The sequence below is a fragment of the Sinohyriopsis cumingii genome, chromosome 8, assembly GCF_028554795.1.
Source record: "Sinohyriopsis cumingii isolate HCF-2022 chromosome 8, ASM2855479v2, whole genome shotgun sequence".
NCBI lineage: Eukaryota > Metazoa > Mollusca > Bivalvia > Unionida > Unionidae > Sinohyriopsis > Sinohyriopsis cumingii.
In genome coordinates, this window is record NC_142968.1 from 42,707,881 (window position 1) to 42,779,969 (window position 72,089).

The 72,089-nt window shown below is 35.2% G+C and overlaps 1 protein-coding gene across 1 annotated transcript; it reads right to left on the minus strand.

Annotated features, from left to right (window-relative positions):
- Positions 1-6,937: 6,937 nt before the first annotated feature.
- Positions 6,938-45,909, minus strand: LOC149793380 (neural cell adhesion molecule 2-like). Its single transcript, XM_089967358.1, has 12 exons — positions 45,789-45,909; positions 42,249-42,315; positions 41,351-41,662; positions 40,614-40,907; positions 36,862-37,149; positions 35,865-36,158; positions 24,705-24,863; positions 23,902-23,926; positions 22,741-22,787; positions 22,119-22,297; positions 15,077-15,178; positions 6,938-12,025 (listed from the first exon to the last, which is right to left on the minus strand). Exons 1-12 carry the CDS (start codon positions 45,789-45,791, stop codon positions 11,891-11,893), a joined length of 1,905 nt encoding a protein of 634 aa, XP_089823484.1. The 5' UTR covers positions 45,792-45,909; the 3' UTR covers positions 6,938-11,890.
- Positions 45,910-72,089: the final 26,180 nt, after the last annotated feature.

The following is a 72,089-nucleotide window of genomic DNA, read 5'->3' on the forward strand; positions in this document are numbered from 1 at the left end:
GAATCACTGTAGTTTTTATTGAGAATACAACAGCCTAATTTTATAGAGAATACAAATTTCAATTATAGCGACATAAATTGCAATTGATAAATATTCCTTGAACATTCGATAGTAACACTTCCATATGGAGCCATAAGCTTGATCAAAGTCAAAACAAGCAGGATGGCATCTATGTGTTCTTTCTTTACGAAAGCGTCTCTAATAAAGATTTCACGTCTGAGCCGATGGCTGATTGTGCGTCTCTGGCGTCTGAACCTACATTGAAAGTGTAATGGCGGTTTGTCGGACTAAAAATACCATCGGAGAGTGTAAGATTTTAAAATACACTATGTTAGCGCTGTGAAACAAAATTATCGGTATTTTCATTACCACGTTTTGAGTTGCCGCGGTGACTCGGTAGTTAGCGTGCTGGATACATGATCGATATGGTGTGGGTTTGAATCCGGCCATCAGACCAGCCTGGGCCAGCTACCGTGGTGTGTCCTTGGGAAAGACATGTCCGTCCAAGAGCCCAGACACTAAATAACCTATTTTTGTTATTGTGTCATAAAGCACCCAACCAAACTGATAGTATCCCTCTTGCTTTTCGCTATAAGAGAGGAAAGTCTCCAGTTTTCCTTATTTTATTGAAAATATATGTCAGTGTATTGCAAGCTTTATCAGAGAAGACATTTAGAAGTTAATAGCTGAATAGTTGACGATATTAGACGATTAAGATTATTCGTGTTGACAGCAGGCGTTTCTGTTCTAACCTTAACAGTAACTGGGTACAACGTGACCTTTCAAACTATTTACTGACCATATTTCATCCGTAGAATGTTCATTCTGTAAAGGAAAAGACTTTTGAATATTAACACTGTCTTATAGAAATTATATTATATATGAAGTATATAAGCATTAAAATGTATACTCTCCATTTCAAGGTTTAATAAACCGCCGCCGTTTGGGCATACATTTTAATAGCTGTCATAAAGGTGTCATGATGCTTATAAAATGGATAACTTGAAAACGACTGAGCAATGGCGCAGACCGTTGTATGTTTTCCAATGAGAGAGGTTAGATGTAATTTGAGTGGACGAGGTAGTGGGTCACTGGTTTCTAATGCACAAAGCTAGTGACCGTGAATTTCGTTATGGTTTACACCTGATTATCCTTTAATTTGAAAGTTTAACATAAATAAATAGACAGTTAATTCCCAAAGAATTTTTTTAAATAAGATATTCCAGCTCTAGTAATGTTTTATTTAAAATTCTTATGCCAGCATATGAAGTGTTTAACAGCATTGTTCTCTAACAGAATATTCACGCGCAGTTTTAATACCTCTTGTGCTAATTGAACATTCTTTAGACTTACAGTTCCTACCTGCATATTGTTCAAAGAGATTTTGTTGAGATACCCATTAAGGGTATCTCGTAACTCATGCATAGGTGTCGTGTGACCGTAAGATGGCTGCAATGAGTCTGATATGCTCGAAACGTTTATATCTCAGGATGTCTCGAATGTAAAAAGAATCAACATTTAAAAAGGCTGCCAGTTGATCTGCACAAAAACATACTTCGTATTTAACTGTGCCACTTTCGATTATAACCGAATTGTTAAATATCATAAAATGTATCTCGTATTTATTCCCTTGCGGCGTTTCAACTGTCAGAATTTAGGTCGCCATACAGATGGCTGCAAAAGGAGAGCAGTATGCATCGGATTTGGGTACTAGGGCCATCTCTTGTGTTAATCGCCATGGTGATCGATTTCTTCCTCCAAAGACTGTAGGCATGAGTAAGAAATCCAACGTGTGAAATGTGAGAAAGGCACGAATTTTAGTGAAGCCAGGAAATAGAATCCACAACTCCATTGAACACTGTGGGAAAATCCTATGAGAAAGTCGCTAAATATGAGAAAAACACCTTTCACAATTTTCGCCTCCCTAAACAGATATTGCTTCGCCAAAAAGTGATACCAATTTCAACGATTCCACGCCTCCAAAGGCATTACAAGCAACGACCCAAAAGGAAAACAAATAACACAGAATGTCAGTCTAAGTTAGCAATAAAAAGGAAATTCAATTGTTTGATCATGTCCATAGAAACACACCAAACATGGTCATCAAGAGATTTTTCATGCTTTAAGCGATATCAATAGACTATACAGACTTCAAATCGTCGTATCATCTGTTTAATAGGTTTGGGAGTATAGAGAGTATTAAAACGGCAGTAGACTCTCATATAATACCACAGAAATCTTACAGAAATCCCATACTTCCACCATTTCAATAAACATTTTGTATGACACGATAATTAAATGGCATTGCTGTAGCTTCCTTACTTTATGAGCAGTTGCAATAGCCCGTTGTTCTGCTTGGCGATATTATAGGCAGCCATACAGTTTGTGACTGCAAAGCTATCAATGTTAGGCGGGAAGCAACGGTCTGCGTCATTGCTCGAGAACTTCATTTGAAAATGATACATTTTCATTTTTAAAAATAAATCGTATTCATTGTATAGGATTCGTCCTATGCGACCCTTCTATCCCTACAGTTAGAAAGATGAAAATGAGGGTAGAGTATTTGGGGCTGGGTAAATTGGCAGTTTTTGATAATTTGAAGTTCTTGTTGACATCGCGTGTATTATTATTGGTTGTCGGAATATGAAACCCAGTAGATGTGGTATGAATGACAGACATAGCCATCAACGTCAGGAACTAGGACCTTTAAAGATACAAATTGAACAGGTGAGCAGCAGGCGACTGTAACCTATGACGTACGTGAGACACTGCCAAAGAATAACTGGCAGATTTTAAAACCATGAATCAAAACCATATGAACTCTGTCAGAGGGTAAGTAACCTGTCACATGATCTCAGATTAATATGCTGTACAAATCAAACTTTTTAAGACCAGAAAAAGAAATAAAGTAGATATAAAAGTAGATGGTTATTTCTTAGTTTTTTTTTACCAGGGTTGTCAATGGAATCATCCCCTACCCTATTCTATTCAAGTTCGCACTGTATATTGACAGGGAGAGTGTCCATCGAAAGGCGAGGAAAACACTGACTAAGACAGTATTTTCTCAGAGCACGGACAGAATGAACGCGAACATGTTGCCATCAGGTGCAAAGGCCAATACTGGAATGCCTGGTATAAATGTATGACCGAGATAAAAACGATGCTTATTTTGTTGCCAACATCCTTTCAGAAGGTCAAATTTGGTGACATATTTGGTATTCCCGATCTTATCAATACATTCATCGATTCGTGGTAATGGGAATGAATCTGTTTTTGTCACACTATTCACCTTCCTATGATCAGTACAAATACGGAAAGTTTTATCTGGCTTTGGAACAAGTAAGTATGGTGAACTCGAGGCACTTTTACTGGGCTCTATAAAATCATTCTTCAGAAAATATTGAATTTCTTTTTTCACGTATTCCTGTTTGAGAGGGTTCATCCTTTACGGGTGTTGATTGACAGGTTAGGAATTTACAATTTCAGCATAATGGAAAATTTTGTTTCTCCTTGTAGTGACATCGGAAATAAGTGTTCATTTTCAAATAATAACTGTTTAAGTTCATTTCTTCTTGGTCTTGAAAATGTGAAAGTTTCTGGTCTAGATTTTTCATAATTTCTAAATTTCGAAGATTTGTCACTCAAGTGTCAGTATAATCTGATGCTATTCCTTCACTTCAATCTTCACTGAGTGGGACAGGTACAACTAAATTAATTGCATGTTTAACCTGGCTATCTCTTTCAATATACTCTTTAGGCATGTTAATATGACATAATTGTTTTTGTTTACGCCTTCCATGTGTATTTATGATTTAATTTAAATAATTTATTTTCCTGTCAACTGTGTAGGGACCACAATACGTGGCCTGAAGAGGATTTTGTTGTATTGGCAAGAGAGCCACGACTCTATCACCATGCTGAAAGCTCCTTTCCTTTGAGATTTTATCATATTCTGACTTCATTTTCTAACATCAATCAATAGTTAATGAATACTTTCATCCCAGTCTTTACCCGTACCAAAACAATATGACCGAATCATATTTTTCAAAGTCTGATGCAATCTTTCTAATGCCCCTTGGCTCTCAGGGTGATAGGCAGAATATTGGAATTGTTGAATGCCTAATTCGTACATAACTTGCTGAAAGATTCCAGACATGAAATTTGAGCCCTGATCATACTGTACTGACATGGGAAGGCCAAACTGAGTACAAATCTTAATCAGAACTTTTACTATTGTTTTAGATTTTGTTGTTGTTGTTGTTGTAGGGTTTAACGCCATTTTCAGCACACGATAGGATATACATTTATAGTGGAGCAAGAACCCGGGAAAGAACCACCGACCCTCGAGAAGCTACTGCCAAGCTTTCTCACATACCCACATTGGCTGAATCAGAGACTCGAACCCACACAGACAAAGGTGAAATCGCAGTGATCCGTAACGGAGAGCGCTTTAGACCACTCGGCCACTCGAGGCATCTTGTTTTAGATTTTATATTCCTCAAGGGAATTGCCTCTGGAAACCATAATGGTCAAGAGGTATTGGACCAATACAATCTACCATAATTCTACTGACTGGCTCGTCAAAGGCTGCAATAGGCTGTAGATTAGCCTTGGGAATTTTCTGATTTGGTTTTCCTACCATCTGACAGGTATTACAAGATCTACAGTATTTACCAGCATCACTTTTGATTCTTGACCAATAGAAGTGAGTTAAGAGCTTGTGATATGTTTTATTGATCCCTAAATGACCAGCCAATGGTGTTTCTTGAGCCAAACTAAGTATGTCCTCTCTTTCAGAACTACAATTTGATAGTTCACTGACCATTTTTCATCCACCGGTACCTCGGGAGACTCATAAGAATTTCATTTTTAATGAAATAACAGACAGGAATTTCAGTAGCTTCAGTTTCACTAATGGTCTTCTGAAACAAACAGGAGATCTCATGATTATTTTTCCTGTTGAACGACAAGTGATTGTCGTTTATCACCCTAATTAGAATAAAGAGAACGAATTGTTAAAAGAGGATCACTGTGATCAATACCCTCTGATTGATCCAAACAAGGAGTGAAAGTGAACTCATCAAAAGCCTGACCAATACTTGTGTCAGCTACAGGAATACTTTCATTATGAACATCATTCTCAAGAGCTTTCTTTACCATAGTTCTGTTTACTGCACTAGCTGGTAATACATCCGGGAATTCTTTTTCAACTGGATCGACTTTCTGATCCAAGCAAGGCTTGTCAGTTACAAGTGGATTAACCACAACCTTGTCTCTAGCCAGGTCGTTGCCTAGTAATAAACGAATGCCCTCAACGGGTAAAACAGAGACTGTTGCGACTGTCACGGGTCCTGAGACTAAGTCAGATGACAAATTTACACAATGGAGAGGAACATTAACGAAGCCGCTCCCAGCTCCCTGAATAAGAACACTCTCATTAAAAGAAGACTTCTCAGAAAAAGACAAAGTACCTGACAATAAAAGACTCTGGGAAGTTAACGTGTCCCTTACAATTTTAATAGGGATAGGATTGGCTGAATCACCCAAGAGTGATATAGAACACTTCGATATAAACGGTTCATAATTCTCCGTACTAAAATCAGACTGTGGTTTATTAGACCCAACCAATGTATTGTTTTCAATACCTGACCGTGACCTTGAACTCTTCGAAATAAGATAACTTAGAATAGGTCTGTCTTGATTCTGATGATTATTTTGCAATTGGTAGCAATCATAAATAACGTGTTCTTTTGTCTTGCAATAGCTACACGTAGGATGAGACAAGGATTTTGAATCAAGCTTCTCTGAAGTTTGATTTTTATAAGTTGTGCCAATTTGAGTTATAGAAGGGCTTGTATTAGGCTGAAATAATTTTCTGCCAGAAGGCTGTTGAGTAGAAGTCTTATTTACAAAAGGAACGTTATAAGTTAACGTATAATTGTCAGCGGCATGAATAGCATTTACCAAGGGTTCGATCTTATGCTCGTCAAGATAATTTCTAATGTCACTATGAAGACAGTTATTAAACTCTTCAGCCAATATGAGTTGTCTGAGACTTTCGTAATCTTCATTAACCTGTCTAGAAGAGCACCACCTAATGCGAATTCGACATAGGTCTGGTCAGTTTTTTTTTTATAGTTCCTGAATTTTTGCTGATAAGCCTCAGGGACTAGCTCATAACTCATCAAGATAGAGTCCTTACTTATATCATAGTCAGCGCTCTGCTTTAATGACAGTGTAATCTATATATCTCGAGCTCTACCAGTGAGTACACATTGCATTAATAGAGTCTTGTACTCTCTTAGACACTTAAAACTCTCCGCAATTCTTTCAAAACGTAAAAAAATATCTGCGTACTTCTTCCAGAAAAGGAGTCCTATCTTGATATTTCTTAAACATCAAAAGTAGGGAAGTGTTTTCCCTGTACCAGCTCTAATTCTTTCAACCGAATTAAAAATTCCCTTTCATTCTTCTCTCTCTGCATTTACCGTTGTCTTTCGCGCTCTTCACTCTCTTTGTGCAACTCCATTCGTCTTACTTCCATCTATTTCTGAAACTGCGTTTGTCTTTCATCTCTCTCTTTCTGAGACTGCATTCGTCTTACTTCCATCTTTCTTTTCAATTGTATTTTTTGATCTGAAACTGAACCCGTATTATCTCTAATTCCAACCTTTTTAGGTTTTCTTCCATTTTCAAAATGTCCAACCACTCCTGAGTAAAACGTTGAAAAAATTCTCTACCTTTGATGATATTTTAGAAAAAAGCTAGCCGATTTAACTAACTGTCAAAAACTAGTGAATTCAGATTTCAAAAGCCAAAGTTTTCTGAAATATTCTATCCAAAATTCAAAATAATCCCAGACGATCCCCAATTTCTTACGTCACTTGTTTAGGCTCGAATAAACAGTAACATGTGAGAAAGAGTGAAAACAACAAGCTTTGAAAAATATACAATAATGTATTAACCTGAAAAAATCTGTAAAAATGAAAAAAATATGAACTTACGGTTTTGTAGGATCAAATCCTAAAATAATCCAAGAATAAAATTTTAGTAGTCCTAATAACAAAATGTTCTACTGATTTCACGTTCGAATCCCGAGGAAGAATCCAAGATGGAAGACGACGACATATGCTGTTATCCGTAGTTACAGTTCCTTGTAGAATCAAGATTTATCACTCCGGTTTCTGATATCTGAATAAATCTTTGTAACAATCTGTCCTTGTTCCATAATATTACACGAACACGCTTTTTTCAGAAAAAGAACGGAATTAATCCTTTTGAATCAAAGAATTTTTAAATAACTCCAAACCAAGTGATTTTAAATTACTCCAAACAGCACAACATACAACTAATAGTTTAACAGCCTAGCTTCTAATGAGATTAATTTCACCGAAACATGGGTTATAAGGTCTTTCTAAACCGTAAACAAGGGGCCACGTGGTCATCTTCTGGAAGGTTTTAGAAGCAAGTACTAGTTACAGATCACGTTTACCCAGTGTGACCCTGACAAAAACCAATCATTTTTACTCTAAGAAATAAAATAAAATAATTGTGTACATCTTAAAGACAAAGTCTCATCATGATCTTGGAAATAATCATTTTAAAATAAAATAAAACTTGTTTACAGAGGTTGCTACAAATTCTGAAACAAGGTCAGGATTTAGATCAACACCTGGTGTTTATAAACTAACAGTCAAGGTCAAACTATTTTCTAAAAACACTATCATCTCTAATGAATACATTTACATTTCAATATCATGTAATAAAAAAAACAATTTAAAACTGACAATTAAATTGAAATAAATTTATATCAAATCAAATATACATAACATATATTTATTTGAAAATGTTTTTACAGTGATATACTTAACAATATAGCCCCATAGAGGTTGCAAACCCCGGGAGTTGACAACGACATTAATAAACCCAAAATGTTGAAGCAACAGTTACTAAACACGCATAGATAAAAAATATAAATGCTTATTTAGACGATTTTATTCGTAGTAGAAACTCCATTACACATTTGTATGTAAAAACAAAATTGTACGAAAAAAATGGTAAAGTTCGAGTTCAGTCGAGAAATGAACCCAGATAGTTTCGACAAGTTTTAAAGAGCAAAGAAAGGAAAACAGTACATGAAATCAATAAAGTCAAAAGAGCAATTGTACGATTACAGTAAATGAAATCAATAAAGCCAAAAAAGCCATGGTACGATTACAATACATTAAAGCAATAAAGTCAAAAAGCAATTGTACGATTAATGTACATGTAGTTAATAAAGTAAAAAAGCACTGGTACGATTACAGTACATGAAATCAATAAAGTCAAAAAACAATGGTACGATTACAGTACATGAAGACAAAAAAACCAAAAAAGCAATGGTACGATTAATGTACATGAAGTCAATAAAGTAAAAAAGCAATGGTACGATTACAGTACATGAAGTGAATAAAGTCAAATAGCAATTGTACGATTACAGTACATGAAATCAATAAAGTCAAAAAGCAATGGTACTATTACTGTACATGAAGTCTAATAAAGTCAAAAAGCAATGGTACGATTATACCACACGAAATCAACAACGTCAAAAAGCAATGGTACGGTTACAGTACATGAAGTCAATAAAGCCAACACGCAATGGTACGATTACAGTATATGACGTCAACAAAGCCAAACATCAATGGTACGGCTATAGTACATGAAGTCAATAAAGCCGAAAAGCAATCATACGATTACAGTACATGAAGTCAATAAATCCAAAAGGCAATGGTACGATTACAGTACATGAAGTCAATAAAGCCAAAACGCAATGGTACGATTACAGTATATGAAGTCAACAAAGCCAAACATCAATGGTACAACTATAGTACATGAAGTCAATAAAGCCAAAAAGCATCGGTACGATTATAGCACATGAAGTCAATAAAGTCAAATAGCAATGGTACGATTACTGTAAATGAAGTCAATAAAGCCAAAAAGCAATGGTACAATTACAGTACATGAAGTCGATAAAGTAAAAAAGCAATGGTACGATTACTTTCAATATTTATTGAATTGTGACCAAAGAAGCAAATATACATGATACAGGATCAGTATACTAACAGTTATAATATACTGAATTACCAATCAAGAAAAAATAGATTTCTTTGAAGAATTAGACACCAAGTTAGATATCATACATAGGCAAAACTACATAAGTGTTTTCTTCTGAATGGGCGGAAAGATCGAGTTTGATAAGACGTAGGGATATGTCGAAGTCATCATGCTGAAATGTATGTGCCAACGCCATATCAAATTCGGTCTCTCCCCCCTCCCACAACCCGGAACAAAATACTTATATCTGGTTTTGCATTCATTATATGTTCTATTTTTATTCTCTCATTCTTTTCAATATATATATATATATATATATATATATATATATATATATATATATATATATATATATATATATATATATATATACAGTGAGGTTGCGTCATCTGTCTGCATTGAAGGTATAGATATGGTGATTTATTTTAGAATTTAAAAAAATGTTGTGTGAGACAGGTAAATGGATTCAAACTGAAGTCATGGGCAAGTTGTTCTTTTCCACACTTCCTAAATGGAACATAGGTTTGGATCAGTAAGTGATGCTTTCTGACACACTACTTATTGAGTACACACACCCTACATACTGAGTACACACACTCTACTTATTGAGTACACACACCCTACATACTGAGTACACACACTCTACTTATTGAGTACACATACCCTACTTTTACTGAGCACACAAACTCTACTTCCAAGCAAATTGTACAGACAAACAGTAACTATATACATTCAATAGTATGCTGAAAGTTAATTAATTTACAGTAGATTCAAGCTCTATATTTTTATGTTTCATTTAATGCAAAAAGTAGATAGTGATGCAATGAAGTTAAAGGTGATAATCTAATCATGTTATTTTAGAAAACGAAGATGCGGTCTTTTTCTAACATGCACAATTGATCTTTAACATTCATTGAATTCCATAGCATCTTTTTGATAATTGCAATTGAAACTCTTCATACTTTTCCCACATTATGATTTCAAATAGTCAATGACAGAACAAACACACTTGCAGATGTAAACACGCTTATCAAGCGCTGCTTCAATCCGATGTATTTTCATGTACAATTTGCACAGATGAATCCAGTCCAAAATCACGAACTTTCGTAGAATCGAAACAAAATACCAAAAAATATTCATTCCAGATCAGATGGAAAAGTTGTTGCAATGCGCATTCATTCACGTTATGAACCATAATTACAATTTTAACTAGACACGCCATTTTGTTTCGAAAGTTATGTCGAGCGGGCGACTAAGTTCAGATTTATCAGGGCGGAGTTATGTATGAATTAATAATGGTTTTGTTGTGTAATTATGAATTTGCGCTTGTGTATTTACTTTGGAATACGTCATGCATCCATTTACGTTGTTTCTTGGAGTGTATTTTGTTTATATAATTAAGTCTTATGTAGAATAACAAAATGAGCATACAATAAAAAGGTTACTGCATTTATATGGGAAAATATGAACTCGTTTTGTCGGATGGATATACAGCCCTCCCAAGGTCGTGAAGTATTCCATCCAAAAAAACTCGTTCATATTTCCCCATACAAATGCAGTAACCTATAACTACTATATGTATAACTACTATATGATAAAAGGCAAAACCATATTAAACTAATTGGCTATATTAATACTTTGATATAGATACTTATAAGTGTCGCATCAAGTATGAAAATAGGCTAAATTTAATGTTTTAAAGATTTGTATACTGTTTTTTCCACTAACAAATCAGTCAAAGAAGGTTATATTACGTTTGTTCTGCAAGGTGGATGTGTACATTTTCTGTTACTATTGGCTGGTAGCCTGCAATTCTGAAACACATTTACATTCTGTTCTTTTTTTGTTTTGTTGCACCTATATGACGTCATGTCGTTATTTTTGATGTCAAAAGATGCAATGAAACGTGTATAGTTTTGGCAACATATTATATGGCTATATTAAATTAAACAGCACGGTAGTTATGCAATAAACTTAGGATTTAGTGAGAAACAAGGCGATACAAAAATCGAAGACTTTGAAAGGAGCACATATATAACCTTCTATTTGCCACCTTAAGAAAACATAGTTTTATTTGACTAAACCTCAGAATAGTGTCACACAATGATATTACTTTCAAAGGCATTCCAATCCCTCTGTCGTTGTCCTTTGAGTAGCATGAGCTTATAGCGTTATAGCATGTTATTATACACGTTACCTGTAAAGAAAAATCTTACATGTGCATATTAACCTAAAGAAAAATCATGACATGGTTATATTAAATCAAATTACACTTTAGTCATGTGATACCTATTGTTATCTGATTCTATATTGCCTGTACGAATTGGTGTGGAAAACCTAATTAAAATATACGCATAGACTCCAAACTATAGATGCATAAGGATAGACTCCAAGTTGTAGATGTTATGTAACAAGTGTTCGTCGACGTTTAGTGTTCCTACTGTGCTACTATATAAATTCAGTTACTAATAAAGCTCTAGGACCGCACATTTATAAAAGATTGACTTTTTAAAAATTATCTTTAAGACATTTCACCGGGAAATTCAATGCAATGGCATCATGCCTTCATTAACGTTATTCAGATCGAATATACATTGTTAAGTTCACCACTGTGTGTGGAAAAATGCTGTACAATTATTTATCTGACAAACTATATGCACTTGACAAACCCTTATATTGAATTCAGATATACGAAAATTGGCAATGTTTTAAACGTGTACAGAAACACCAAAATGTTCCATTGCACCTCGAACCGTTTCTGTGTTCCATGGCTGGGCATGGGATTGACTTGGACCTTTTATCGGGTAAAGACTACTACTTCTGTATAGGTTGTATTGGATGGGGACCCTCGAATGACGAGGCTGCTGTCTTCATCGTGTGCGTTAGAACTCAACTCAAGCTCTGCGTAGTTCAGCTCTTCAATTTTTTTCGCCTATGAAAATATCTAAATTCAGTATTTCAATTTAGACTGCTTCAAATTTTGTCAGTGATATATTTAAGAAGCACGGTCAGAGTTAATTATATTGTCAGATTTGTAATTTCACACATTCATTCCTGCTTGATACTGTTCAACGGCTGTGCAACCATTTTGGTACACACAATCGATTTCTTTTATATACAGTTCATACATACATACATACATACATACATACATACATACATACATACATACACACACACACATACATAGATACATACATACATACATACACACACATACATACATACATACATACATACATACATACATACATACATACATACATACACATTAGTTGACAAGATATGTTACCAACCCCGGACGAAATGCCCAACATTACTGTGAATAGTATACAACATTTATCACATTTAAATCCAATCGGAGAAAAATGTCTCGGTTTTTGTAATGGATGCCTGCTAAGGTAAATCGGATAAAACGATACGATATATAGCATTACGTATAGCTTTGATATACCATGTATACATTGTAATTAATATACCATATACAATATGTACGTATTAATTAATATACATGTATACATTTTAATTAATATATCATATACAATATGTACGTATTAATTAATATGCATGTATACATTTTAATTAATATACCATGTACAATATGTACGTATTAATTAATATGCATGTATACATTTTAATTAATATACCATATACAATATGTACGTATTAATTAATATGCATGTATACATTTTAATTAATATACCATATACAATATGTACGTATTAATTAATATGCATGTATACATTTTAATTAATATACCATATACAATATGTACGTATTAATTAATATGCATGTATACATTTTAATTAATATACCATATGCAATATGTACGTTTGAATTAATATGCATGAATACATTTTAATTAATATAACATATGCAATATGTACGTTTAAATTAATATGCATGTATACATTTTAATTAATATACCATATACAATATGTACGTTTTAATTAATATGCATGAATACATTTTAATTAATATACCATATGCAATATGTACGTTTTAATTAATATGCATGTATACATTTTAATTAATATAACATATGCAATATGTACGTTTAAATTAATATGCATGTATACATTTTAATTAATATAACATATGCAATATGTACGTATTAATTAATATGCATGTATACATTTTTATTAATATACCATATGCAATATGTACGTTTTAATTAATATGCATGAATACATTTTAATTAATATAACATATGCAATACGTACGTTTAAATTAATATGCATGTATACATTTTAATTAATATAACATATGCAATATGTACGTATTAATTAATATGCATGTATACATTTTAATTAATATACCATATGCAATACGTACGTTTAAATTAATATGCATGTATACATTTTAATTAATATAACATATGCAATATGTACGTTTTAATTAATATGCATAAATACATTTTAATTAATATAACATATGCAATATGTACGTATTAATTAATATGCATGTATACATTTTAATTAATATACCATATGCAATATGTACGTTTTAATTAATATGCATGAATACATTTTAATTAATATAACATATGCAATATGTACGTATTAATTAATATGCATGTGTACATTTTAATTAAGAGGAGCCTTTGCTTGTCGAGTTTCCTTTGAATGAAATATTTCTACAGCGAATGGTATAAGAAAAATACAGCATGGATATTGTGCATTTATTTTAGCTATACCCCGTACATATACACATGCTTGTGTTTTCAAAGGAGTTAACAATGATTAATAAAACTGTTTATTGGTGATGGAAATGAATTCTTCACCTCCCTGTTCAGTGTGTCTGCTACAAAATTTAGTTTTCAGCCGTTTCTTTTATTCCCAATCATTCATTTTGTACATTGCTTTTTTTGATGACTTTCTAGACTTAGTCATATCGATTCAAACAATGGGTAGGGACACGGGAACGTACAATTGGCTGGAATTAAGAAAGAAGAGAGCTACAAGCATCGCATACCTAATGTCCCAAACAGTGAAAATTCGATAACCAGTGAGTACATAAAAACGAGTGGGGAATACGTTAAGTAAAATGACGAAATAAAGTTATTTACAATTGATCCAATCCATTAATATGCTTTACGGATAATTGTTAAATTGGTCATTTCTCTCTCTCTGTTCCTGTCTGTCTCTGTCTCTGTCTTTCTGTCTGTATGTCTGCTTGTGTGGGTTGGCTTTGTCTGCCGTTTTTACCACATACAAGCGAAAACAGAGCTCTGGATCCACTGAGGCGAAACTGACATGCTGACTGAACAACGAAGAGAGATCGAGAGATCTGGATCAATTGAGGTAAGACTGACATGCTGACTGACAAATCAGTACAGTGAGAGAGAGAGTGAGGCTGAAGAATTGAGACCAATCCTCTCCTACATCGAAATGGAACAGTAATTTAGTATTGCAATGGTGTACAGTAATTTCGTATTGCAATGGTGTACAGTAATTTCGTATTGCAATGGTGTACAGTAATTTCGTATTGCAATGGTGTACAGTAATTTAGTATTGCAATGGTGTACAGTAATTTCGTATTGCAATGGTGTACAGTAATTTCGTATTGCAATGGTGTACAGTAATTTAGTATTGCAATGGTGGACAGTGGTCTAGTATCGCAATGGTGGACAGTGGTCTAGTATCGCAATGGTGGACAGTAATTCAGTATCGCAATGGTGGACAGTGGTCTAGTATCGCAATGGTGGACAGTGGTCTAGTATCGCAATGGTGGACAGTAATTCAGTATTGCAATGGTGGGTCAGTTTGCAATTTTGCTGTAGATTTCGAGTTCAATTATGTCTGAATGGCTGCAGTACCTTCAAAAATGAATATATTCTGCGCCTTGAAGGAAACTAAATCGATACGTTACGTACGCCAAATCGACTGTAACAGACCTTACATGTACACGCACGATGTTCAGGTCATGATATAACCCATGGCATTGAAGGTGGAGAAGGTAAAGGGGAGTGGGAAACGTTTACCTGCGTATTTTCTGACTCCGTCTCCCCGTGAATATAGCTGTTTGAATTTGAGGTTGACGTACGTTGTTGAACTGTAGCATATGTGTTGTTGATATTCATATACTGAAACAAATATATATATATATATATATATATATATATATATATATATATATATATATATATATATATATATATATATATATATATATATATATATATATATTTACATTTTTATGTACCATGGTTTAATAAAAGTGTCCATAATTTATTATTAAAACATATTTAGAAAAGGAGTGTCGCATATCTTCTAAGACAGATTGTAGCACTGACAAAAATACCATCATACAAGTGATTCAGGTTGAAACTTTAAGAAGAAGAAGAAGAAGAAGGCGAAGAAAGAAGACTATTGCCGCTATTAGTAGTAGCAGCGTTATCGTTTTTGTCGTCGTCGTCGCTCTTGTTGTTGTTGCTGATGATGACGATAATGAAGTGGAGTCGCAGTTGTTGCTATTGTTACCAACGACCGCCATCGGAGTGCCTAAAACCACCTTCAAAGGCTGCATCTCCCTAATAAATGTTTACTAAAACACCGCTTGGTTGTGTCTGGGACCGAAATATACTGCCCTCCAACATCACTGACTCTTGTGTGCTTCAATTCGCGCGGAAATGTGATTTTCGGAATTTGGGTCGATGATTGAGATTGTACTGTTGGATAGGTGTTGTCGATGACGGCACGCTGGTTAAAGAGTTTTCTTTGGCTTATTATTATTATTATTATTATTATTATTATTATCTGTCTTACTATGCTGATGTTATTTATCTTATATTGTGCAGTAGGCAAATATGATTTACATGCGTACGACGTGGTCCATAAAAAAATATTACTGTCGGAGACAATGATAGACAACAGACCCTTGCACTGGTTGAAACTCCGAAGCACAACATCGGCATTTGTGGGGGGAGGGATGCAAAATTAAAGAAGAATTTGTAATATTTGATGGAAAAACGATCAACCACGTAGTGTCTGAGATCTATCACCCGAATAAAATGTGCCCAGTTAGCTAAGTGCCTTTGTAATTGACAAGATAACAGGGTAAATATGACGTCTTTTAATAATTTGATCCACTTCATCATGTTGCTATATTTAATAAAAGTCATTTACAGATTTGTGTTTTTAAAGTAACTGAATCATTATTTTAATGTGGATCTGAATAATTCAAGTACATTTAAAATGAAGTCTCCCTGATTTTGTTTGTTTTTAATTTAGTTTGATTTTGTTAATAGGTTTTAGAGAAGAGCTGTTAAAATACGTGCTCTTCGTTTTTAATAACGGCGGATATACTTAATGACGGATATACTTAATGACGGATATACTTAAATAATGACGGATATACTTAATGACAGATATACTTAATGACGGATATACTTAATGACGGATATACTTAAATAATGACGGATATACTTAATGACGGATATACTTAATGACGGATATCCTTAATGACGGATAGACTTAAATAATGACGGATATACTTAATGACGGATATACTTAATGACGGATATACTTAATGACGGATATACTTAAATAATGACGGATATACTTAATGACGGATATACTTAATGACGGATATACTTAAATATTGACGGATATACTTAATGACGGATATACTTAATGACGGATATACTTAATGACGGATATACTTAAATATTGACGGATATACTTAATGACGGATATACTTAATGACGGATATACTTAATGACGGATAGACTTAAATAATGACGGATATACTTAATGACGGATATACTTAATGACGGATATACTTAATGACGGATATACTTAAATAATGACGGATATACTTAATGACGGATATACTTAATGACGGATATACTTAAATAATGACGGATATACTTAAATAATGACGGATATACTTAAATAATGACGGATATACTTAATGACGGATATACTTAAATAACAGCGGATATACTTAATGACGGATATACTTAATGACGGATATACTTAAATAATGACGGATATACTTAATGGCGGATATACTTAATGACGGATATACTTAATGACGGATATACTTAAATAATGACGGATATACTTAAATAATGACGGATATACTTAATGACGGATATACTTAATGACGGATATACTTAATGACGGATATACTTAAATAATGACGGATATACTTAATGACGGATATACTTAATGACGGATATACTTAATGACGGATCAGCATTATTTTCAAAGCCTTGAGAAGCCTTTAAGAAGAAAAACTTTCCATTTGTTTGCTTTAACTCTTTCTCAAAGGTATTCAAAGAGGAACGGTTATTTTTTTAAAATCTGTTTTCAGTAGCATTGACCATGCCTTAGAGAAGATCAAGCTATTTGATAAACATTGAAAGGCAAACATACCAGCATGATTCATATAAAGTGATACTACCATCTGTCCTAAAGGTTAGGAACGGCGGCCGTATTTTATTGCATTTGTACATAATTAAAATAACATTGTGTCAGAATGGTGTCTGCTAATTTTGCTTGAATTACTTGTGGTAATGTACTGAAGTACAGTTCCAAACGAATTTATATGTAGGTAAATGGATATATGTCGGCCGGCATATTTTATGACTTTGTGATATTTGAAATACATGAAAGTGTGATATTCACCCTCTGCATATTGACGGAAGAAAAACAGTATAAACTTAAACAAAATCATGTTTTCCAATAATTTTTAAACTGTTTTATCTTCATAGAGTAAACTTACCCTCGCACCGTAAATAGATGCTTAAATAAATACTTATCATTATAATTGCTCAAAAACATTTATGTTCTTCGGACATAATATCTTTTTAAAGGTATTTTAAGTCTTAAATATATGGTTATTTTTAGGAAATTTGCGTTCACTAAAATTTACACTGTGGCATATGTACTATGCAAAATTTGTCAATACGAGGATGCAGTTGCATGTTAACATCGGGTGACCCAGTTTTTAACTTCCCGAAACAATTTTAGAAAAGCCATCCTTATACTAGGAATAAAAAGTTCCAAATATTTAGTCATACAATTTTGTTTCTTTGAACCTGTCAAAAATTAAAATGCCGCTCGATAGTCAAAAGATCGTTCTGTAAAATGATCTGCAGCCGCAAACGTGACACGTCAGACATTTGCAGTTATATGAGTGTGGCATGACATAGGTAAATGATACTGAGGCAATAATGTCAGAGAAAGAGAACAATTATGCTAATCAGCAAAATAGCATACTGTAAAAGCAAGGCCCTCTTTGGGTACTCTATGACTGATAACAAGGCCAACGTCGCTAAATTTTACTATCTGTTATGTCCTACAATTTTGAGGGAGTTCCGTGTTTTATAAGATTGTCGCGAAACCATGGAAAGCGAGGCATATTTGCTAGTGTCACGGGACATCTTGCTGTATCTTGCTTTGCTAGTGTCACGAGATATATTGCTTTATCTTGCTTTGCTAGTGTCACGAGATATCTTGCTGTATCTTGCTTTACTAGTGTCACGGGACATCTTATGCCTCCAAAGTGTTGCCGAAAATTGCGGAATACTATCGACTATTCCGAGGTATGCATATACACCATGACACGAACCGACGCATGAATCCAGCGTCGTGACAGGATCACAAAAGGAGCATAGCATCCAAAACTTCGCCATATCCTCCATGCATGATTTAAACTCGAAATGGATTTAGGCTGAATCCCTTTATCAAATATGTAGGTGGGGTGGGTTGGGACGATTTGAAAGGCGCCATATGGTTTGAAGTGCAGTTTTCTAGTGTATAAGCAACATACCAAAATCTGAACACGAAAAGCATTTAAAATCTGGATAATCTGACCGAGAAGTGGGGACAGGTACATGGCGTCTTCCTCGAGGAGATGCGATGACGTTGTTGCAAAAGAAAAATCTTCTTGGCAAATTGGAATTCCTTATTTGCCATGATTTGCTTTTTTCCTCATATATATTAGGTTTATATTATGTAACACACGTTTCAATACAACGAAATAGTCTGTAAATACATTTTTGGTTCACGTTCTTGTGTTTGAATTTGTTCATTGTTTTGTGTCAATCGTACTTGGTACTGTACATTTCTTACAACTAAAAATGTGATGGTAGGCAGTCTCGTAGTTCTTTTTACATATGCACAATAAGCTATCAGCATAAAAAATCAAAATAAATCATTGTTGCTGTTTGTTATTATATTATAAATAATTTATGCTGTTCTGTTACCAGTGTAATAATACTGAGGGAAATGATTATATGTAGGTGCAATTTTATGTTTAAGTACTGAATACTCTGTTCTATGTGATGGATCCGGTAAAGTGTTCCAAAACTTCAATAAGGAAGCTATATAGGAATTTATGCAGATTTTTAGACGTGTGTGTGTATATGTGTATATAAAATTATATTGTCCTGTGTGTCCAACTAACGGAGGTACACTATCAGCACTAGAAGGGCAATATTGACCTGCATGGAAGACTAAAGATTTTATTTCTATTAAATAATGACCAATGTTACATGATAAAACAAACTTGCTTGCTTTAGCAACTGCCACTGTGACCCCGTAACGCAAAGTGAGAAAGATCTATTCGAATTCGTCAGATCGATCACGTATCAACTAATCAGTCTTTCTTTATAAAGAAATAACATTATATTTGTATTCAAAATCATAATATGGGTAAAACGTATACGCAAACAAAAACATACAAATAATACTAAATAAAAGCATTCCAATAGGGTTATTAACCTGCAAATTTGTTTTGAATTAAAACAAGACCTATGTTATGTGAATAAAACAACATCAGTGGTGTATTTATTACTAAAGCAACATCTAATAAGAAGATATAAGTATGTGATTATCATGTTGTCAAGACAACACACCTATCCAACTTCCAGAGGAGGTATAATCATTTTAAACGTGTATCGTATATCACACATGAAGTTATCATATGAATATAATACACATCGAATATGCAAACACGTATAAATGTATGTAATGTTACGAGTCTATGCTCTAACAAATAAGCAACAGAAATTATTGAAAATAATAAGTGTTGTAAAATTTAACAAATAATTTATTTACCTAAAAATGAGAAAAAAGAACTTACGGTATTGCAAATTAACTCCAAAAATCCATGAATTAAAGACACAAGTTCTAGTAATAAAAACGTCCTTAATAAAACTCAGAAGAGATTTAATATTGAACGTGATGACGTGTCCGTTAAATCTACGAAGTACAGATGCGTCAACAGTCTCTTGTTGAATCACATACGTATTATTATAGATTTTAATTCAGTATAAATTCATAAGAATGTTTCATTCCAGTAATTTTATCAGATCACTTTTGCATTTTCAGAGAAAATAATCACTTGAATTCAATAATTTGAAGAAAATAAAATTCATCCCAAACTGGTCAAAACATAATACAACTTAAAATGCTCGAAGTTAAATCACGACTGGTAAAATCCTCACTGTCACAAGATAAAATAGTTCTCTTCTTGACCTCAGGTCACAATTAGCATTTTCTAAAAATTAGCATTTTCTAAAAACAACCATTACCTAATGGAAAATAACCTTCTAGAATGATCTAACGAACCTAGGTTATTTACAGTACAATGGTCTGTAAAATTCACGTGGAAATCTCCCAAACCCTTGACTTTGATCAACATATTTACCACTTCTTGTTTACCTGAATAATAATCCTAATACTATTTCTGGCTTCGATAGAGAAGCTTTAGCCTAGAAAGATCATATTTGCTGGCAAAATGAAGCAATTCATCATTTATCAAGAAGTCTACCTGCTCCTTTGATTTGAAATAAAGATCTCCACATTTGATGACGTTGTACAAAAACATGTTAATTTCACTAAGATTTCACAATTGTGAAACAATACTTGGGATTTTTAAAAAAATCAGAAAATAGGGGAATTTAAATATAAAAAACAAAGTTTTCTGAAATATTTTAGCAAAATTTGTATCCCGGATAAACCGAGATTTTCTGTTACGCGTCTATGCTCTTAAAATAAGTAACAGAAACGAGTGATGACAACAAGCTTTGTAAAATTTTACAAATAATTTATTTACCTAGAATGCCAAGTGAAAAAATGTGAAAAAAGAACGTGCGGTATTGCAGATTAATTCCAAAGATAATCCATGAATTAGAGACACAAGTCCTAATAATAAAAATCCTGGAAAAAATTCAGTTCAAGTCCTGCAGAGATTTAAAATTGAAAGCGATGACGTGTTTGTTATGGCCTACGAAGTACTGATGTTTTAACAGTCTCTTGTTGAATCACAGAAATATTATTCCAGATTTGAATTCAGTACAGTTTCAAATTATTGTTTTTTTCCAAGAATTTTGTCAGAGCACTTTTTATTTTCAGAGAAAATAATCACTTGAATTCAATAATTTGAAGAAAATAGAATTCAGACCAAACTAGTCACAACATAATACAAGTTAGAGTGGTATATGTTGAAGCACGACTGGTCAATACCTCACCGTCACAAGTCACAAAATAAGATAGTTCTCTGCTTGACCTCAGGTCACATAAACATTTTCTAAACACATCCATTACCTAATGGAAAATAACCATCTAGATCTATCTGATGAGCCTTGCTTCTTTACAGCACAATAGCTTATAAATTCACATGGGAATCTCCAAAAACTCTTACCCTGATCAACATGTTTACCACTTATTGTTTACCTGAATAATAATCCTGATAATAAGCTCATACACATAGAGAATAATGAAGCTATTATTAGTTCTTTAAATAAATGAAATTAAAAAATTGAAAAGGTCAATCAGATCAAGCAGAAATGAACTCAGTTTTGGACAAGATCAAGTTCAGTAGACAATGTTACATTACAATAACATGCAATGAAATAATAAAAAAGTAAAACTTACGGACAAACAATCAAATTAAATACTGCCCCACCCCACTCCGTCCGACGTGAAACCTGAATGAAGGAATGAAGAAAATCTAAATTAATGGTGAAATGTTTCATAAAGAAGAATCTATTTGTAAATAATTATACTTACAACCTGTGATGTATCAGTGTCCCCATTATTATTGCTTCCATCGATATGTGTATTAGACTGTAATGTGTTGGTGTACTCAGTATTCTTATTTCCATCAATATTTATACTAGTCTTTCGAATCACTTGCGCATACGTCATATCTCCAGATAGATGAACATAAAACTTCGCACGATCATTTCCTATTGTTCAAAAATAATAATAATAATAATAATAATAATAATAAAAATAATAATAATAATAATAACAATAATAATAACAATGACACCGAAAGCACAGAGAACAACAATAAAGGTCGCGTAATGGCAGCCTGGAAAAGCGAAATTCAGATGGAAAGGTAAACAATCTTATATTGTCATGGACAACTTGGGTAAAATAATGTTGTTCATTTTAATTTAAATGGTGATTTGATGGTCTACTGACCTTTTTGTATAAAATTACCCTGTAGGGAAGGCTATCTTGTATTAGAGTATCAACATGTATATTGTTGATATTCTTGTTGTTGATGCTAATGATATTGCTGCTGACGAACCTGAATATAGGAAAAGCGAGTTAGTGTATATGCGCAAGCAAATTTAATATAAAGACAGTATACGCATGTGCGAGATAAGATAAATGAACTCACCACTCCTAACATTTTCCGATGCTGAAGGCTGCTGTTGTCCATTTGTACTGCATATGAATGAAAAGAAGACTTTTTTTGATAACTGATTTTCTCGTACATTAATTTATGCCTTTACTCCCAACAATATGCTATTGTTGCATAAATAATAAGAATAAAAACGGCATTGAATCAATATAGTCAATTATGAAACAGCTTACCTAAAGTATAATGGACATTTTTCTCATTATCTTGTCTATATTTCTTTTCTTTCAAATTTGATACCTAGGTGATAACCAGTATTTGAAATATGAAAGTCCGCAACATTTCACCAAACTTCCATAATGTAAAACATGTACGAAATATGTCTGCACGAGATTTCCATTTTTAATAGGATCCTGACAATAGAGCCTGACAAAGAAGCATGACAATAGACGCCTGACAATAGAAGCATGCCAACAGGAGCCCGACTGGTTTCTCTCATCATTATATCATGACACATTAGACGTGCATACAGTTTTATGTTTTATATAACTGCAACATATATGCAGATGTTTCAGTTGTTAATTTCATCTTAGAATTGTTACGATGCATCGTTAAGGAGAGAAAAGAAAGAAAATATTATGAATCACTGTAAGGTCAACCATTTTAATTTCTTCCAGAATTTTAAAATTTCCTATTTCTTTACAGATGACGTGGATAAAGAGCTAATAATTTTAATTTAAAAAATGCCTTTTTAATGAAATATCTGCAAAACTCTATATTCTTCGTCAAATCCGCTATCTCGTTGAAAAATTAACAGTTGCAGAAAATATACAATTTCAAGTACTATTTACTTTGGTTCAATGAGTAGAAAAAACCGCTCATGTGGCCTAGTGGTTAGAGCGTTTGCCTGGATGCGGGAGGTCGTGGGTTTGAACCCCGGCCGAGTTATACCAAAGACCTTTAAAAATGGTACCAACAGCTGTCTCGCTAGGCGCTCGTCATTAAGAGGTTAGTGTTAGGACTGGTCGGTCTGGTGTCAGGATAATGTGACTGGGTGGGACATCATGCTACATGTCTGCGGCATGATGCCCCAGTGCTAGATATCACTATAAACTGCCACAATGCAGACATCATAGCGATGTAACTGAAATTTGTTTTAAAGCTACATTAAAATCCATATTCAAGAATGAAAAGCATTACCTTCTTATTCCTGAATTTGGCTTATCTACCAACGAAAAGAAAGAAATGAACGTTAATTAATTACATATTACGGTATGGAGTGTCTAATGAGACCTTGAAACAGTGTTTTATATATCAGATAAATAAAAGTAGGATGAATGATAACATGAGCTACTCACTAAATTTAGCATCATTTTTAATAATCCAAAAACAAGAGCAGGCTTAAAGCTTGAATGTGAATGGAAAGTTTCAAACCGTAACCTATTGGTATGAAGAAAAAAAAATCATTGTGCACAATCAACACCTGTCTCTAGCAGAAATTAAATGAGCACTCCGAGTCCTTTACCGTATTTCCTAACGTGGAGTTTTTGCAGCTAATGCAGGAACAATCTAAATACTGCGTTCAATACAACCACGATTTTAAGTTTTAACAGGCCGAAAATTGTGTTCTTCACAACCAGTTTTAAATTTGAATTATCCAACATTTGTGTTCAATACAACCATAATTTAAAGTTTGTTCAAATTGTTACAGATCGACAGAATCGAACAATGCTGTTAAAAATGATCATGCATAGGCATAGCGCTGAAGTCATCAATATCATTAAATACAGTCCATGACTTGTAGAACTAACACAACTTCTGCTAGTATAGCATAAAACAAAGAATTAACTATTTGTAATTATATAAAAGGCATACTTAGTCCAGGGCCTTGTAATTGTCTCTAACTAATGAAATACAATTGCACGCAGCTTTAATTATTTAGTTTCTAACGTCTTCGTCTCATCCCGTGCGTTAACTATTTAGAGATTAGATGACATGTTTACCTGTATGTCCTTTCAGACGCTTCCTTCTGATCAATACAAAGAATACAATAAAACCGATCAAGGCCACACAGGCGACAACGGATACCCCAATGGCCACATATTTCTCTGATGAATTACCAGTTGGGTCTTCTTTATCTCCTTGATCGATATTCGGCAGATCTAAATGAAAATTAGTAGTAAGAAGTAATGTGTAAGGTCGGTAATACTCAGACTATCAGGCTCAAAATTACCAGTATTTTAAGCCCAGTTTCGACCCATATATCAATTTAGTCTTCAAACATTTGTATATTACAGTTTAAGTGTGATTTGAATTTCGACCAATCAGGTCACTGAATTTTAAACTTAAGTAAAGACCAAGCCAAAGATTTATTGCTGCAATTCAGGCCTGAAATAATCGACACTGCTCGTAAAGGATTAAAGATGCAGTATAATAGTTCCCTTTTAAGAAGAAAACGGAATGGTTCCTTATGGGAGAAAGCCTAGTTGTAATAGATCCTTCCAGAAGGTTGCTAGGATCCGCCAACTGAACAACAGGTGCAGTAGATTTACTCCAATTATTACCCCAAAAACCCCAGTAGTGTCAACTTGTTTCCATTGGTAACTGTGGCCAAACTTACTATGAATAAAAGATACATTTTCTTTCCGTCAATCAATTGCAGAGGATTGTCTTTGAGAAAAGTCAGGATAAACATGTTTACTATCCAATTATATAGGAAATCATTATATGGACATAGGTCATACTTTCGACTTTTATCTATAAATGCAGAAAAGAGAGAAAATGAATGACAATTGAGGCATATCAATAATGTCTATTATTTCTATTACAGTAGGAAATAAAGGGAAATAACTTCTTTACTAATATACATGCCTGCATGTCTGTCTGTCTGTAATATTATGGAAAACAGAGCTTAAGGTACTTGTGAAACGGGTTAGGAGGTAGGGAGGGTTGGGAGGTAGGGGTACAAACCGATCAGCCATATTCCACCCCAATTAGTCAAACCTACTACTCCCTTCATCCCCGCACAAGACCAATGAAAAATGACGTTCTAGCTATTAACAATGTGAATATTTGTTATTCTGATTTACAGGTAAAAATCATTCCTTGGTAATAAAATTCATGATTTACATTTTTATGTTTTCAGACATTTCGCCGTTTAGAAGAAATTTCATTACATTTACTGCATTGATCCAATATGATTCTTGAAGGAACTTTACTACATTTACTGCATTGATCTAATATGATTCTTGAAGGAATTTTATTACATTTACTGCATTGATCTAATATGATTCTTGAAGGAATTTTATTACATTTACTGCAATGATCCAATATGATTCTTGAAGGAATTTTATTACATTTACGGCATTGATCTAATATGATTCTTGAAGGAATTTTATTACATTTACTGCAATGATCTACTGATTCTTGATCTAATTTTATTACATTTACTACATTAATCCAATATTACATATCATCTATACAGGTTGTTTCCTTTCATTGCCTCATAGATTTGGAGAAGTCCGCGTTACTGATCTTCAGATTATTCATGATAGCTTGAACTGATGCACCAGTGATCATCTAAAAATAGCACTAAAATCAGCTGACCAAGGTACAACAAGTAGTGGCATGACCTTTAAGATCATTCGTTTCTGTTTTGGTAGTAGTACAAACGTCCATCTCTGAAGTAAATGGCATACTATATGGTTTGAGCTCTTTCATTTTCAGTTGTTTTCCTGCTCCATCCGAAAGAAAACCAGTCTAATCAAACGTTTGGAATGTATCGTATTTGGACCTGACACACGCTTAAAAGTTTGCTGAATCTTTGTCCAAAACATGGTCCATACAATTATATTTGTTGCACTCATCTGTATTTGATCTTTTAATTCCCTTTGTCCAGAATGACCTCCAATCTGGTACCTGAATCGGCGGCATTTTCGATAATTCCCTGCCTTGTACGATAAAATTCAGCTAGAGAGCAATCTTTCCCTGCAACTGAGTCACGAATACTGTCATATTTGGCCAAAATAGCAATCTCACTTGCGTTAGGCGCTAAGTGACTGCAACCCCACGTAAAGAACGCCTTATTGCTCGAGTAGCACTCTCCAAAGAGTGAACGTTTTTCACTGAACAAACATGTTACTTCGTAGTTTCAGATCATAATGTGTTAGTTTTATGTGCTAGGTCCTCAAAAATTGGTGAGAACTTGGGACATTGAGAGTGAATTTTTAAATCGAGGTTTGTAATAGCTGTGTCTGCTTTAATAACATCAGATGATTCATTGTATTCTTTCATTACTGGATGCAAGATGGGTTTTACCTGTCATCTTTTTACGTGTCTCAACCATCTGTTAGACTAAGTCTTCACAAAACTCGGCTATTGTTAGAAACTACGAAAATTATAATGTCTTAGACACAATATAAAGATGACCTTTAAGAACTCGATAAATGATAACTGTTCAACACACAAAGAAATATACTATTTTTTACCATTACAACTCGGTCATTAATTTTGGAAGCAGCTTGAGGAATCATCCTATTCAACCTGTGTCTTTATATAACCAAGTAATCTTATGCAAGTTAGTACAACATTCCTAATATAAAGCATTACAATTTATTGATGATGCGAAATGTACTTAATTGTTTTTGCTTTCTTTCCACATTATAAAGTAAAGCATCTGTTCCTACACTTATTTTCACATATTTGGTCCAGAATCCGTGACTCAAATATATAATCCTGCATTTCTTATGTCACGTGTTTAAACTCGAATAAGCAGTAACACAAGAAAGAGTGAAAACAACAAGCTTTGAAAAATACAATTTATTTCCCTGCAAAAATTCTGTAAAAATGAAAAAAATATGAACATACGCTTTTGTAGAATCAAATCCAAAACAATATCCAAGAGTAATCTACGAATACAGTTTTTGTGGTCATAATAACAAAATGTTCTTCTCATTTCAAGTTTGAATCCCAACGAAGAAGATGGAAGACGATGACATATGGTGAAATATATAGTGTTTAATTCTACAGTTCCTTATAGAAACAAGAATTATCACTCTGGTTTCTGATAGCTGAATGAATTTTTATTGTCAAAACAAAATGTCATTGATCAACAATTTTACATGAGCACACGTATTTTCCAGACAAATAGCATAATATATAGTTTTGAATCCAAGTAATTTGAAATAATTCCAATCCAAGTAATTTGAAATAACTCCAAATAGCACAACATACAACTTCAGTGTAACAGCCCAGCTTCTACAGATAATAATTTTCCAAAACAGAGGTTATATCGTCTTCTAAACGTAAATCGGGGGTCAGGTGATCATGTTCTTGAAGCTCACAGAAAATAGGTACTTGTTAAAGGTCACGTACATCCAGTGTGACCTTGACAAAAACCAACCATTTTACTCTGATAAATATTAAAAAATGTCTTTACATCTTAAACAAGAAATGCCAACATGACCTCGACAAAAATCAATCATTTTAAAATTAAGATAGAACGTGTTTACGTGATTGGTAAAAGTTTGAAACAAGATCAGGATTTAGATCAACACATGATGTTTGTAAATTAACAGTCAAGGTCAAATTATTTTCTGAAAAAGTATTATCTCTAGTGAATACATTTACATTACAATATCATGTAATGAAACATATTTTTTTTAAAACTGACAAACAATTAAATTGAAATAAATATATATCAAAATCAGATATAATTTGATCAAATATACCTAACACGTCCCCATAAAGAAAAAGAAAGATTTATACCTAAAGCTTTCTTTTTATCACAGACTAGTTATACATGAGGTTAAAAGAACTCATATAAATTACACAGTGTACATGAAATAATACATTGTTATACACGGGGAAGTGCGTCTGCTATTAAACTATCTTTTTCCTTGATGTGCCTGATGTCAAGATTATATTCTTGTAATAACAAATTCCACCTTAGTAGTCTTTGATTTTTATTGTTCATCTTGCCGATGAAAGTAAGGGGGTTGTAGTCACTAAATACAATAATCTAAGAAGGAGCTGAACTTAGGTAACTTCAAAATGTTCTAATGCCAATATTAAAGCCAAACATAGCTTCTCGATTGTTGAATAATTTCTTTGCTGCTTATTTAACTTCTTGTTGTCTATGATGACATCATCGATGTAAGAATCACAATTGTCTGTACGAGATATAATAATATTCATGAGACGTTGCAATGTACTTTTCGACCCTTTCATCCTAAACGGCATTCCTTTATATTGGTAAAGTCCATCTGGAGTCACGAATGCCGGAATTTACTTTGCTCTTTCCGTTAGTGGAATTTACCAAAATCCTTTCAGAAGGTCAAATTTGGTGACATACTTGGCATTCCCGATCTATCAATACAGTCATCAATTCTTGGTAATGTAAATGAATCTGTTTTTGTCACACTATTCATCTTCCTATAATCAGTACACATACATAATATTTTATCTGGTTATGGAACAAGTATGCACGGTGAACTCCAGTCACTTTTACTGGGATCCATCAAATCATTCTCCACCAAATATTGAAATTATTTTACCAATTATTCTCGTTTGAGAGGGTTCATTCTGTACGAGCGTTGATTGACAGGTTTTAAAATTTCAATTGCAACGTCTTGAAACAATTGTTTGCCCTTGAAGCAACATCTGGAAATAAGTGCTCATATTCAAATAATAGCTGTTTAAGTTCATCTCTTTCTTGCTCTTGCAAATGTGAAAGTTTCTGGTCCCAAGCTATCATAATTTCTAAATTCCGAAGATGTGTCACTCCAATCTCATAGAATCCGATGATATTTCTTCACTTCAATCTTCACTGAGTGGGACAGGTACAACTAAATTAATTGCATCTTTAACCTGGCTATCTCTTTCAATATACTGGTACTCCTATAAATTATTTAGATCCAGGAACACTAATATTATTATTTAAAATTTGATGAATGAGCAAGAGAGACAGAACTCCATTACTACAAAACTCAACAGTTCACTTCGCTATCGTTCTGTCAGACAATAATTTCACTTTTGACTTGAATTGCTGAATGCCAGATTCAAGCATAATAAGCTGGAAATTTCCAGACCTAAATAATTTGGCCCTTGACCCGATTGGACAGATTTGGGAAGGCCATATTGAGTATAAGACTTTATCAAAGCTTTTACTATTGTTTTAGATTTTATTTTCCTCAAGGGAATCGCCTCTGGAAGCCTTGTTGACGCACACATAATGGTCAACAGGTATTGGTTACCTGACTTTGTCTTAGGTAAGGGACCAACACAATCTACCATAATTCTACTGAATGGTTCGTCAAAGGCAGGAATAGGTTGTATGTGAGCCTTGGGAATTTTCTGATTCGGTTTTCCTATCAGGTGTCAGGTATGACAAGCTTTTCAGTATTAACCAATATCACGTTTGATATTTGCAAAAATAAATGAGTTAAGATCTTGGGATAAGTTGTATTGATCCTTAAATGACCAGCCAACGGAGTTTCATGTCTGTAAGGTTTTGGAATTACAATTGGTTAGTTCACTGACCATTCGTCATCAGCAGGTACCTTGGCAGGTCTCAAGTTTCTCATAAGAATTCCATTTTTAATGAAATAACCGACAAAAAAAGTAGCTTCAGTTTCACTAATGGCCTTTTGAAACAAAAAGGAGATCTCGGGATCTTTTCCCTGTTCGACGACAAGTGATTGTCGTTTATCACCCTAATTAGAATAAAGAGAATGAGTCGTTAAAATAGGATTAATGTGATCAATACCTTCTGATTGATCCAAACATGGAGTGAAAGTGATGTCAGCGAAATCCTAACCGATATATGTGTCAGCTAAAGGAATACTTTCCTTATCTACATCATTCTCAAGAGCTTTCCTTGCCATAGCTCTGGTAACTGCACAAGCTGGAAATACCTCAAGGAATTCTTTTTCAATTGGATCGACTTTCTGATCCGAGCAAGGCTTGTCAGTTACAAGTGGATTAACCACAACCTTGTCTCCAGCTAGGTCATTGCCTAGTAATAAATGAATGCCCTCAACGGGTAAAACAGAGATTGCTCATACTGTCACGGGTTCTGAGACTAAGTCTGATGGCAAATTTACACAATGGAGAAGAAGATTAACAAAGTCGCACTTTACTTAAGAAAAATTATCAGAAAAAGGCAAAGTACCTGACAATAAAAGACTGAAAAGCTCCCGTGTCCCTTAAAATTTTAATAGGGATAGGACTGACCGAATCACAAAGGAGTGATATAGAACCCTTCAATATGAATGGCTTATAAATATCCATAATCAAATCAGACTGAGGTTTATTAGACCCAACACATGTATTGCTTTCAATGCATGACCGTGACCTTCACCTCTTAGAAATAAGAGCGTTTAGGATAGGTCTGTCTTGATTCCCATGCCTATTTTTTAATTTGTAGCAATCAGAGAGAACGTGATCTGTTTTCTTGCAATATGTACAAGTAAGAGGAGACAAGGATATTGAATCAAGCTTCTCTGAAGTTTAATTTTTAGAAGTTGTGCCAGTTTGAGTTTTAGAAGGGCTTGTATTAGACTGAAATACTTTTCTCTCAGAAGACTGTTGGGTAGAAGTCTTATTTACAAAAGGGATATTCTTTGCAAGGTCAGAACTTAAATTTTAATTTGAAGTATACACCACTTACATTAAAAATAACATGGCATTTAAAGTGTTGGTATAACTACTGGTATCCCAAGTTGTGATCCGTTCATGGCGCAATAATACGCATATGTAAACATTCTCGCAACAGTGTGCTATTGATTCTGGATAAACGATGAATATCCACACAATAATCATTAGTAACGTATGCAATTAACGATACAAAATGTTAATAATCACCGTTTTCTAAACGAATTTAATTTGGTACACAATTTCATCGCAATCATTTCTGCTTTCTTTTCCCCGCTTTCCTCTGAAGTATAACGGAAAACAATTACGCAGAACTCTGGAGTGAGAGAGAAACATATTCTGGGTAAGAAAAAACTTGGAAAATGATTTTACACCATGAAACTTTTAAAAAAAATATGATTCGTCGTTATGGTATGTGCGCACTTTACTTGGGACTTCTCTACAGTGTTTATATTATCAATTATACAGAGCTGCAAAGCCTGTCGACATCATACCGTAAATTTCTCGGTTACGTGGTACACATACTTTGATGTCGTAAATATTTTGTTGTTCTTGTTACTTAAACCTATTTTAATGTTCTAAAAAAGTATTAATTAAATATGAAATTGTCCAAAGGTTGCCTCCTCTCTCTCTCTCTCTCTCTCTCTCTCTCAACCATCATAGCAAAATATATTTTTTTAAAAAGAGTACATGATTTTTGCTTGGGTCATCCCTGGTTGTCACTGGATATATGAATGATAGTAAAACGTTAAGTCAGACCGACAAAAGGATGAGAGAGAGAGAGACAGAGAGAGACAGAGAGACAGAGACAGAGAGAGAGAGAGAGAGGTGAGGAGAGAGACAGAGACAGACAGACAGAGACAGAGACAGAGAAGACTGGCAGTACTGTTAATAAAGCAAAATAATAACAAAGATCAACTAGAACATTTTGTAGAGAGCACACTCAGGGATGTGAGGAGATTGCTCACTCAGTAAATACACAGCTGCCTGTAATAAATCTTAACTCTGTTCAAAGGGAAAATATATGTATTTGTATGTGATATAAATAAACTAATATATATATATATATATATATATATATATATATATATATATATATATATATATATATATATATATATATATATATATATATATATATATATATATATATTACATTTGTGCCATAAGATATCGAAGCAGAATCAGTCTTATTGTTGTGTTCAGTATTTCATTTGAGATGAAATTTATTTATTCAGGTCAAATTATTTATTTACTGAAAATACAAAATGCTTATCTATAATGTTTTTGGAAAGAGATATTAACTTGGAATTGTAGTAAATTCAAACAAGGAAACTTTAGATTACTGTGATTTAACAAAAGATTGTTGGCACATCATTAGAATTCAGGCCAATGGTACATTACTACATTAGAGACTGCAGGCCAATACAGGCACTTCAACACTTTCAGTTTGAAACACCAGTAATGTTTATTCGGATTTATATTCATTAGGACTTCTAGGATCATTTGGGATAAAATTATCAATACCGACAGTTATTGTTATAGTTTCACTCTGTAGTCTAGGGAAACAAATATATATACCTCGACCTGTGTATATATATATATATATATATATATATATATATATATATATATATATATATATATATATATATATATATATATATATATATATATATATATATATATATGTGTGTGTGTGTGTGTGTGTGTGTGTGTGTGTGTGTGTGTATCTGTGTGTCTGAGTTTGTGTGCGCGCGTGCGTGCGTGTGTGTGTGTATGTGTGTGTGTGCATACGATATAAACAAATTTCATCGCGGAACGGGTTTTAAAATTTATTTGTAACGCGGAGGGAATAGTGACAAGTTGATTGAGTTCATTGACCCTTACTACTTTGCTGAACCATTCGTAAATTCGTTTTAAATTCGTTTCGACTAACTAATGGAAAATTTTACTATTTCATATTTTACAACTGTGCTGGGAATAAAATATCTTTGAAAGCTATTGCAACAAATCCTAATATTTTTTGCGTGTGTGTATGTGTGTGTATGGATTGTTAACGTAGCTTTAAGAATTTCTCAGTCATATTGCTACGACGTCTGCAGTGTGGCAAGTTTATAGTGACATCTAGCACAGGGGCATCATGCCGCAGACATGTATCATCATGTCCCACCCAGTCACATTATTCTGACACCAGGCCGACCAGTCCTAACACTAACTGAGAGCCAACCGAGACAGCTGCTAGCACCATTTGTATTAGTCGTTGGTATGACTCGGCCGGGGATCGAACCCGCAACCTACCACATCAGAGGCCAACGTTCTAACCACTAGGCCACTGGAGCGGTCAGCATTTTTGTTCAGAAAACGCACTAAATAAACAAACAACTGCAACAGTTGCTTGTTCAACACTCGCACCTGTAATTATTACCATGGCAACCTCTACCCAATTCAGAAAGTGATACGCTACTTTGTTTCTCCTTACATTACCTGAATAGTATTTGATCTTTCTGTCGAAATATTTTTCATTTCATTAATTATTTGCCTCCTAAAATTAATACCGATGTCAGCTGGATTCATTCCTGAGGGAAAATCTTATTGCTGAGCGACACCACTGTACAGGATATAAAGCATACACATTTATTTATTTCCATTATTTCCACAGCTAAGACTTTAGGGTGGGAACCAGTTTTACTGACTTTGTAAAATTTTAGGTTCTACTATTGTATTTACCAGTATGACACCACACTCCACGTACGTGTGCTTAATATAACACAAGACTTCACACACGTGTACCGAAAGATGAATTAGATGCTTGTGTGTGTGTGTTTGTGTGTGTGTGTGTGTGTGTGTGTGTGTGTGTGAGAGAGAGAGAGAGAGAGAGAGAGAGAGCAATGTAAATTATGAATTCAATTATAGTTCTGCTAACACTCATATGTGCTGCATACTGAGAATATTATCACAGAATTAAAACAAGTTAAAAATAAAACCCTCCGTGTTGCGTCTATGGCAAAAATATGGATTAAGTATTTTGCTATCTATGGAAATGAATAACTTAAGAGTTTTTCTTTTCCACCATTTTACATATATCTGGCATCATATATTCTGATGCAACAAAAACGTTGTCTGGAGACACTAACAACAACTGGGATTATGCTTGTCTTTCGCGAATGTTTTATTAGTGTAAACAGTTAAATGTATACTCATTTTACATGATATTTTACTTTGAAGCCTGGGGCCCCGAGTGGCCGAGTGGTCTAAAGCGCTGAACGTTCCGGATCACTGCCATCTCACCTCTGTCTGCGTGGGTTCGAGTCCAAGGCTCGGCTAGCGTGGGTACATGGGAAAGCCTGCCAGTAGCTTCTCGTGGGTCGGTGGTTCTTCCCTGGGTTTTCCAGGGTTCTTCCTCCACCAGTTATACTGGCCGCCATGTATAGCCTATCTTGTGCTGAAAAATGGCGTTAAACCCTAGAACAACAGCAACAACAACAACTTTGAAGCATTTTATGGGATACAGCCTATAAATTAAGTTTTCCAGATAATTCCAATATGAGATCAAGAGCTGCATTGTAAATTAAGGTTAATTTTTTTATATAAGATACTGCATTTTAAATGACCTCTCCGGTGGCCTAAGTGGTACGAGCGTCCGCCTTGGATATGAGAGGTCTCGAGTTCGAACCCTGGCCGAATCATACTAAAGACCTATACAGATGGTGCTTACAGCTGCCTCGATTCTCGCTCAGCAATAAAAGTTTGGTGTACGGACTGGTGGGCCTGGTATTAGGATAATGTGACAAGATGGGACATAATGCCACAGTGCTAGACATCACAATAAACTGCCACACTGTAGACATCGAAGCGAAATGACTAAAAGTGTTAAAGCTACATTAAAATGCCAAAATCACACACAAAACACACACACGCACGCACGCGCGCGCGCATTTTTAAACGATCGAAGCATCAAGAATTAATTAGAATTATTTCCCTTATTGAAACCTTCGTATTATTTATATTTAATCATGCATTCTCCTATGCCAGTCATGATGTGTTTCATCATTTTACTATACCATCAAATACAAATACATCCATGATGAGTAGAGTTTAATCACATTACATCATTATGCAATGAAGATATTTTAAGGATGACAACACATACATACATACATACATACATACATACATACATACATACATACATACATACATCAAAGGTATTCAGAAATTCTTTTAATAGAATATATTTCACAGACACCTATCTAGAATCACTGTCAGCTGTAGTCCAACTTACTTTCTAGATCCTGACGAACTAGATCGATAAATAGGCGAAACCTTTTGACGTTGAAAGATATATATATATATATATGTATATATATATATATATATATATATATATATATATATATATATATATATATATATATATATATATATATATATATATATATATATATATATATATATATATATATATTCTGAAATGAACGTATTAATCCGAGTAGTAAACCGGTACTTACAAAATACTTGGACGCTGATATACTGACTCTCTGTCCTTCCATGTTCTGTCACTCCCCCGCATGTATAGTTTCCAGCATCGTCTGAGCTAACATTAACAAGTTTCAACGAAGGATTTGAAACGTTCCAAAATAGCCTCGTGGAGGAATTGAGATATCTGTTTTGAGAATTCTCATGTTTCAACCAGTATATCGCTTTAACCGCACTGCCATGTCCGTCGATAGAACAATGCAGAGTCAAATTATCTCCCATTCCTATACTGTAATTGTACTCAATGACCGCAACTGTTGGTTTAACTGCGAAAAAACGAACACATAATTAGGAAGGTTTGGTCATGTCCGTACTTAAATTTTGTCAACTTCAAGATATGCATTTGTTGGAACCCTTATGTTCTGAGAATCGATGCAACATTTTTTAAAATTAGTTTAAAAGAAAGGAACAAATTAAGAATTTCTCATTGTATAATCTCAGTTGCTGAAATACTAAAATGTAGCGTCAGATTTTTGTTCAACATATAATCACGGTATTACATTAAGTTCAACTTGACGTTAAATTATAGAAATGTGCACATCCCTTAAGTGTAAAAATATTCGTACTTTGAGTTGTAAGGATATATATATATATATATATATATATATATATATATATATATATATATATATATATATATATATATATATATATCCAGGATATATCATGCATATTAGAGAATTTTTAATTCGTACTCAACGGAGATTCGAACCCAGGTCCGCCGGAGATTATCTAACCTGCATGATAGTATTATTTGTATTAAATATTAATTCTGCCTACTATTTTCAAGTATTCTTCTATAGAATCCAGGGGTAACACTTTCCGTTCTGTCTAGCACATTTTATAATTGTCTCTGTGTGTCTCTCTCTCTGTCTCTGTCTTTATGCGTGTGTGTGTGTGTGTGTGTGTCTCATCTTTATTGCTTGGAACCATAGTTGCTACACGTCTAATTGAAAATAAGTCTCTTACATCCCACTCTGAGCTCGATATTATTTCCTCTAGAGGAACCGACGTCTGTTGTTCCTTCACACACATATATCCCAGCATCATTTTCAGTGGCTTTAATGATTCTAATGGATGCGTCAGGTCCTGATTGTCTCCATATGTACTTCATATTATTTGGTAAGGCTTGATATTGTCTGTACCATTGAACATTTATTACTGACATTCCTTTTCCATTAACACTACAGTTCAAAACAACATCCTCACCACTGGTAATGACGAACTGAGTTTGTGGAACATTCACTTGAGGAAGGTCTGCAATTTCATTAATTAATTCATTAATTCATTAATTCGTTATACTTCGTCTTCTTTTATTATTATTATTATTATTATTATTATTATTATTGTCGTTGTTGATAATAAATAAAGAGGAATTGCACAATAAATGGTTAAATAAGTCTCTCTTCATACCAATAATGGACATTTTATTCACATCCTGTACGCTTGTGTGTTTTTTCCTAAAGATGAAATCAAGCGGACTACTGACAATTATATTAACATAGAGTTCATTTCTCTAAGACAACTGAATCTTAAGTTTTGGTCTTTGATAAGAACTACTATGGTGCAACGGGGGTGGGGGTGGGGGTGGCATTTGTTTTATTTCACAAATGCAGTTGTAAGTTTCTAACTGTTGCAAGAATGCGCCATATTTGACAATGAAAGATTATTTTGAAAATTATTTACATTTACTTAATTCGCAAACTTTAATGATTCATATATATTCATTTCATTAAACTAACAGATTTACCAAGCATTGAAACCTTGTGTTTTTATCAGTATAAACATTATGCAATGTATCATAGTCGTGTAACTTGTGCACGATGAAGTTAATTACGATTAGAGGAACCAAACATGGTAATGGTCAGCACATTGGCATAGAAATGTTGGGATGTTCAATTTGTAGCATGAAAAACTCTGGTATGATTGAAGGAAGCAATTTGGCTAAAATAGTTCGACATTAATAAAACTTCTCATGGTACAATACTAGAATATCAGTGGAAATCCAACATTAATAAATATTCACACAACCTATACTGTAAAAGGGAGTAAAACAAATAAAATTACACTCTGATGTTTCGCGATAGTAAAAGGGTATAATGATGGTAAGTTGTGCTGACTCGCTGATTTTGTTCATTGTCAGATGAAAAGACTGAATAGTTTCCTAAGTATCACAAAACATAATTAGTCACGGAATTTGCTTATAAAAGAAAATATTCGTGAACTATTATATAGTTGTCATTCAGGAAAATCAGGAGGACAAAAATAAAAATCGTTCAGTTGTCTCGTGGCTTTAACGGTGATTTACATCACATTACAATACACTACATTATCTGATGCCTGGCACGATATTCCATAACCAATACTGTTTAAAACATGTAACAAAGTGCGTTTTGAATTGTATATCAAGAATAAATTGGCACCCATTTGTATAATCTATATTTCAAAATCTTGCTTTCAAGATATAGTTTTGATAGGATTTATCTGGTCAGTGTGGCCTTAGACTAGTTGGTTGGCTGATGTGTTTTGGAGGATTCGTCCATCTAGTAGGATATTAGACTGGTTGGTTGGACGATTTTTGTGAAGGATTCATCTTATTAGTATAGGCATTAGACTAGTGTGTTGGATGATTCTTGTGTAGGATTCATCTAATTAGTACGGACATTAAACTGCTTGGTTGGACGATTTTTGTGTAAGATTGATCTAGTTAATATGTGCATTAGATGGATGGTTGTATGATTCTTGTGTAGGATTCATCTTAATAGTATGAGAATTAGACTGGTGGGTTGTATGATTTTTGTAATCGATTCATCTAATTAGTATGGACATTAGACTGCTTGGTTGGACGATTTTTGTGTACAATTCATTGAATAAGATTGGCATTAGACTGTTGTGTTTGAGGATTTTTTTGTGTAGGTTTCATCTAATTTTTAAGGAAATTAGATTGCATGGTTGGATGATTTTTGTGTACGATTTATTTAAAAAGTGTGGGCATTAGACTGGTGTGTTGGGTGATTTTTTGTGTAGGTTTCATCTCATTATTATGGACATTAGACTGCATGGATGGGTGATGTTTGTGTACGATTCATTTGATTAGTATGGACATTTTACATCTTCGCTGGATGATCTTTGTGCAGGATTCATCTACTTAGTATGGGCATCAGACTGGATGGTTGGACGATTTTTGTGTGCAATTCATCTTATTAGTATGGGCATTAGACTGGTGGTTTGGATGACTTTTGTGTAAAATTCATCTAATTATTATGGGCATTAGACTGATTGGTTTGCTGATGCTTAGGACAGCACTTTTAGCGCGTTATTCGGCGATAGCATGCCGAAGAAGTGGGAGCTAAATTTCTTCCCATGGGCATATTGAAGCCGTCTACTTGGGATGGCTTGGGCGGTTATTGAACCTGCGACCCTTGGATTACATTCCCGACTCTTTACAAGCTCAGCTGTTTATTAGTTCATTTAATCGTATCCCTAGAATAGGTAAATATTGTGAAATGTTACTGGAGAAAAAACTAAATTTAACTTATTGGTAAAGCTCGTTCTCATCACCATCTTACAAACATGTATATTAGACCAAAATAAATTACATTTACTATAAAAGAAATGGTTGTAAATATATTTTAATGACGAAACATATAAGTGGAATCGGAGTGAATCAATCAACTTGAATAAAGATTCGAAACTTTTAAACGGAAACAATGTAATGACAGTAATTATGAAATGACAAATGTAATCTTTCATGAATGCATCATTCGAAAGCAAGCATTAGTAAACAAGTCGATACGCCTGACAAATATTGTAAATTAGTCAATTCTTAGGTAACTTTTCCACAGTTAGGTTAACGCAGCAACAAGCAGAAAAAACTGCAAAATAGAGATAGCGCAGGAGACGGGAAGAGTTTCATTGTGAAGAAGACTCGTACAATAACGGAAACAGCGGCAACAACAAAACCGAAAATGTCCATGTGAGATTCTTGTAGGGATTGGAAATTAAGAGCATTAGGTGAAACTATTCGAACGGTTATTTTCAAACAGGAGGTGTTACAAAAATGTAAGTAGTATTTTGAGGTGCAATACAGCATTTTAGTTGATATAGACGGTAATATAAACTTAGTGCAATAAATTGCTAATGGTATTGTAGTCCATGTAAACGGTAATAGAATTTGTGCAATACATTGCTATTGGAAGTATGGTTGATGTAGTCCGTAATATAAACTTTATAGTACAATGCAGTACTATTGGTATTATAGTTCATTTAGATCAGGGGTCTCAAACACGCAGCGAAATCCCGTGGCCCGCAAAATGACTGGCATTACAAGGTGTCATGAGATATAGCAAAGGTGGCGTGCCCCTTGTGCCATCGAAAATGGCCTCATGCGGCCCTCGGGGTGGTTTGAGTTGTAGACCCCTGATTTGTAATATAAACTTAGTGTAATACATACAATTTGGTTTTTGGCAGCCCAGCATTTTCCAGCCGGCGGTCGAATTTCTTTCGTAAAATCTATCAGTCTTCACTGAGATAGGTGAAACTTTTTATGACAGCAATTGGTTCACTTTACAAAGAAGTTTTCTTTTAATGTTCATTGAGCAATATTCGTTCCGTATCATCTGGTGGTATACAAAGTTACAGTAGGTAAATCTAATTGGAAAATTCAATGAATGCATGTGGTATGTACAATGTAGATTAACTTCATTCAGTTTAATACTCACCCCGTACCTGTAGGAAGATCTGTGATCCTGTAACAGTGATTAAATGGTTGAATGCAAAACATCTATAAACTCCAGAGTCCGTTGTCTTGACTTCTGATATGACAAGAGACGGCATTTCCGTGGTCCAAAAATATTTGTTCGATTTTCTTAAATTGTTCCATTGTTGACGAAACATGTTCTGCCATCCAGTAGAAATACTGACCTCACCAGTCGGATTCACTACGCACTCGAGAGTTACATTTGTACCAGAAACAGCTGTGTAGTTACTTTTGGGAACTGTAATCTCTGGTTTTGCTGATAAGACACTTGTAAAATAAGATTTTCTTCCAAATCTTCCAAAAAAGCAAATGTTTCAAACCAAAGATTTTAAGTGATCGTGTTTAGAATATTCTAAGAATAGTAGCTAGTTATTAACGAAACATACTCTTGCATATATCATAGCTTTAAAATGAAGTATCTTATACTTTTTCACACTTGATAGAGACTATTTTAATATGAAGGTTATTGGTGTAAATAAAACAGACAGACCAAGGATAAAACAAGAATTACACTGACATTAGTATTAGAAGTTCTCTGCTTGTTTCTACTGAAAGAATAATTCGATAAAAAAAAAATGAACAGGTCACATGCCATACATCACCAATAATGTTTTGTTACATGTAACTTGTCTCGCTACCCAAAGAATCAAAACACAACTTCTGGATGAGTCTGGCACCAAATTAAAAGAGATTGCTTACCGTAGACATTCAGTAGTAGTTCTCCTCTAACTTTTCCCGTGGCAGTTATCGCTTCACATGTATATTTCCCAGTGTCGGCAAAGGTGGCATTCCTGAATGAGATCTGAATAAGCACATAATTTGCATCTTTGTAACTACAAGACCATGTATACCTTGTTCCATTAGTTAAGTTATTTTCCACGCCCTCGTTCTGAGTAAAATACCATTGACAATTCCTCATCGACAATGGATCGGGAAAGTAGCACTTCAGTGTGACCTCTTCACCTTGGAAAACCAAGTTAGTTTTGTTGGGGACATTCATAGTTTGTGCACCTGTACAGATTATAACAAACATTAGTGAAACATGCTAACAACGAGATCTGGATAATGAACAAAATTGAACTTTAAGTTCGTAAATCAACTGGGTTATGAAGGCGGAAAGATACTCACAGAAATTAATACATTTCCAAATCCGTGTATTATTCATTTGATATGCAAGCAGGGTGCAATGTTTTTACACCAAAGATACAAATTACATACATATCTTATTTGTATTTTTAATTTATTACGATGATCATAATGGTGACCGTGTTGGTAATGATGACAACGGCGATAAAGATGATGTTGACAGTAGTAGTAGTGGGTGTACTCCTAGTCTCCGTAAAATTACGTGTTTTGTCAATTATAAATTATATTTGTACATCTTATATTACCTATAACTGTACCTGCTAATCGGTATAGAACCATTCCAGTTAAGTTATGTTCTTACAATGGTAATTTGCAGCCATTTTTTTCATGTAATAAACATTATTTATTGATAGAGAGATTCTTAAAAGTTTTGCAATGGTATGTAGTATTTTGTATTTTTATACAATGTATTAGTCATTTTTGCTCAGAGAATTCTCCCTTACTCTCTCACCTGCTAAGGTTACAATAGATCCCCACAAGAAAGCTGGATATATCAATAAAATGGCATGGATGACTTCCTGAAAATAAAAGAAGTAAATCGGGTAGAAAGAGTGTACGAATCTGATTGCTGCCAACATAAAACAGACTTCAAGTGGTATTTAGAAAATTGTTTGCGAATTGTTATCGAATTAAGTACACAGTGCGTTGATTAAGTGGATGTATTTATGGAGCAGAGCTTAAAGGCACACTAGAACAAACAACGCTATAAAATGCCAAAAATATGTAAAGTTAAAAAAATAAATAGTGTTAATTTGCACAAAATATTTTCACAAGACCAAGGATCACAAATAAAATATAAACTGTAAAGATTCAAAATTCTGTAAAATACAAATCAAATACTAGATGAAAGATAGAATAGTACGATCCTTAACAGTAATAATTCTTTTTGTATTAAGGGCGTTCCTCTAAAACGTCTAAGATATTTTGGGGCGGTACATAGGTGAAATTGATGTAGAGTACTATTGAATCCTTTCAATCGAAGTTTCCAGTGTTCGCTTGTTAGTATACAGTATTTATTTTTCGTCTCCATTTATTTCAAGTCATTTAATTTTATTATTCATTCTCATAAAAATATTCTACACTCAGAGAGCATAATCATAGAAACAAAATGTGCCACGTGTGTGTGTGTGTGTGTGTGTGTGTGTGTGTTTAACACTGTTCTAATAAATGTTATGATTCATCCCATGTAGGAAGTGAAACTTTGCCGCCAGTAACGGCACCTGTTGCCTATCTTCCACGCATCCTAACCTAAGTCGGCCATGTGTCCATGTGTTCACGTAACCCCACCCAAACAAACGGGCATGTGTCCATATGTTCACCCAACACCACCAAGAAGGGATGGAACTATGTCAAAGGCAAAGATGCGAGGTGCACGAGAACCAACACATTAGGCTAGCAAAAATAAGGACTAGTCTATGTACACATACTATTAGCATTTTTACTTCAAAATGCGAAGTATTTATGTGACACCCCTGACAGAGTATCCTCTTGCAAGTAGTATAACCCATTCCATAGCTCCTATGCACCAACTACGTAACACTTCAGAACTATACGCTTTCCTGGAACAACAATGAAGCTAGGTCGAAGGTCAGGTTTTTAAATGTACTTATGTACCTCGCTCTAGCGCAGAAAAGTAGTACGTATTTCTGAAATAATAACCGAGTCCGTATGAACTTGATTCGGATAAGCATAACGCAATGGCATGCTGCTAGGAAGTCAACCAAGCTTCCAGTGTGGTACTAGATTCCGTTGAGATATTAGGGGATGCTTCTGAAATAGATAGGTCGGCTTCACTGGACATATCGCGTACTCAGTCGCTTCATGTTACGAAAACCGGAGAAAGTTTCCGCATCATGATCACGAAATGGGCTCAGGAATACCATGGCGTAAGCTGTAAAGGACGACGCCTCACAAAAAAGGGTTTAAGTTTCCATACCATGTCATTCAGTTTAATAGTGAAATACATGAGTACATGTGATAGACTTTATATATATATATATATATATATATATATATATATATATATATATATATATATATATATATATATATATATATATATATATATATATATTATGCTAAGTACTCGCAGCCGTTGTAATCATACTAAAGGTATATTTCGTGTACTTGTAATGTCGGGACTTTCACGCTACAGGCACGTATAACAGCTTTACAGTACCCAAAGGGTATTAGCATGCAACTATGTAGTTCTACGATTCAAATATTTAACGGATTCAACAACCAAATTATAAAACACCTCGAACTATATTTTACAACTAAAGGACAACTATTATAATAATATTTTTCTTGAATTTTAAAACAAATACTACTTAGAAACTGGGAGGGGATAAAAGTAACCAATAAATCACAGTTCATTATTAACAATATTCACCCTCTATTTTATCATCGTTTTAATCATCCCAATATCCAAGAATTGCATTCCTGAAGCAAAGAAATCATATCCTCAGTACTGGAATATTTTTGCTTTGTCTATGTACATTTTCTCAACTTTTTCGTAGTGTACATTGCAAGCTGCATAGGTTTATCTACAAGTGTATTCGTTCACGAGTTTTCTTTTACTCAGCTTCAAGGTATAACGTTGTTTTCACTTTCAATTATTTCTTTTCTTCATTTCTTTTGTCACTGTTGATAGGACTACATGGTCATAAACAAAGAAATATAAAAAACCACAACCAACAAGATTTTTTTTTACAAATTAACAAATAATTTCATTATCAATGTTATACATGAAAATCTGAAAGGAACTTAAATCATTATGAAGTGAATCCCAAATAATCCTGATAAAGTTCTATTAAAGTCAAAAAGAATGAAAAGTTTATTATAAATTTCAAAACGGGAAATATACTTGTCCGCCAAGAATCGTGACGTGATCAAGATGGTGTTTTCCTGAACTCCTTTGAATTATTCGCAATAGTTCCAGAAATAAATATTATAGATTTCTCGTCCTCTGTCACTGTCTCTCTTCTTTAACTCTTTATCGCATCTCTCTCTCTCTCTCTCTCTCTCTATATATATATATATATATATACGTATTCGCACAGAATCATCGGCTTGTGTTGTTTTTCATCCGATATATGTATATATATATATATATATATATATATATATATATATATATATATATATATATATATGTGTGTGTGTGTGTGTGTGTGTGTGTGTGTGTGTGTGTGTGTGTGTGTGTGAACACACCTTCTATATATATCCACTAAACCGTCCAAACAAATGTTTTTCTTCTCGAATAATATCTAAGTGCAATATAAAACAGGTCTGCAGCCGTACAACAGGAACACAAGTAAATAACAATGACTCCTAAAGAGGGATAAATCTGACTGCTTAGTTCTCTCCTTAAATACACTTTCATTTACGACTATAATTCACAATATACCCCCACGTGACATCTCATAATATTCAATATATTTTGAAACTGCCTATTCACGTGACTGGCCGAAAAAATGGGAAATTACTTAATTCTTCTAGACCTGCCCAAACCTAATCAGCCAATGATAAATTAACCCAAAGTCGTCCTTCAGACCAATATTGGTAACTGTCAACAGATACGTAAGCATCTATTTATATATACTATGTAATTTTAAGCTCCTAACAGACCCTGGTCTCCTAGGCAAAATCTAAATAAAGATAATGAGAAATTACTAAAATTTACAGTCATAAATAAAAATTACAAACGTTAGATACAATTATGTACCAGGAGTTACGAAAAATATAGACATGTGATAGATTTACTTGCTCCGCGTCACATATCATTTTACTTACGCATACATTTGGATACTTTATGATTTTATTCCTTTACTTGAAAATATAATGTATCGTTCATAAAGTTCATAAGCCTATATTTTACAGGAGGGATTGATATAAGCGCCACGCACGTTTCTCAAGCCTGAAGGTGTTAACTTTGTATGATATTCTGATAACAGCAATGTATTTTGTTTAAACTAGATACCAGACTTACCATTGCATATATGTTCCTGATTGGTTATCCTTTTCACGACATATAATTCGGTGTTGTGGGATACCATATGAAGCTGTTGCTTGAGTGCGATCACCCCATAACACAACATCCCGAGTCATCTAAGTGCCTCGTTCTAAAGTTCTCGCTTGAGTAGCTAACGATTTCCTGTTTGACACAACTTGGGGTCAAGATACATACATTTGAAGTGCATCATAGTGTTAGGTGATTCGCAATATCCTGTCTTTTTCATAAAGGGAATATATTTGTAGTTTCTACAGCGGTTATAGGAATCTATGTTTACATTGACGATGCAAAAGTTTAGCGGTTTCAATTAGCTGACGGCGTAGGTATGGTGGGAATTGGATTTTAACATTACAGCTGGATGTGACTGTGGGGGATGGGATGAAGGAATTTAACACTAGGATGTCACTACAAGAGAAAGGGAGGATTTAACGTTAAATTCGTTAATGTAACCCAACGTAACTAAAATTTAACCTTGACATTCGAAATGTCGTTTTGTGGGGGGGGGGGGGACAGAGTAATGAAACAGGACGGATTATTTTGGGGAGAAATAAGAATTTAACAATATGCTGACACTATGGGTATAGTGGACAGACAAATTAAAGTAGACAATCGTCCTTGGATGAAAGAAAATCAACTATAAATTACATACAAATAGTAATGTTTTTCGGCACCTCAGAACAAAATTGAATATATGGTACCAACTAAAGATAAAGTTCGAAAAATGTAAAACTGAAGTGCACAACAGTTTTGGAAGATAACTCCGTCGAAATAAATACAAATATTAAGGATAACAAGATAAAAAATACTAAACGTTATATAATAACATTTTGTAAAGTTGGTCTAAAATAATAGACAGAGGTCCCACAAAAAAATCCTTAAAAATGCTTAAAATTTGTTGCATAAACCGTTTTTCCTTAAAAAGTTTGGGGGGTGGGTGGGTAAAATATCATACAGTTTCTTCATGCAGTTCAAACCACTTCAGTCCCACATGAAAGAAGTCGACACACTCTACAATAATGTGTTTCACTGTCAGACGACACTTGATATTATCCATTCTTGTTGAGGTTCAACCTGCACGAGTCCGGTAGGGGTGTCCGAGACGCGATACTACAACATCATCTCTACGAAATGTTCTGTACTAGGGATGCCACTCTCCAATAATTTTTTCTTAGTGCAGTGTCAAATTCCAATATTTTGCCAACTATTACGAACATGCTGATTTATAAATAATTGAAGTCAGTATAGGGAATCTTCCATTCGGAAACACGTGACTGTATGGTAGCTTTGGCTGCTTCATCTGCCTATTCGTTACCCTTTATACAAATGTGACTAGGCGGCCAAAGTAAAGATTGTATGATGACATGATTTTTCTGAAATATCTGAGCTATTAACGGACTGCTGGCCTTAAGATTTTTCAAAGCTTTTAGTATAGAAAGGATATGAATTTTAGAAGTTTCATTGTATTTTAATGTTTTCAGCATGTCTATAAGTTTTGCACATACAATTGATGCTTTATCCTGTAAATCCTGTAAATTGCAGAAGATGTCATAGGTCGTTGCAACAACAGCTTTATCTGTGTCTCCATCTTTCGAACCGTCTCTATAGATAGACATGTGGCTACAATAGGATGATCTGAGTTCACCGAGTTTGCTCTGAAAGGAGATGATCCGCTAAAGACATTTTGAATGGTCGAAGGTCAAATATTAATTTGGGATGTTTTGGTAACCTCGGTAGTAATTTGGGATATTTTGGTAACCTCGGTAGTAATTTGGGATGTTTTGATAAACTCGGTAGTAATTTGGGATGAAAGAATTGTGCAATATTTTGAACAGATATTTTTCCTGCTTTTGGTGAGAGCACATTTACTTGCAAAAAGGTGGGATTAAATTTGGTTTCTGAGTGTACAAGGTTTGGTGTTTAGGCCTCAAGACAATATCATATACACGGAGTTAGATGGATTGGGGGATAGTTTGGCAGTATACTGAAGCGAGAGATTTATTTGTCTGAGATGAAGTTATGCTTCGTTTGCCTCAACTACCCACGAGGCAGAATACTTATTTTTTTAAAAAAGACCTTGGCAAAGTGATAGACATTCACATACACCAATCAATATACAGGCACGGGATAACTTGATTAATGGTCCTCACTTAAAAAATATCTGCTACACTAAACATTTTAAATAAACTTTCTTAAGCTAACGTTTAATTGTTGTATCAGATCATTCAAAATGGCTTCTAAGTAGAGTGATACTTTAAGGATCTTGCAAAAACGCCTGTTATTATTGACTTAAAAAGGCTTCCGACTCTAGCAAACCAAAAGTAGTGAACTCGAAGACAAATTAGAGATATTTTGGGACAGCACTGAACGAACGATAGGGACTCTGCAAGTGGAAAGGAGCAATTCTGTCAAACATACTCTCAAGATAAACTTACAAACCTAGATTCATAACATATCAGTATTATAACAGACACTACGGCCTTTTCCTTAGAAGAAACACATTAGAAGCTTAAAACAGGTTACAGCATAAGAAAATATGAATAAACGAGAAATATGCTAATGCAGAACGCGCTCGGAAAATTGAGCGACTCGGTTGAACAATCAGATTAAGAAACGCGTTTAGTAGCATCGAAAAAGTCGGATTTCTATTCTACTGGCAGAAAGTCCTCCATTAAGTCCATATCTTCAGGTACTTCGCTAAAATTAGAAAAGTAGGCTACATTAGACGCGGCCAAAGTCAGCATAGAATACATGACCCGAGAAGCAGAAATTCAGAAACAGATCTTGTGATGCTTGCACGACGCAGAGATAGCTGTTGCAGCAGCAGAACAGAAGGGCTCGATATTTATGATGAAGATCACAGTATTCGGTCATTAGCATTGAATGCAGAACTTTCATACCCGATAGAACCAGCTGAGAAAAACACATACGTTTCCAAAACAACATTAATTTACCATTATAGGTACCTCGGTCTTCAGTCCCACGCATACAATAGTGCAGCACGGCTAGATTAAGAACAGACAGCCTATAAGACCCTGTTAAATACCGGACACCTTTAAAAAAATTTGTACCTACTGTTGACAATAACAGTAGTAGTTAAGTGGGATACATTAGCGTCAATGGGAATTAGCATTACAGAGACACCTGGGACAGATTAGCGTCAAGGGAAATTTAACATGGAGAAAAATCGTGGGTCAGATTAGCGACAAGGGAAATTAACATGGAGAAAAATCGTGGGACAATCTAGCGTCAAAGGGAATTTAACATGGGAATAAATCGTGGGACTGTCTAGCGTCAAGGGGAATTGAACATGGAGAAAAATCGTGGGACTGTCTAGCGTCAAGGGGAATTTAACATATGGAAATTGAACATGGTGGGTCTGTATAGCGTCAAGGGGAATTGAACATGGTGGGATTGTCTAGGGACAATGATGGTAGAGGGTCAAACACAACAGAGACAGAAACATACATACACTAGTACAAGCGTGAGATTTATATATAAAGCATTACCAAGACCTGAAATCTTGCTGGGGTGTTCAAAAATTTGCATAATTGTAATGATGCTATAAATAGCTATAATCAAGGAAATGTTCAACGACAAAATGGATGTGACTAAAAGTAACGCTAAAATGACGAAATTGTTCCAGAATTTAAAGGAAAATAAACATATCCCCGAAAATTAAGTTACAATGGTTTAGACTAAAATGGATAAAATTAGTAACTACTTACAATATCAACTTCTGTGACGATCGTGGATAAATACCTATGTATCTATAATCAGCTGAAATTCCTATGAAATCCCACTATCTATTTATAGCTCCAACTTGTGGGTTTTTCCTTTGGAAAATCCCACTATCTTTTTATAGCCTCAGCTTGAGTGACGTTCCTGTTTATGAATTCTAGTATATATGTATAGCTACAAAATGTGGAAATCCTCAAGTCGATATTTATAGTCTCAAAATTTCCAGCGTCAGTGACGTCACTGTACTGAACACTAGGGGATAAATGGCAACAGTGTTGCAAGTGGCTGACCTGAATACGCGCTACTGTAGGTAGGTAGGTAGAGTGTATCTGATACGGATACAGTGAGTTTTATAGGGACAAACAGAGACCAATACACACACACACACACACACACACACACACAACATACGCGCGCAGACTCACACACACACACACACACACACACACACACACACACACACACACAGAGGGAAGAGGAAAAACAAACCCCAAAATATACTATCAACACTCGGGAGGAAGAAAAAAAAAACAACCAAATATACGATCTACACAACGTACGCGAACAAACACACACACACACACACACACACACACACAACATACGCGCGCAGACTCACACACACACACACACACACACACACACACAGAGGGAAGAGGAAAAAACAAACCCCAAATATACTATCCACACTCGGGGAGGAAGAAAAAAAACAACCAAATATACGATCTACACAACGTACGCGAACAAACACACACACACACACACAGAGGGAAGAGGAAAAAACAAACCCCAAATATATTATCCACACTCGGGAGGAAGAAAAAAAAAACAACCAAATATACGATCTACACAACGTACGCGAACACACACACACACACACACACACAGAGGGAAGAGGAAAAAACAAACCCCAAATATACTATCAACACAGAAGGGAGATAATACAAACCCCAAATAAACTATCCACACAAACGTACGCGAACGCATACAAACCCGAAATATACTATCAACACAGAAGGGAGATAATACAAACCCCAAATAAACTATCCATACAAACGTACGCGAACGCATCCAAACCCCAAATATACTATCCACACAACGTCGCTAACGCATACAAACTCCAAATATGCTATCCACACTCGGGAGGAAGAAGAGAAAACAACCAAATATACGATCTACACAACGTACGCGAACACACACACACACACACACACACACACACACACACACACACACACAGAGGAAAGAGAAAAAAACAAACCCCAAATATACTATCAACACAGAAGGGAGATAATACAAACCCCAAATAAACTATCCACACAAACGTACGCAAACGCATACAAACCCCAAATACACTATCAACACAGAAGGGAGATAATACAAACCCCAAATAAACTATCCACACAAACGTACGCGAACGCATACAAACCCCAAATACACTATCAACACAGAAGGGAGATAATACAAACCCCAAATAAACTATCCACACAAACGTACGCGAACGCATACAAACCCCAAATATACTATCCACACAACGTCGCTAACGCATACAAACTCCAAATATACTATCCACACTCAGGAGGAAGAAGAAGAAAAACAACCAAATATGCGATCTACACAACGTACGCGAACACACACACACACACACACACACACACACACACACGCACACCACAGAGGGAAGAAGAAGAAAACCATTATACACTATCCACACGCAGTGAAGAAATAACCCTTTATATATACTATCAACAGAGAGTGAAGAAAATAACCCATTATATTCCATAAACACAGAGTGAAGAAGAAGTTTTTTGAAAGCACCTAAGCCCTCACCTGCAATGACCAACTCTGCCAAACACCTACACCCCACCCACCCCCACTCCCAACACTACAAAACCCATTTAACCCGTTATTTTATGGCATCAGTGTGTGATTTAGGAAACATCAAGACACAAAATGATAGACGAATAGACTGACTATTGTTTACGGACTTGCATGCCTAAAGAGCGTGCGTGAAGGAAAACATCCTTCCATTTCAATTCTAACTAAAACATGATCCAGAGGGATAGAGAGAGGTGAAAGAGCACAATTTCATAAAGTGTGAGTAAAAACAAAACACGCCATCCTTATTATACAATGTCAAGACCAAGAGACACTTACGTTTTCTTTCTGGTCTATTCTCTTTTAGAAGGTAGTATGAAATTTCACATCAGGGCCAACGCATCGGCTCACATTGTCAATTTTTCCATTTCCATGTTTTTACTGGCACAAGTTCTTCATCATCTTCAATTTCTTCTTCTTCTGAATCCCTCTTCTCTGTTTCGTCTTGTTTTTGTTTCTTCTCTTTTCTCGTAGGGCACTCTGAATTCCAGTGTCCTTTCTCCTGACAACGATATTAGGTATCTTGACTTTTGTCTCTCTTTCTTAGACGAAGCAGGTATTCTGGAGACAAATACCCATTTACCTTTGCAGATATAGCAAACTTCATTAGCACTTACATACTTTCGTATGACTCTCATCAAATCAACGACCAAAAGAGTAAGTTTTGTTGCCACTTTCGCATGTGAATTATGCTTTCGTATGACTTTTAGCAAATATTTGACCAGCAGGTCGATCTGTGCTGACTCTTCCATCTTCTTGATCGTTTGAGAGCGGAATGAATACTCTGACGCTAAGACACTCTCCTTATACACATGGACCTGCTGCGTATGAAACCTAGTCAAATGTAATTTTGCAGTAAGATGAAACGATTTCATTGAGGAAGTAAAAAGCAATGATGTACCGTATCGCCTCACACAAAACCTGAAGTTTTAGTTCAAATCCGTGTCAGCGATTTCGAAGACGACATAACTGAGCTTTAATCAACGCTCTCTAATTATGACACAAAACCACGAGTCCTGATTCACGACAAAAGAAATTTCGTTCGGTCCATAAAAAATAGTATCACATCTGAGAAACGCAAAAACGAACTTCCAGAAAACTGAGAACGACGGCTTACACCTACAACGTAAATGTGTGAGTTCAAGTAGTGCGTAAAACTTAGTCAAATTAGATTTTTATAGTCAAGACGAAACGATCTCTTTTCGAACAAGAAAGCAGACACCAAGCGACAATGGCGATCCGTGTCACACAACACTTTTCAAAATGTATATTATCAGAGGTTTGTTCTAGCGATCTGCACGGTTAAATTAAATGTTGATGTATTTTGCAATAAGACGGACACAATTTCCATGGGATCGCCCATGGTACGATTGTTCGTGCATTAGTTTAATTTTTAAAAATATTTTTTTATATAAATCGCCTATAGGATAGACCCAGTAAAGCATGGCCATTCTCGTCACTGTCTGAATAGCTACTTAAGTCAATTCGAAGCGAACGCGGTAAGAAAATAAGTATAGCCAATGAAATGGCTTACAACGGGTGATGCATTGTTTTGTTCTAGGGCTGTGTGGCATAATAATCCCTATGTTGTTCTTGCGTTGTTACCATTACAGTGCAGACAGACTGAAATGTGAACTTACAAGCCCTCTTTGTGTGTGTTGTACCATTTCCTCTTACCACATCAAAATACTGAGCGTCACAGTATTGGTTCGCGTTTTCAAGCTGACCATTTTTTTATATCTCACTTAAACATTTCGACATAAACACTCACATCGGTAGAGTCAGAACAGACGTGTTACAGTATTGAGGGGCATGTTATCTTTTCTTTTTCAAACTAATAAATTTGGGGTTTGTATGAAGTAAAGAACCGAAAGTACAGTGAAACTCAAGGATGATGACCCAATCTGTCTGTCTATTGATGCGTGTATTTACTTAAGAAGAAATATGACCTCTAAAACACAAAGAGATACGGCAAGCATGATTAGATTAAACACACGATGTTTTCCTTTACGCCCGTGTAATTTAGAGTTTCAATCGTCTTTGAAGACAAACTTGGTCTCCTTTTGTAGGGCTTGAAATAATAAAAAAACTGAAAAATCTTAAGCACTTTGCTATAGATAATTTCATCAACAGACCAAACAACATAAATACCGTTACAACAATAGAAAGCCTTAAATCTTCTATCAAAAAGAAATGCATGAAAAAAAATTAAAGATTAACGATAACTAACCAATGAAACCGAATTTAACAAAGGCAATGACATGTGAAGAAATGCCTCTCACTTTGGAAAGGTAGGCGAATGTACTCTGTCATGCACCGTCAACTTGAAAAAAATTATAAACAGAGAGAAACCTGAATTCAAAATTCAGTTGTTTCTTTTTCTTCAAAATTATTTCGTTTCTTTTTTCTGTTTTTTTTTTTTTTGGAACAAATCTAAGCACTAATATAGAGTGGAAAAGGGAAAATGCACATACAAGCTTTGATATTTCTGAAAAAAGGAGGGGATATTCCTAACGTTCATAACCACCTATATATGCTTGGACTTGTCTGTGACTTATCCACAAAACAAGATATACATATTTCTGGTCAAGCTGCAAGTGTGTGCGTGTTTTTGAAAATGGTAAAAATTGGATATACAATTTTCTCGTGACACTTATAAAGTGAAGAGTCTGTGCAAGTGTCAAAAGCCAAAGTCATTTAAGTTTTGTATTTTGTACGGCTTGTAAAGATTTCTACTTTAGAAAATGTGAAGTATCACAAGTTATTATCACAAACAGAAGTGGAACATAGGGGCTTGCAAGAAAGAAAATAACCCAGACAGTTGGTGTCATCAAGAGTGCTAGAGACGGTACCCGAACTTGCTTGCCTGCTTACTTGAATTAAAGTGATTTTCGCTCTAATGGAGCATGTATCACTGGTTTAATAACGCACCGCGTGATTTTTAATTACTCCTGGGGAAGGAAAGAGAGCCTCATCCCCCAGGCTTTTATGTACTCACAGACTATTTTTAAATTTAGCCACTCAGGTGTAGGACTAACTAGTCCTTAACAACCTGACTGAAAGACTTTAAACATGAGTGGGAATTGTCTCACCACACATTCATTTTTCTGTCCGAGCGTGGTAAAGGAGGAAAAAGGTGCTCAGCAAGACAGCCATGGATGTTAAGTACTCACCAAAACGCTAGCCCGTACTTATTTCAAATCAAGTCCCGTTTTTGCTAATGGACAATAAAAGGTACCAATAATGTGTTAACCACCTGTGCAATTAGTTCAAATCTAACGAGTCTGTTAAATTTCCTACTTCCTAACATATCTGTCTAATATTAGTACTTAGTGTACATAAAAATAGCCATACTGATCTTATTTTAAATTATTATGTCTAAGCGACATATACCAGTTTGGTCACTGTTAGGTTTAAAAAATTAAGTTTGTTGTGGTGTTCCAATGGGTCAAGTTTGTTTCGAGAATAGTTTAGTCAAGGAGGGATACCAAGCCAAATATGGTTCCCTATTTAATAAAAAGCAATCTTTTGGAGCCCTAAAAAAAAGTCTGTTTTTTCTGTTAGAAGGTAACACGTCTCTCTTTTGCTTTCACGTTCTTTCCCGCACTCCTAGTCTCATGATTCTTGATATCAGGAAATGCGTAGCCATGATGGGCGGTAATGTAAGCAGCGGTTTCTACCAGTTGACTGAGGGGGTATCCAGTGTAGGCTTGTCTGTAGAATTGGGGAAGAACTCTGACCCCTAATCCCCATTGAGAAGGTCTTGGTTTAAAGGTGTCTAGAGATTTGTAGGCAACGTATTGTATGGCTGTAATAAACTGCCCTGCTATGTTGACGTCATACAATGCTTGATCTAGCCCCATTTCGGTGTACTTCTCAACGAGGGTCAGCGTCCCCCTCCTCCTCAACCGCCTCAATTTCCTCTTCTGGTTCTGATACTAATTCTTCAGTTGAGGTAGATAGTTTCAAATCCGCTGCTATGGTGTCTGTCGCTGTTATTGTTGTTGTGGCTGCTTACATTACCGCCCATCATGGCTACGCATTTCCTGATATCAAGAATCATGAGACTAGGAGTGCGGGAAAGAACGTGAAAGCAAAAGAGAGACGTGTTACCTTCTAACAGAAAAAACAGACTTTTTTTTAGGGCTCCAAAAGATTGCTTTTTATTAAATAGGGAACCATATTTGGCTTGGTATCCCTCCTTGACTAAACTATTCTCGAAACAAACTTGACCCATTGGAACACCACAACAAACTTAATTTTTTAAACCTAACAGTGACCAAACTGGTATATGTCGCTTAGACATAATAATTTAAAATAAGATCAGTATGGCTATTTTTATGTACACTAAGTACTAATATTAGACAGATATGTTAGGAAGTAGGAAATTTAACAGACTCGTTAGATTTGAACTAATTGCACAGGTGGTTAACACATTATTGGTACCTTTTATTGTCCATTAGCAAAAACGGGACTTGATTTGAAATAAGTACGGGCTAGCGTTTTGGTGAGTACTTAACATCCATGGCTGTCTTGCTGAGCACCTTTTTCCTCCTTTACCACGCTCGGACAGAAAAATGAGTGTGTGGTGAGACAATTCCCACTCATGTTTAAAGTCTTTCAGTCAGGTTGTTAAGGACTAGTTAGTCCTACACCTGAGTGGCTAAATTTAAAAATAGTCTGTGAGTACATAAAAGCCTGGGGGATGAGGCTCTCTTTCCTTCCCCAGGAGTAATTAAAAATCACGCGGTGCGTTATTAAACCAGTGATACATGCTCCATTAGAGCGAAAATCACTTTAATTCAAGTAAGCAGGCAAGCAAGTTCGGGTACCGTCTCTAGCACTCTTGATGACACCAACTGTCTGGGTTATTTTCTTTCTTGCAAGCCCCTATGTTCCACTTCTGTTTGTGATAATAACTTGTGATACTTCACATTTTCTAAAGTAGAAATCTTTACAAGCCGTACAAAATACAAAACTTATATGACTTTGGCTTTTGACACTTGCACAGACTCTTCACTTTATAAGTGTCACGAGAAAATTGTATATCCAATTTTTACCATTTTCAAAAACACGCACACACTTGCAGCTTGACCAGAAATATGTATATCTTGTTTTGTGGATAAGTCACAGACAAGTCCAAGCATATATAGGTGGTTATGAACGTTAGGAATATCCCCTCCTTTTTTCAGAAATATCAAAGCTTGTATGTGCATTTTCCCTTTTCCACTCTATATTAGTGCTTAGATTTGTTCCAAAAAAAGAAAAAAAAAAAAAGAAAAAAGAAACGAAATAATTTTGAAGAAAAAGAAACAACTGAATTTTGAATTCAGGTTTCTCTCTGTTTATAATTTTTTTCAAGTTGACGGTGCATGACAGAGTACATTCGCCTACCTTTCCAAAGTGAGAGGCATTTCTTCACATGTCATTGCCTTTGTTAAATTCGGTTTCATTGGTTAGTTATCGTTAATCTTTAATTTTTTTCATGCATTTCTTTTTGATAGAAGATTTAAGGCTTTCTATTGTTGTAACGGTATTTATGTTGTTTGGTCTGTTGATGAAATTATCTATAGCAAAGTGCTTAAGATTTTTCAGTTTTTTTATTATTTCAAGCCCTACAAAAGGAGACCAAGTTTGTCTTCAAAGACGATTGAAACTCTAAATTACACGGGCGTGAAGGAAAACATCGTTGTGTTTAATCTAATCATGCTTGCCGTATCTCTTTGTGTTTTAGAGGTCATATTTCTTCTTAAGTAAATACACGCATCAATAGACAGACAGATTGGGTCATCATCCTTGAGTTTCACTGTACTTTCGGTTCTTTACTTCATACAAACCCCAAATTTATTAGTTTGAAAAAGAAAAGATAACATGCCCCTCAATACTGTAACACGTCTGTTCTGACTCTACCGATGTGAGTGTTTATGTCGAAATGTTTAAGTGAGATATAAAAAAATGGTCAGCTTGAAAACGCGAACCAATACTGTGACGCTCAGTATTTTGATGTGGTAAGAGGAAATGGTACAACACACACAAAGAGGGCTTGTAAGTTCACATTTCAGTCTGTCTGCACTGTAATGGTAACAACGCAAGAACATAGGGATTATTATGCCACACAGCCCTAGAACAAAACAATGCATCACCCGTTGTAAGCCATTTCATTGGCTATACTTATTTTCTTACCGCGTTCGCTTCGAATTGACTTAAGTAGCTATTCAGACAGTGACGAGAATGGCCATGCTTTACTGGGTCTATCCTATAGGCGATTTATATAAAAAAATATTTTTAAAAATTAAACTAATGCACGAACAATCGTACCATGGGCGATCCCATGGAAATTGTGTCCGTCTTATTGCAAAATACATCAACATTTAATTTAACCGTGCAGATCGCTAGAACAAACCTCTGATAATATACATTTTGAAAAGTGTTGTGTGACACGGATCGCCATTGTCGCTTGGTGTCTGCTTTCTTGTTCGAAAAGAGATCGTTTCGTCTTGACTATAAAAATCTAATTTGACTAAGTTTTACGCACTACTTGAACTCACACATTTACGTTGTAGGTGTAAGCCGTCGTTCTCAGTTTTCTGGAAGTTCGTTTTTGCGTTTCTCAGATGTGATACTATTTTTTATGGACCGAACGAAATTTCTTTTGGCGTGAATCAGGACTCGTGGTTTTGTGTCATAATTGGAGAGCGTTGATTAAAGCTCAGTTATGTCGTCTTCGAAATCGCTGACACGGATTTGAACTAAAACTTCAGGTTTTGTGTGAGGCGATACGGTACATCATTGCTTTTTACTTCCTCAATGAAATCGTTTCATCTTATTGCAAAATTACATTTGACTAGGTTTCATACGCAGCAGGTCCATGTGTATAAGGAGAGTGTCTTAGCGTCAGAGTATTCATTCCGCTCTCAAACGATCAAGAAGATGGAAGAGTCAGCACAGATCGACCTGCTGGTCAAATATTTGCTAAAAGTCATACGAAAGCATAATTCACATGCGAAAGTGGCAACAAAACTTACTCTTTTGGTCGTTGATTTGATGAGAGTCATACGAAAGTGTGTAAGTGCTAATGAAGTTTGCTATATCTGCAAAGGTAAATGGGTATTTGTCTCCAGAATACCTGCTTCGTCTAAGAAAGAGAGACAAAAGTCAAGATACCTAATATCGTTGTCAGGAGAAAGGACACTGGAATTCAGAGTGCCCTACGAGAAAAGAGAAGAAACAAAAACAAGACGAAACAGAGAAGAGGGATTCAGAAGAAGAAGAAATTGAAGATGATGAAGAACTTGTGCCAGTAAAAACATGGAAATGGAAAAATTGACAATGTGAGCCGATGCGTTGGCCCTGATGTGAAATTTCATACTACCTTCTAAAAGAGAATAGACCAGAAAGAAAACGTAAGTGTCTCTTGGTCTTGACATTGTATAATAAGGATGGCGTGTTTTGTTTTTACTCACACTTTATGAAATTGTGCTCTTTCACCTTTCTCTATCACTCTGGATCATGTTTTAGTTAGAATTGAAATGGAAGGATGTTTTCCTTCACGCACGCTCTTTAGGCATGCAAGTCCGTAAACAATAGTCAGTCTATTCGTCCATCATTTTGTGTCTTGATGTTTCCTAAATCACACACTGATGCCATAAAATAACGGGTTAAATGGGTTTTGTAGTGTTGGTAGTGGGGGTGGGTGGGGTGTAGGTGTTTGGCAGAGTTGGTCATTGCAGGTGAGGGCTTAGGTGCTTTCAAAAAACTTTTTCTTCTTCACTCTGTGTTTATGGAATATAATGGGTTATTTTCTTCACTCTCTGTTGATAGTATATATAAAGGGTTATTTCTTCACTGCGTGTGGATAGTGTATAATGGTTTTCTTCTTCCTCCCTCTGTGGTGTGCGTGTGTGTGTGTGTGTGTTTGTGTGTGTGTGTGTGTGTTCGCGTACGTTGTGTAGATCGCATATTTGGTTGTTTTTTCTTCTTCTTCCTCCCGAGTGTGGATAGTATATTTGGAGTTTGTATGCGTTAGCGACGTTGTGTGGATAGTATATTTGGGGTTTGTATGCGTTCGCGTACGTTTGTGTGGATAGTTTATTTGGGGTTTGTATTATCTCCCTTCTGTGTTGATAGTGTATTTGGGGTTTGTATGCGTTCGCGTACGTTTGTGTGGATAGTTTATTTGGGGTTTGTATTATCTCCCTTCTGTGTTGATAGTGTATTTGGGGTTTGTATGCGTTTGCGTACGTTTGTGTGGATAGTTTATTTGGGGTTTGTATTATCTCCCTTCTGTGTTGATAGTATATTTGGGGTTTGTTTTTTCCTCTTCCCTGTGTGTGTGTGTGTGTGTGTGTGTGTGTGTGTGTGTGTGTGTGTGTGTGTGTGTGTGTGTGTGTGTTCGCGTACGTTGTGTAGATCGTATATTTGGTTGTTTTTTCTTCTTCCTCCCGAGTGTGGATAGCATATTTGGAGTTTGTATGCGTTAGCGACGTTGTGTGGATAGTATATTTTGGGCTTGTATGCGTTCGCGTACGTTTGTGTGGATAGTTTATTTGGGGTTTGTATTATCTCCCTTCTGTGTTGAAAGTATATTTCGGGTTTGTATGCGTTCGCGTACGTTTGTGTGGATAGTTTATTTAGGGTTTGTATTATCTCCCTTCTGTGTTGATAGTATATTTCGGGTTTGTATGCGTTCGCGTACGTTTGTGTGGATAGTTTATTTGGGGTTTGTATTATCTCCCTTCTGTGTTGATAGTATATTTGGGGTTTGTTTTTTCCTCTTCCCTCTGTGTGTGTGTGTGTGTGTATGTGTGTGTGTTCGCGTACGTTGTGTAGATCGTATATTTGGTTGTTTTTTTTTCTTCCTCCCGAGTGTGGATAATATATTTGGGGTTTGTTTTTTCCTCTTCCCTCTGTGTGTGTGTGTGTGTGTTTGTTCGCGTACGTTGTGTAGATCGTATATTTGGTTGTTTTTTTTCTTCCTCCCCGAGTGTGGATAGTATATTTGGGGTTTGTTTTTTCCTCTTCCCTCTGTGTGTGTGTGTGTGTGTGTGTGTGTGAGTCTGCGCGCGTATGTTGTGTGTGTGTGTGTGTGTGTGTGTGTGTGTTTGTTCGCGTACGTTGTGTAGATCGTATATTTGGTTGTTTTTTTTCTTCCTCCCGAGTGTTGATAGTATATTTTGGGGTTTGTTTTTCCTCTTCCCTCTGTGTGTGTGTGTGTGTGTGTGTGTGTGTGAGTCTGCGCGCGTATGTTGTGTGTGTGTGTGTGTGTATTGGTCTCTGTTTGTCCCTATAAAACTCACTTTATCCGTATCAGATACACTCTACCTACCTACCTACAGTAGCGCGTATTCAGGTCAGCCACTTGCAACACTGTTGCCATTTATCCCCTAGTGTTCAGTACAGTGACGTCACTGACGCTGGAAATTTTGAGACTATAAATATCGACTTGAGGATTTCCACATTTTGTAGCTATACATATATACTAGAATTCATAAACAGGAACGTCACTCAAGCTGAGGCTATAAAAAGATAGTGGGATTTTCCAAAGGAAAAACCCACAAGTTGGAGCTATAAATAGATAGTGGGATTTCATAGGAATTTCAGCTGATTATAGATACATAGGTATTTATCCACGATCGTCACAGAAGTTGATATTGTAAGTAGTTACTAATTTTATCCATTTTAGTCTAAACCATTGTAACTTAATTTTCGGCGATATGATTATTTTCCTTTAAATTCTGGGACAATTTCGTCATTTTAGCGTTACTTTTAGTCACATCCATTTTGTCGTTGAACATTTCCTTGATTATAGCTATTTATAGCATCATTACAATTATGCAAATTTTTGAACACCCCAGCAAGATTTCAGGTCTTGGTAATACTTTATATATAAATCTCACGCTTGTACTAGTGTATGTATGTTTCTGTCTCTGTTGTGTTTGACCCTCTACCATCATTGTCCCTAGACAATCCCACCATGTTCAATTCCCCTTGACGCTATACAGACCCACCATGTTCAATTTCCATATGTTAAATTCCCCTTGACGCTAGACAGTCCCACGATTTTTCTCCATGTTCAATTCCCCTTGACGCTAGACAGTCCCACGATTTATTCCCATGTTAAATTCCCTTTGACGCTAGATTGTCCCACGAGTTTTCTCCATGTTAATTTCCCTTGTCGCTAATCTGACCCACGATTTTTCTCCATGTTAAATTTCCCTTGACGCTAATCTGTCCCAGGTGTCTCTGTAATGCTAATTCCCATTGACGCTAATGTATCCCACTTAACTACTAACAGTGATAACGCGAATGGCTAAATCATGTTCCTCTTAAAGAAAGATCTCCTAACGAGATTCACAAAATTGAACGACATTTTAGCATTTTATGGCACCTCTGCGCAATAGTGTTTAATTCTTTCCAACTAATGTTAACACTGGAAAATAAGTCAATTTAAAAAAATCAGGAAGATAAACCATTCGACATGCAAAAAATATGAGCAAGACAAAATAACGATGCTAAAAGACTTTAAAATGTTTATGAAATAAAAGATAATGGTAACACATGTATAATACTTACAACATATATTTAACATTTTTTATATAGCAGCATGCTCTCTGTCACGGAATAAGGCAAGATAATAATTCGGTTTTGCATTAAACCAGTGCGTCCAACCCGCCCCATGCGGGCCGCGGGCTGATTTTAAATTGCCCGCCAGAGCTCGAGCAGCTATATGGTCGTTGCTTTTCAGCTTTCTGCTGCGGCCCTCGGCTTCAAGGAAAACATTTTTCAGTGGCCCATGGCGTCAAAAAGGTTGGTCAGCACTGCATTAAACGACGACAATGTATATTTGATTTTGACGACGCGTACAGCGTTAACTAGAGTAGCTTGTTTTATTACCTTGACATATAGTTACTGAATGAGTGCATCCCATTGTAGGTCGCTGGTAGCGTGATGCCCACATTTCTCGACATGCACAGATACTTTACCCTTGGGTCTTGAACGTGTTGTTTCTTTTTTTTTTTTTTTTTTTTTTTTTTTGGAGGGGGGTTGGAGATAGTATAAACAGTAAGGTTTTACTACAAGCGGTACTTCATCGTTTGGATCTTGTCACAGAGTGTCGGTTTGGAACCACAAAATTACAGCCATAGGGGTAAGTGACAACTGTTAAAATAATTTTGATTCCCTTGTACATTTTTGCTTTTCATTGTGTTCGTGACATACTTATTTTATTATTATCATAAATTTGATAAAGCTTCGATAGATAAAATAAACAAGTTTAACAGACAATGCACTGTTAGAATTTATTCCTTTTCGCGTGTAGGACTCGGAGTAGAAAGTCACACGTAGAGAGCGGGTTTAGTGTATTCTTTTGTTTGTGTAAACAATTAAGGACATTTATATAATGTAATGGACTATACGCATTTTTTTAGTGGATATTTATTCATTTCGTACACATGTATTTTCAGTATTTTGTGTGATAGCGTATTTCGTATTATACGCTACCAGTTTCATCTATTTGTAGCTGAAATTGGTGGAAGGGAAGGTGTAGGTGAACCAGACTGGAACTTATGGGAGGTGTTGTTGCGCCAGGCTGGAACTGGTGGAGAGTGTAGTTGAGCCAGACTGAAACTGGAGGAGGGTGAAGTTGAGCCAGTATGAATCTGGGAATTTGAGCCAAAGTGGAACTGTGATATGTTGTGTTTTTATTTCAAAATGGGAAGTTGAACCAGAATGCACCCGGCGTGGGTCGGAACTATGCCATTTTGTTTTGTTTCATTTTATATAGAATATCGGTGGTCATTATTAACATTGCTAATTTCAGCACTGTGTCGTCATCATCTCAATCCTCGTCATTATATATATATATATATATATATATATATATATATATATATATATATATATATATATATATATATATATATATATATATATATATTTCTTTTGTAAATGTGTGAAGAGTGTGTGCGAGAGTCGGGTATTACATAGATTGTTTCATTCATTATTTTTGTGCCGTCATCTTATCGTACAATACACAGGTCACGTCATTCACACACATTATGCTTGTGTTATTCATTTAGTCCAAAGTCCACTCGGTTTCAATTCTGTTACACTCTCAGAAAGTCAAAGATATCTTAGGTGGTACTCCATCACACAGTTTCTCTATGCTAGTATGGACAGCATTATTCCATTATGCCTGCTACTTACTGAATAAAACGTTCGTAATAAAATGTTTGAAGTTAGCAATAGGTAATTTAAAATCAGAAGCTTGGACAGATAAGGACACATTTGCATTCTGGTCTGCTTTGTCATTACCTTTGATCTCGACATGACAGGGTAGTCAACAAAAAGTGATCTCGTGGACAGTTTGGTGTTTTTGATAAGAATGGGCTCTTCCAACTGCTTCTTCTGAAGTGGTTAATGTACCAAGACAGAATCCGAAAGGAATAACTGAATAATATAATATTATAGTTCAAGGCCGAATTATCGATACACTAATTTGGTAAATGATATTTTCCAATGTACCTGACACTAATAAAAGTTGTCGCAGAATTTGCATCATTTTTTATCCATCATAAAAATTTTTCGGGCAGTTTTTATATTTTCGTATTTCGAAAGGAGTTCTGGATGCAAAGTGTCCAAAGAGGAGAAATTGGTTACTTTCTCCTTTTTACAGATTAAACTGTTTTAGAAAAGCACGTTGGTTTTTCAGGGACATAACCCTTCACGAGTTTTGAAAGATCAATATTTATTTTTAAAAGTATGATATTATATTGCAAAATTAGAATGGTGGTTTAATATGTTTTTAAAAAGTGTTCTGTAGCTGGGAAGAAAGACAGATATGTATGTTGGAAACGGAGGATTTGATTTTAAAAGGAGGGCATATTTCCAAGACATGTATTCTCAGCCACTTGATATGGGTCGTTTATTGGTTTCTACGTAAAAAGTTTGGTTACGTGTTTAAGGGCCTAAAGATGTGCACAGTTCCCTGATTATGTATTGAATCATACATGTTTAAATAGCCATAGTCGAGTTTTGATGAGAGTTCTGTAAATATTAGGACCCTTTTGATCTACACCTTTCAGTTATAGGCTACCCCGTTGAGCTGATCAAGGGCTTTTAAACATTTATCCTTTAATTGCTTAAGGTGTAAAATGAAGGTGAGTTTTCTGTTGAAAATAATAAGTAAAATATTTTACTACTGGAAGTAACGCTCCCTCAAGCGTAAGTTTGGGATCATCGTGTTGTTTACATATTTGACAGATATGCATACAAACTTGTTTTGGATTTTGAGAATTGTAAACCATTTCAGTTTCCCCATTACTGTTGCATATGTTGTCAATTACAGTCATGTTTGGATCGATAACATAGAAGAAAATCATCAACATATAGAAGCAATCCACATCTGCATTTAAACACTAATTGTATTTTTAAATGTATAAAGAGTACAATGCTTCCTTGAGGGTAGAACCTACTGCCTCTCTGAAAGAAAGTTCGAAATCAAAATAGGTTAACGGCCTTTTAGACCCAAATAGTGAAGGTCATTCTTTATTCCAGTCTCGCATATCATCCTCTCCAACGTTTCACGAATCCAGTTATTAAATGAGAAGGTAATTGATAGGTTCTGTATTATATTTTTGCCGGTTTGGGTATAGTGTGGGCGCTCTACAGATACTATGAACCTCTGAGAGAGTGGTAGGTGTAAGTTGAAGTTGTTTATATTTGCTCAAAGTGGCCCTGAAAACGTCAGGGTGATAAATTCACAATTACCGGTTTATAAAGCAAATCAGCGGAAATGGGCTCTGTTATGTTATTCAAGGTTTCTTCAGAAGCATAGCCTCAAAAGCATTCCGATTTCAAAACCATTAGGAATGAAAGCCATTGAAGTTGTTCATGATACGGGTATGGGCCCTGTTGGTGATGTTGCTGGTAAAGCAGTATCGGCTATTAAGGAAAGACTTATGAGATCGGTAAGACGAAAAACACAGCCGGTAAAATAAAACATATTGAAATTGCTATGAAACCCAGTGATGCAATCATGACGAGACACATCCCGCGCCGTTGTAACTCAGCCGTAAGTCACTGACAGGGTCCAGTGCTGGGCAGCAACGTGACAGTCGGGTATTTAAATGAACCTGGTGAACTTGAGGGTTATAAAAAGAACAATCGATCCCGTCTGAAGTGTAACCGCACATACAATTTCCAGCGTGGTAAGATCTACTGGCAGGCCTGGATTCAACAGCTCTTCAGTGTTTATTTGTCTGTGAACAATTACAAATGATGCCCCAAAATACATAATTACCAACAGGATGGATTCGCGTTAGCAAGAACACGAGCGCCCATACTTCGGTTACGTTCAGAACATGTCAGTGTGACATTTTCGTGTGTGACTGAGACTACTATCGATTCTGTCCACTGTAAATTGTCGTACTCATTAAAAAAATTGCAACAACATTATTATGTTACTGCAGGCGTAGTGATTATTTTGGTTCCTGTTTCAGAGCCATGACAAATTCAACAGCAAGATCAAACTGGTACTGTTTTGTTTTGGCTTTGTCTTCTCATGCATAACCGGCTAATTATTTCTTGGCACGACAGAGGTGGTTGATCCGGTCGTTGGAGTGTCGTAGACAATCCTCCACAGTTGAGATATTTTTGTAACTCTCGATACTGCCAAATATACTAAATTTTATCATTCGATGCTATCATCGACATTCAGGACATTGGTGTCTGAGATAGTTTGGCGAATGAATTGTTATTGCATATCACAGAGTCCAGCACAAAGGCAGAGACTTTGTCGCCGCTAGAGCCCGCTCATCAACCTCAACGGAAACTTCAACGATATCATTAAAAACGAGCTTTTGCTCTGTATCCGTTCCTGGAATCGTGACTGGAATATTTTATCGACGGACGTCCGCTGAACGATAAAACAGGGTAACCGGCAGCGTATGAAGTCTTTCCTGTTTAAGCTCAAATTGTGTACGGTGAAGTGAATCACGGAAGTTTTTTGGTGATACAACTACGACATCATTAGGGCGCCATAAGTTCCATTAATAAAGCAATGACGTTTCGGTAATTACATTTCGCATTATCTCACCCTGAATCATGTCCGCCTGAAGTCTAATTAACGTTTACAGCTCACGTAGTGACTCATTGCTGGATCGGAGGTCGTACTACATTTCCTCATAAATCTCGAAGTCCGTTTTTAGCCAGGTGCGTGGCAATTCTGCTGTATACGGAGAAGGTTGTCCATGATAATTGCCGTGTTTGTGGTAGACAGCTAGTCGAGAAACATTTTTAACGTGTATTTAAACATTTTACATATTTCGTCCCAAATCCACGCATCACCACGTCATCGACAGAAGCTGTGATACGTGCATGACTTAACTCCACGTTGTTTCATCTCCCTGGCAAGCCGGTGAGCTGGTGTTAGTACAATCATATCTGAATTTGTAAATAAATGTATTGCTCGTGTTCTTTGACCAGAACCACCTGGACCATTAAGATAAACAGTTTTATAGCTCGCATCGTTTAATTATCGACGGTTGTCGTCGCTGACTGAGTCAGTGAATGATCCAATCGATAAATCACTGACGGATTCAGAGACGGTTGGGATAATTTATTGTTGCAGTTGTACACTGCAGCTGATTTAATATCAGCTGATTCAAAATAATTACGTATTTGTTCACGCTTTATTCTCCAATGACCCCAACTTGGACTAGCATCACTATCGATAAATGGTTTCACAAGGTCCATGAGCGATCTACTTATATAAAAGGAATCCGAGGCGACTCTAACATCGTTATATAGAAATCGATTAATCATCGATAACCGATTTATTGACGAATATGTAAGCATCTAAGATCTCAAATCATTAAACTGCGGAGAATCACCATTGTAGTAGCTAACGATTGTGCCAATATTTGTTCCATCTGGTCAATTTGCACATTGCCGTGACATCAATATACCTTTTGCCACGGTATTTGCGATCGCAGATTATAGTTATGCAGGATCAATAATTACTCTTGTACAGATATTACTATTAAATGATGGAACAGGGGTAAATTTTCCAATACTTTTCCGACACATATCTTTATCGTCACACGGTAACCAAACTGTCTTCGCTGGCCTGTATGAAATTATCGTAAATGTTACTGTCACCGATAAAAGAATATTAGCCTCAAACATATATCGTAATAGTACTATTGGAGCCCAGCCACGTTATTTTTTTAACAACATTCACTGAGATAAACACTGGTACCTTGTTTATTAAAATGACGACCGAACCATGCAGGTATCACCGGAAGATTATTTGTTGAAAACTCAAATGATTCGATCTCGGCAAATCCAGTTAAATCGTAGTCGACAGGCATTGGGCCGTTTATTGCTACTCTGGTCATTTCGTGTGTTGTATGACCGAATCGTTCAGAATACTGATTACGTTCACCATTTCCATGAAAACTAGCCGGTTAAAAAGGAAGATTATGAACAGAGGTCATATGGGATGGATAATATTTTGTGTTCCAGAGACCGCCATGTGCAAATTCGACACAAGATCATGATATATCGTCGATAAATTCCTTTGGATTGAACGCCATTATTTTTTTTTTTTGGTTCTTTATGACCAACAACAGACGACATTGTAAAACAATTATTGAATAGCTCATCTATGTTGGTATTGGATCTTATGGATCTGTCGTTGGTGTATTTAAATGCAACTTGTTGCATCTTGTGTTGGAGAGATTCTTTCCGACAAAGTTTACCTGGTGGTAGCACAAACTCATCAAAAGATGATCCACCGTCTAACCCGCCTTGTGAAATAGCCAGACCTATACAGGGTAACTTTTACTAATGTTGTAAATCTCCTAAAAGATGCATCACCATTATAGATTCTGTTTTTTTTGTTGCTAGAAACTGTTACTGTTTTAGTCCACGCGTGACTGTAATGATATATAATCTCTCTTGAAACACCCTTACTACGATAATTACATGAATTATACAAAATATCATTGCTTATTGTTTTGCCACGCTTGAAAATTTTAGTCGCTTTTCTAATACGGACAATTTGTTTATTTTAGATCCACTGATAAGACATTCGGCCCATTCATTTTCTTTATTCGTAACTCTGTAAATCCATTTCCTCGTCTCGAGTTAAAAAAATGTTCTCTGACACGTTGAGCCACAAAATTTAATGTGGACTCGATAGAAATACCGTCGTGATCTATCTGGAATGTCGACCAAACATGAACCGTACCATCTTGATTAAACTCGTTTTTGGCGATTTTGATATAATCGTGTAATTGTAATTCAAATGGTGTACGTTTTTGTTATCGATCGAAATCAGATCTGGTGATATATTCTGGTTAACCATGGCCAATCTTTTTCGTTTTCGTCCAAAAACCTACCTGGTTTAATCAAATTTTTAATCGCGTCCAATCTCTCAAATTCAAATGAGGTTTCTAAGGTTTAAATCTGATTTCGTATATTTTCTTGGGCAATTTTTGACCTTGGAAACTCTAGTATAACTCCGGTAGGATAGCATAAAATCAGTGACTCAGACACACACACACACACACACACACACACACACACACACACACCCCGAAATGACTCTATAGGCAGCGTGTGTGTCCTCAAATCTCATTTTACATTGTTTTCTATACAGATGTCGTCCGTAATGTACACAAAGTAAATTAAGTCCTTCGCTTGACTAGCTATTTTGATCATGCCGGGCAAAAGACCTTGACTTTCGGATGAGTAGGGACATATATTGGCATTTCTAATTTACAAAAAATAAACCAGTATATCGATTCTTTAATGGGTAAAAACCGACTTGTAATAATACAATGAAAAACTTTGGAGTTGAGGTCTAATCCCCACCACTATTCATATATTTAATATATTTTGGCATCTATTAAGTTATAGCGCTATTACGTCATCCTGGCAGACTGTGAACAGGGCCCGGATTTAGGTGTGAGCTGTCCGGTGTTTCCAGACCCCACCCATCCTCCGCTAGAAAAAAGTACACACACACAAAACGTGCAGTCACTTGTCACTTGAAATTTAACAATCATTTTATTCATGCGCATGTTTTTGGGGGGTATTATGCACACTTTGAGTAAATAGACACACAGACGTTTGCTTTGTTGCCTTTCTTGAAAACTCATGACCCTTTCGAAATCCCGTCTCTAATTTTTTTTGCGAATTACTTTGATCCTTACTGAGCGAAATGCTGGTTTGCCTGGTAAACGTGCATTAGGGCTTTATTTAATGAAGGGACGCTTATGTTATGATGTAATTTCTTGAGATTGTTAAAACATAATTGTTTTATATCATCGACGGAACATATTTTAGAGTAACTACGGTTATTGTTTTGATTCAACGCATTTGGGGAAAATAGTTTTCATTCCTATGGATATTACTAGTAAGCCGATGTTGAGTGTATCTTCCTATTGCATACATAATACCGACAAAATATAAATAACTGCACACAGCCACGTAAAAATGTTTCCAAGGAGAGTGGCGTCAGATATTAATCAAGAGGAAGAAAAGTACGAATTTTAGTTTTGTGTTAGTGCTACATTAATAATCATGAAGTTTATCTGCAATCAAACTTTGACAGGTGCGTATATTAGATAGAAATTGCATTAAAATTAATTAGTAGAAATCTTAGCAACAGTGATTAAATTTACTGCTGTAGATATAGAAGAATTATTTTTGTACACAAAAAGATTAGTTTACAGCAGAAATGGAATCGGTTATTTGGAAAATATTTTGAAACTGACCCACTAACAAAGTTACTCGAAGAAATAGTAATATAATTTTCAAAACATGTAATTTATATGGAAACAAATTATGATATATAAAAATCTTACCTGTGTGTGAGAATTAACAGTCCAAAATGCTCTCCCCATGAAACGAATTCTATACTAAATTGATACGTATATTTGATTTAATTTATATTTGATTTAATTTAAATGTCTGTTTGTAACTTTTAATTTTTTTATTTCTAATTTCATTACATGCCAATGTAATGGAATTCTGTTTACTAGGAATATGATATTTTCCAGAAATATCAGTTTGACCTGAATCTGTTCATAAATACCTAATAATAGAAACACTGTTTCTATTTCTGACCTAGTTGCCGGATTTGATTGAGGGTCAAGTAAACAACATTTTACTTTTATTTTATTCTTGAGTAAAATGATTGGATTTCATCAGGGCCATACTAGGAGGTCGTTATTTTATTACATGTAGACAGTCTCTATTTCGCAATTCTATGTTTTCAAACATTGCGCAGTAGTCAGGTTTTATATCGATGTCTATAGAGATATTTCTCAGTCGGGCTTTTTTTTCTTTACACTGGAAATTGTCTGTTGTGTCAGTTGGGAGTTCTATTTAATTTTTATTCAGATTATTTGGATTATAAATGATAATTATTTTCCTGGCAATATTTGAGTGCTTATGTTTAATTCTTGGACAAATTTATTTTTTTTAATTTTATTCGGAATTTAAACACCGGTATATAATTTTCTGTGGTTCATAAAGGACATTACTAGGACTTCTAAAATTTAGTTAGTGGAATATTCTTGGATTATTTTTGGATTTGATTCTTAAAACCGTAAGTTTTTATTTTCCAATTTTTGCAATGTTTTTTTTTGCAGGGAAATAAATTATTTCTTAAATGTTTCAAAGCTTGTTGTTTTCAGTCTTTCTTTTGTTACTGCTTATTCTAGCCGAACACGTAACATAAGAAAATGAATAAAAAACAAAGCACGAGTTGTCTGTAATATTGATAGCGTTCAAACTGTAAAAGTTAAAGACACCATTACTGGAAAGACAACTGACAATTCTACTGTTGTTGACTTGGGGCCTGGCGGAAATGTCGCTGCTGGACCCATGGAAATCTCAGTTTAGGGTATGGATAGATAGATCTCAACCTGTGTTGCAGGAAGCTCGAATTTAGAGCAGGGCTAGCCGTTGGTACTGTATATTTTAGAAATGCCAGAAATATTAGGTGTTACTACAGGAAGAATTCTCACCGGCGATTTATATATTGCTACTGGAAATCCTCTCGATGGTAATTGTGTTGCTTCTCACAATGATATTCCTTGTGCTGATGTTAAAAATTCTCCTTTCTTGTGGATAAAATGTATCAGAGTCACAGAAATGTTGTTCAGTTTTTTGCGGAGTGACACCTGACTTCATTTATTGTTCAATTATGAAAAAGGATTTCCATCAGGTTTCAGGAAAAGAAATTTTAATGGGTAAATTTAATCTATTATGATGGTAAATTTATTGGGCATAGGATTATTTTATCTTTCCTAAGTATTGATGGGGCAACTCTCAAAGAAAGAGAAAGACATCATTCTGGTCTCCTTTTAGCGGTGGTGTCACCATGCGATGTAGATGTCTCTAGCATTATCGAAGAAGTACTGGGGTCGAACGGGAAAAAGAGGAAGTCAGAATCTAAGTCTACAGTACATCAATTCGTGATCAATCCGTGAGAGCGGGCGTATAAACAGTGGATCCTATTCTGGGATACGTTCACTTTGCCCTTAATAGGTCATGACTTAAGCCACTCAGCCTCACTCATGTATTATTGGCAAACGCATACCCTCGTGCTTCGGAATAACCACGACGAACTTATTCTGTTTCCAAGGA

What these genes read in the sequence shown, in the direction of transcription:
- LOC149793380 (XM_089967358.1), bottom strand. An exon ending in ACTACTACTGAATGTCTACG is followed by an intron (nt 40,908 to 41,350) that starts GTAAGCAATCTC and finishes GTGTCTTATCAG; the next exon opens with CAAAACCAGAGATTACAGTT. An exon ending in CGGAGTCAGAAAATACGCAG is followed by an intron (nt 12,026 to 15,076) that starts GTAAACGTTTCC and finishes ATATTTTCATAG; the next exon opens with GCGAAAAAAATTGAAGAGCT.